Source organism: Erythrolamprus reginae, chromosome 2 (assembly GCF_031021105.1).
Source record: "Erythrolamprus reginae isolate rEryReg1 chromosome 2, rEryReg1.hap1, whole genome shotgun sequence".
Taxonomy (NCBI): domain Eukaryota; kingdom Metazoa; phylum Chordata; class Lepidosauria; order Squamata; family Dipsadidae; genus Erythrolamprus; species Erythrolamprus reginae.
The window spans coordinates 65,229,070-65,301,158 of NC_091951.1; the positions used below are offsets into that span (position 1 = coordinate 65,229,070).

At 40.7% G+C, this 72,089-nt stretch overlaps 1 protein-coding gene across 1 annotated transcript; it reads right to left on the bottom strand.

Moving 5' to 3' along the window:
- Positions 1–30,444: 30,444 nt before the first annotated feature.
- Positions 30,445–33,794, bottom strand: LOC139159406 (tigger transposable element-derived protein 1-like). The gene is made up of 3 exons (XM_070736720.1): positions 33,408–33,794; positions 32,114–33,251; positions 30,445–30,500 (listed from the first exon to the last, which is right to left on the bottom strand). The coding sequence occupies exons 1-3, from the start codon at positions 33,792–33,794 to the stop codon at positions 30,445–30,447; spliced, it is 1,581 nt and encodes a 526-aa protein (XP_070592821.1).
- Between the last annotated feature and the right edge of the window lie 38,295 nt (positions 33,795–72,089).

A 72,089-nucleotide genomic window follows, 5' to 3' on the forward strand; every position in this document is an offset into this window, starting at 1 on the left:
ATTGGAATTCACATTCATTGAAAATACTCCCCATAATCCCCTTCTTTTGTTACTTCATGCTATATATGAAAACCTGTTGAAATACTATGGGATGAGCCTGAGGTAATAGGAGACATTGTCTAATCTTTTATACAAATAAATGCTGGAAATTGAGATCCAACCCAGACTACTATAATAGCAAGCATCCATTGAAGAAAGAATTATGGGCTTTCTATTACAACAATGTGATTTAGAACATTCTTGTGATGAAATGTATACCTGAAGAAGCAGTGGGAAGGGTGAGTTTTGGCAATGTAGAGAGAGAAATGAATTCAGTTGATATGTCTTAGAAGACATACAACTGAGGCAGACATATTTAAAGAAGGTTGAGAAGGTTGTGGCATTCCAGTTCTGGTGGTCCTTGGATAAAGACGATTATCTCGAGCCTTTTCAGTCTGGTATCAGGACTGGTCACAGCATAGAAACTGCTTTGGTCATGCTGATGGATGATCTCTGGTGGGCCTGGGATAGGGGTCATTCCTCTATCCTGATGCTTCTTGACATCTCAGAGGCCTTCGATACCATTGACCATAGTAGCCTTCTGCGACGGCTGGAGGGGTTGGGAGTGGGAGGCACTGTTTTACAGTGGTTCTCCTCCTACCTCTTTGGTCACTCACAGTCGGTGTTAGTGGGGGGGCAGAAATCCACCCCTCAGTGGGGTGCAATAGGAGTCTGTCCTCTCCCCCTACTATTTAACATTTGCATGAAGCCACTGGATGAGATCATCCGATGGCATGGGCTGAGGTATCATCAGAATGCTGATGATATCCAGTTATACATCTCCACCCCATGCCAATTCAGTGAAGTGGTTGATGTGATGTGCTGGTGCCTGGAATCTTTAAGGGTTTGGATGGGAGCCAACAGTCTCAAACTCAATCCAGACAAGACCGAGTGGCTCCTAAGGACATTCCCATCTGTCTGTCCATTGTTCTGGGGAGGGAAACTTTGACCCCCTCAGACAAGGTCCACAACTTGGGTGTCCTCCTGGACCCACAGCTGAGCCTTGATTACCATCTCTTGGCTGGGAGGAGGACCTTCGCCCAGGTTTGCTTGTATACCAGTTGCAGCCATATTTGGACTAGGAGGCTTTGCGCACAGCCATTCAGGCCCTCATCATTTCCCATCTTGATTATTGCAATGCGCTGTACATGGGGCTACCCTTGAAAAGTGTTCAGAGACTGCAGATAGTGCAGAATGCAGTCGTGTGAACTGTCATGGGTGTACCTCGATACACCCATATAACACCAATGCTCCACATGCTGCACTGGCTACCAATTAATCTCCAGTCACAATTCCAGGTGTTGGTTATTACCTATAAAGGTAATAGGACCAGACTATTTATGGGATCATCTACGTTTTGTCGATATGTCTGGGTTTTTTTTAGTAATTATAGGTTTTAATTTAATTTCTTATCATTGGATTTGTATTTTATTGTATTGCTTTTGCTGTTGTGAGCTGCTCCGAGTCCTCAGAGAGGGCAGCATACAAATCTAATATATTATTATTATTATTATTATTATTATTATTATTATTATTATTATCATCATCATCATCATCATCATCATCATCATCATCATCTCCTGCGACATACCTCCCTGAGACCAATAAGATCTCACAGGGTTGGCCTTCTCCAGGTCACATCGACTAAGCAATGCAGGTGGTGGGACCATAGGGGAGGGCCTTTTCTGTGGTTGCCCCAGCTCTATGGAACCAGCTCCCCCCCCCCAAAGTCCATACTGCTCCCACCCTGCTGGCCTTCTGAAAGGCTGTGAAGACCTGGCTTTGCTGGCAGGCCTGAAAGGCATTACATCTGTCATGGCAGAATTGTGTATGAATGGTATGCATGAGTGTTGATTAGACTACTTGCCTTGTAGGTTCTTATAATGAGATTTTTATTGTTTTAATATTTAATATTTTATATTGCCTTATACATTATGAGTATCTCATATATTTTCACCTTTTAAGCTACTTTACTGAAATAAATGAACGTTTGCACAATATTCTAATTTCATCTGTATGTTCCAAACCTTGTCCCATTTTACTCAGTTTTCAGATACTTGTTTTGCTAGGTAGAATGTTGAGTTTCTTTAAATAATTTTGAAAGAATGGAAATACAATGTACAGCATTTTCCGCTGTCTTATTTTTGATCTCTTTATTTTCCTATTTTATTTATTACCAATAAATAAATTGGTAATAAAAATCTGTAGCTTACTCCAGAGTTTGGATTATACACTAGGTCTTTGAATTTCCAAACCAATTGAGTTCTTGCCTTTCCCCCAATTGTGCTACCTACTTAATAATTGTATCACAAATCAATAAAATACAACCTATCCTAAGTTAGTGCTGCAGAAATGCTTTGTTTCCTAATGTGTAATCTACACGTATTTATTACCATGGTAGGAAATCCATAGCAACAAACTCGTACAATTAAGGCTATGTACTATTATACTGATTACAGGAGAACACATACTAATTAAATATACATTTTCACAACTTAATTTCTTGAATCATGAATGGGGGAAAGTACAAAACTGATGTGAGTATATTATTTGAGGAAAGGTGTGGAAGCTGGCTCACTGAGAGCCTGCTATTATAGTAGGCAAAAATACTAAAATAACCGATGGCCAAAAGTAGCAACACAAATTCCATCATAAGAACCAGAGCCAGCCCATAAGTCTCAGATAAATCTCTTTATAGCCTTAGCATTTTAATGCCTCAAGCAAGATTACTTCACAATAAAATAGGTCTCTGTTTATGCTTTTTTTTTCACGAGAGTTTGAGCCAAGGCAAACTTGAATGGTTAGAGGCCTAGGTCTAGTTTTATAGTTCATATTATTTTGCAGTCATGATTTGTTCCTAGATTTATTTTTATAGTGCATATTATTTTGCATTCATAATTTATTCAAAAAAATCATAATGAAATAATAGTCTTTCAATAACAGTTATTCATGGTGTTACATTAAATACAAGATCAATCAAAGGTCCTGTGTTCCGAATTAAAAATTACTTCTATTTTGCTGGCTTTCCAAAAGCTTGCATTATTTTGACATAAGGAAGTGTAGCTTTACTTTAGAGGTGAAATGAATACATTTTATAGAAATACCAGATGGAATACATTGTAGATTCTGTGTTGACTTAGGAAGAAGCCTACATCTAATGGATGTTCTTCAAAAATAGCCCCTTGAAGTGCTCATTATAGTGGATAAGATTTGAGACTGAAGAAGCATAAAGGATGGTTGCTAGATCAAACTGTAGCAGACAAGGCTTTAGCCTCATTATAACAAAGAGTTGGAAAAAGCAGGCATCTGATATTCAGGCCATGTGCAGCCACTAGAAGCCTGAGATCATCATGCAGAACTTAACAGCAAAATGGCCAATTTTCAGTAGCGCAATCTTTTTGTAACTTGCTTTTATTTGGGGTTTTGTTTTGCTTTTTAAATAAGGAAGGAAAAGAAATATAGGACCACTGGGAGGCAAAGCATTCTCACTTCCACCTTTGTCAAACAATCCAAAGCTGTAAAAATGGCCAATGTTGTGCCACCAAAATGGAGATACTGTACTTTGCTAAAGAATTTGAAGGGGAGGCATTACAGCTAAGGCTATAGGTTTTAAGAATAGACATCAGAGCAGTTTGTCTCCTAAAGGCTTCTTTTGCCATTCTCATTATAAAAATCTAAGCAGCTCAAAATAGGGCAAAATGTTTGCTCTTTTGATGTCACCACCATTTTATGGTCCAGAAAACTAGTAGCTGAAATTTTCCCAGCCCTTTTTTTTACATATTAATATTTTTAATTATAATCCTCATTTCAGGATACCAAGTAATAGATCCATTGCAAGCAAAAAATCCAAGGCAGGTGAATTCCTCAAAGAATAGCTTTATTGGAAGTATCATATTGACACATATCTGATGAAAATCAATTCTGAGGGGGGCTTTGGTTTTTACCTAATTACAATAAAAGTTCCCCTCATCCCAAACAATTAGTCACAAGGCCCAATCAATGCAGCTTCTGCGGGTCTGGTATAATCACTCCTCCTTCTTCTGGCCAAGTGTAAGAATGTCCTTGGTTTCCAAGAGAAAGTATTTTATTTTGACTACACAACCCTCAGCTCTCTCTAACCCCACTCCCTATCTCTCGCTCCAGTGTGGCACCACTGAAACCTCAAGATGGCTTCAGCCAGGTCAGCTTCAGGGTTGACCCACCCATTATTTCAGGGGTGGGTAATTCATTTTCCCAAAGGGTATCACATAAAAATGGGACTGTTGTGGAAGGCCAAATCAATAGGGCTGTGAAAAGTGTACAGATATGCATGCATGCATGCATTTATGTAAATAAAAAATAGCAGTCAACTTCAAAATAAAAGACAGGACTGAGAAAACCAAAGGTCTAGATGTGGCCCGAGGGCCAGAAAATGCCTAGGTCTGCATTATTTCATCAACTACTAGGTAATTATCGAGAGCATAGTTCTCTAGTAATGCACAATGAAGATAAAAATAGCAAAAAGAAGACCAGGGAAAATTGTATTTCTCTTGCAAAAACAACAACCTCTGGAACCAGCTCCCCCCAGAGATCAGGATTGCCCCCACCCTCCTTGCCTTTTGTAAACTTCTTAAAACCCACCTCTGCCATCAGGCATGGGGGAATTGAAACATCTCCCTCTTGCCCATATAGTTTTTGTGTATGATTCGATTGTGTGTTGTTTTTTATATATCGGGGTTTCTCTTTTTTTGGACTTTTAATCTAAAACTGTAACCTAGATTTTTAAATATTACATTTGTTACTATGTATTTTTCTTCACCATTGTTGTGAGCCGCCCCGAGTCTGCGGAGAGGGGCGGCATATAAATCCAATAAATCTAATCTAATCTAACAACCACCTCCATCTGGTTTGTTAGTGACTAGGTCTTCCCAAAGCATAATTCATTTAAATTAAAACCAAGGATATAAATGAAAGAAAGTAGCCTTGTATAGAATGGGGTTTAAATTACAACCAAGGATATAAATGAAAGAAAGTAGCCTTGTATAGAATGGGGTTTAAATTACAACCAAGGATATAAATGAAAGAAAGTAGCCTTGTATAGAATGGGGTTTATCTATGTATTAAACAAATGTTTATAGCACCCATCTCAAACACAGTGGGGGAATTATGGCATTTATATTTTAATTTTCTGCCATAATACTTTGATTATAGTTGATACGGCTTACTGAACAGAACTCAAGATTTGGTCCATATGTTATATTTGCAATAGCTGGTTGTCATAAGTAGACACAACTGATAAAATACTGCACACATCATAGTCTGTATAGTCTGAAAACTGTCTTGAAAATTTTTACTTTCCTAGCTAAGGACTTTTTGAAATCTTTATTTGTAAGATAATAATCATTCCGGAGCTAGACTGACATTTATATTGTCTATGCTTTTTTTTTTCAATGAACATTTATAATTTATGTGTTTATTGTTTTTAAGACTGTTGGCTTTATTGCATGGTTTTATTTAAGAACCCTTTTAATATTCTCGTGTAAACTGCTCTGGGTCTTGAATGAGAAAGAGCAATATAGAAATAAAATGAAAATTCAAGTTTACTTTATCATATTGTATTATAGTAGGTTATATTCATTTTTTTTAAAAAAAATGGGGGGGAAAGCTGACTGAGGAACTCTGGAAGTTGAAGTCCACAAGTCTTAAAGTTGCCAAGGTTGGAGACCCCTGTCTTAAAACACCCTGGCGATGTGAACTGGGTGAGCTCATGTAGGGGCAGTGAAGGGCTACCCAAATTTTTACTACCACACTGTGGGCGTGGCTTATGCAGGATGCCTTGCATTTTCTTTCAACATCTTTCAGTGCAAATTGGATGCTCTGGGGTGGAGCTCCATTTTTGCTACCCCACTGCATTCCCCCCCTTCTGGGTAGTAGTCCACCCCTGGTTAGGGATAGGCAGTTTACTGCCCACACACTCTTCACATGGTCCTCATCCCTTAGGGACCCATTCTACAGTGCCTCTGGCTTCTAGGATCAAGTCACATTTCACTTTCATATTCTCCTTCAAATGCCCATAGATTCACTATTTTATTCATGAAGCACATATAATCTTGTATGGATTCTCTACTATTTCACTTGTCATTTTCCCAATTCAATTAGCAGAAAAATATGCCACCAAGTTCACAGGGTTTTTTGAGAAAATGCCCAGAAGAAAAATTGCAATCTTACAGCTTTACAACTCACAGATACTTTAAATACAAGATCAGAATGGTATAAATAGACCTGAGGAGACTTCCTAGGACTTTATTGCTCTTTGGTATGCACTGAGGGACTTCCAGAAGATTGAAATCTCACTCAGTAGGTTGTGTACCATGGCAGAAAAGGCTCATCTCCTGCTAATTGTAACCCCTTAGAAGACAAGACCCATAGCATCCCTCTTTTCCCAAACCCAACGGGATAGGAAGATATAATTGGGAGATAGCACCTCAAAATTTTGGAGGAGCCACAAATTTTTGGAGATATGGAATAGAAAAATATGATATAATTGGATAAAGAGCTTATAGAAAATGGTTAAAATAGAAAATAGTTTTGCCATTAAAATTAATTTTGGGTTAAGTTGATGGTACCAACAAAGAGTATTTGTAGTTCAGGGTTAAAATGAGGGTTCTCTGATATTGCTTATTTTTTTGCAGATGTTTCACTACCCAAGAGGGTAACATCATCAGTGCTAGTAAAGAGCACAGTTTGCTGTCAGTTTATATTCTAAGTGGCTTGCTTGGTAGTGTTGGTGTGGGTGGTTTTAGAGAGTCTTTGGTTAGGCTGTTTACTGTTAGCTTCTTTGACAACTTTTTGATTGGGGTATTTATTGATTACTTGATTTTTGGTCTGATATTAACCTTCAAATTAATAACCAATACTGATCTGGGTGCTGATTGCTGGTGGAGATGTGCTTGGGTCTTTTTGTTGCTTTTTTGGGCTGGGTAATAATTTTTTGTATAGTCTATAGATGTTTATGTCTGTGTCTGATTTGTCAGAGTGCCAGGCTTTCCCCTGGCATTTTTAGACTTGGCTTAGTCTAGAAAACATAGAAACATAGAAACATAGAAGTCTGACGGCAGAAAAAGACCTCCTGGTCCATCTAGTCTGCCCTTATACTATTTTCTGTATTTTATCTTACAATGGATATATGTTTATCCCAGGCATGTTTAAATTCAGTTACTGTGGATTTATCTACCACGTCTGCTGGAAGTTTGTTCCAAAGATCTACTACTCTTTCAGTAAAATAATATTTTCTCATGTTGCTTTTGATCTTTCCCCCAACTAACTTCAGATTGTGTCCCCTTGTTCTTGTGTTCACTTTCCTATTAAAAACACTTCCCTCCTGGACCTTATTTAACCCTTTAACCATAGGAAACTATGGTTAAATATGTCAAATGAAGCTATGGTTAAATCTATCTCCATGTTGTGCTTTTTTTAAAAAAAATCATCATGTCTTCTAAACTGCTAGTTGCTTTTGTGGATGTGCTCTGCCAAAAGACAAGCTACTAGGATATAAATTGACACTCCTTACTAGCAATAGCACTGATGATGTTATCTAGTTTGGGTAATGAAACATTTACAAGAAAAAAAAGCAAACTCAGAGAACAACAAGAACGAGTTAAAGGGTGTTTATAATTTACTGTTCCTTTCTATTTGGAAGTTTCCCTTTTGTAAAATAAAAGGCAGACACTAAAATCCTTTCATATATTTCTTGGTAAAAAGAAGTCAGTTTCAAACTGCTTTTTGAGTGCTTGGGTCTAGAAACGTTGATGTAAGCACCCCCAGATGTAGTAATTATTGTCAAACTTAAATATTCTCTGCCTACTTATATATTTGTTTTAATGACTTTCCTGGCTAAGCCAAAACAAGTAAATTCCAAGAACTGTTCAGACATGATCTTGAAAATATTCAACATCAAACTCTTAAGGGAGGAATTCAATAAGAATTTTTGCCCTAATTTTGTGATTTTAGAAATTTGGATAGAAAGTAAGCTTCTACTTTAATAACAGAACAAACTATCAATCAAGTACAGTACAGTATTGTGCTGAATTAAACTTGAGGCTATCATATTCCAAACAGATTTTCCAAAGAAGAGGAAAAATGTGATGGAGATAGATTAATAAATTCTTTACAGCCTATTGGTTAATCTTCCTTCCTTCCTTCATAATGAAAAATCTAACTTTACTGTTAGATATGGTTGCTAAAAGCACCTTTGAGAACGTTCCAAGATGTCATTCATTCCTATTATTCTGCCTGTACCAAATAATATTTTATTTCTTCATGACCTCGGGGATACAGTGATTCAGTTTGTTTCTGTGCCTTCCTTCGTGATTCACAGTTATATTTGGTTTCTCTGTTGTACCAGATTTTCAGTTAACTTGCTGACAGCTCTTCTAAGCTTCAGGATTGTATGTATGATTTACTTGACTTATCATTTTTCAAGGCCATTGTTGAACACAAGTTTGATTTGAAGTAAGTGGTAGTTAGTTTAAAGTAAAGGCACAGATTTTAAAAAGTACCAACCTTTCTAGTTTGCTAAATATTTAATCCTGAATCATTCACAGCTTTTACTCTCTTAACTGGGAAAGAAGCCACACTAAACACAATAAAGCTTACATTTAAGTAGACAAATATAGAACTATGGTGTAACTCTATGGAATAATGGAATAACAGAGTTGGAAGGTATCTTGGAGGTCTTCTAGTCCAACCCACTGCACAAGCAGGAAACCCTCTTATCATTGATGCACACAAGCAGATTTTTTAAAATTTTATTTATTTGTTTGTCTGTTTTGTCAAGTACGTATTGGTGGTATACAGAGATATAACAATATTTATATACATGATACTAGTAAAGGAGAAACATTAGGACAGGAGACGGAAGGCACTCTGGTGCACTTATGCATGCACCTTACTGACCTCTTAGAAATCGAGAGAGGTCAACAGTGGATAGTTTAAGGGTAATGTTTTGGGGATTAGGTGACGATACTACAGAGTCTGGTAGTGAGTTCCATGTATCAACTACTCAGTACTAAAGTCGTATTTCCTGCATTCGAGTTTAGAGCAGTTTATTTAAGTTCATATCTGTTGTGTGCTTGTGTGTTGTTGTGGTGGTTGAAATTTATTTATTATTTATTATTTAGATTTGTATGCCGCCCCTCTCCGAAGACTCGGGGCGGCTCACAACAAGATAAACAAATCATAAATAATCCAAATAACTTTAAAATATTTAAAGATTGAAAAGAACCCCATATACTAACAGACATACACACAAGCATACCATGTATAAATTGAACATGCCCGGGAGAGGTGTTTCAATTCCCCCATGCCTGACGGCAAAGGTGGGTTTTAAGGAGTTTACGGAAGGCAGGAAGAGTAGGGGCAGTTCTAATCTCTGGGGGGAGTTGGTTCCAGAGAGCCGGTGCCGCCACAGAGAAGGCTCTTCCCCTGGGGCCCGCCAACCGACATTGTTTAGTTGACGGGACCCAGAGAAGGCCCACTCTGTGGGACCTAATCGGTCGCTGGGATTTGTGCGGCAGGAGGCGGTCTTGGAGATATTCTGGTCCAGTGCCATGAAGGGCTTTAAAGGTCATAACCAACACTTCGAATTGTGACTGGAAATTGATTGGCAGCCAATGCAGACTGCGGAGTGATGGTGAAACATGGGCATACCTGGGTAAGCCCATGACTGCTCTCGCAACTGCATTCTGCACGATCTGAAGTTTCTGAACACTTTTCAAAGGTAGCCCCATGTAGAGAGCATTACAATAGTCGAACCTCGAGGTGATGAGGGCATGAGTGACTGTGAGCAATGAGTCCCGGTCCAGATAGGGCCGCAACTGGTGCACCAGGCGAACCTGGGCAAACGCCCCCCTCGCCACAGCTGAAAGATGGTTCTCTAATGTGAGCTGTGGATCGAGGAGGACGCCCAAGTTGCGGACCCTCTCTGAGGGGGTCAATAATTACCCCCCAGGGTAATGGACGGACAGATGGGATTGTCCTTGGGAGGAAAAACCCACAGCCACTCCATCTTATCCGGGTTGAGTTTGAGTCTCTTGACACCCATCCAGGCCCCAACAGCCTCCAGGCACCGGCACATCACTTCCACTGCTTCGTTGACTGGACATGGGGTGGAGATGTAAAGCTGGGTATCATCTCATCCATACCATAACCCCACCAACCCCCACCAACCCAATCATACCAGTCATTCCACTCATACCCATAAGTATATTTATCCCAATCATCCATTAATTTAGGACTCCCAATTATATTAAAAATCGATTAAATTAATAACAATTTAAAATAGCAATTAATAGCAATTTAAAAACACTAAAACACTAAAAAAAATATATAAATATATAAAATATAAGATAAAAATTGTGTAATTATATAAATTGATTTTTGGGTGGTGTAAAATCAGTATCAAATAGAAAATATAAATTAATTATTAAATAGAAAATGAAGGGAACACAGCAGCACGAGGGAGCAAAACTCCAGGTTGGCTGATGTCTTAGTCTTAAAGTGTCTTAAAGTGTCTTAAAGCCAATGTCTTAGTCTTAAAGTGCAATAATAGAATGGACTTCTCAGTGCTGGCAACTGCCATTGACCGGCACTCCAGGATCTGTCTCTTGCCTTATTTGGGATTATTCCAAGTTCTCCCCTGTAACAGTCCCAATAATCGCTGGTCATCCCAGTCTCCCCCCAAGCGCTAATAGTCCTATTGGGCGACATCTCCGAATCCCCACACCCTCCGTGGCTCCATACGACTCTCAAACCTCTTCTGAGCAGCCTCCACATGATCCTAACAGAGGTGGTTCCGACACAGATGGTCCCCATAATGGTTGGTAATTCAGGTTCCACTGCCAGGCAGCATCGCCTTCGACGCCAGGTGCCCCCACCATTTGGCGTCCTGGCGTCTGAGGTCTGCCTTGTCCGGTAAGCTGTCTAATCTGATCCAGGCCACCTCCGCCAGCAGCCCCCTCCGGTTCTCAGCTGGGCTGGACTCCTTGGATGACGCCCAGGTCACAGCGGCTCTCACCCGCCCCCACGCTGAGCGTCTCAGATGTTCCTCGGCGTTTCTGGCATCTTAAGGGATCTTAAATAGCCGCCAGCAGCCCCCTCCGGTTCTCAGCTGGGCTGGACTCCTCGGGTGACGCCCAGGTCGCAGCGGCTCTCACCCGCCCCCCGCTGAGCGTCTCAGATGGTCCTTCCTAGTCGTTGACAGGAAAGGTATTGTAGCAGATGATTTTATGCGCTATGCTTAGGTCATGTTTAAGGTGACATAGTTCTAAGCTTCCTAAACCTAGGATTGTAAGTCTAGTTGCGTAGGGTATTCTGGATGCTTTCTAGAGTGTTTATGTCTGAAATGTGGTGTGGGTTCCAGCTGTATTCAAGGATTGGTCTGGCAAAAGTTTTGTGTGTTCTGGTTAGTAGTGTGAGATTACCAGAGCAGAAGCTATGTAGGATTAGGTTAACAACTCTTGAAGCCTTTTTGGTGATGTTGTTGCAGTGGGTTTTGGCACTTAGGTCATTTGATCCACTAGGATAGATTTAAATGCACATTAATTTGCCTCCCACATTCCATTTCCATTGTTGTTTATAGTGTCCTGCCCTTTTGATGGAGAAAATATTGAAGTTTGTTGCAAAAATCAAAACCACAAGCATACAAAGATGACTGATTCAGCTGGATTAAATAATTTCTTTATAAACATAATAACAGATGAATTTACAATACCATTAGCAGATCATCCTTTCAAATAAATACAAGCAGTAGTTAGCTTTATTTCAGCAGAGCAGTACAGACTGGACAGAGAACAGAGACAACTGGAGCCACACCCAGCTTTAAACTTAAATTTTAACTTCAGTTCTATGCACAGACTCAGAAGTGGTTAGCTTCCATTGGCTGACTTAGTTGCTATGCCTTTCATTGGCTGATCTTGTTACTATTGGCTCTCCCAGTTCATGAAAACAGAAGAGAGGGGCATTACTGACCATATAAGGTAAGGTGATAGATACAAAACTGAAAGACAGAGATTCAAAAATAGGGAGAAATATATTTTAAAGATTTTTTTCAGAGTATCCAGAGTATATATTGCAGTAGTTTAAATGAGACAGGCTGAATAATTTTGGTTTACAATCTATTTATCTTTACAATCAATTGGATGGATTCAAAGTTTGTCAAAGTTGTGCCACTAAAATCAATGGTATCTGTTGAATTTAGTTCTGTTTATTTCAAGGGGACAAATCTATTTCAAGGTCTGTCTTAAACACAGTCAAGTCTGCAAATAGGCAGCTTTAGTGACTGGTGTGGTACCTTCCTAGAGATTTTCGTGTGGCATAGGTATAGGTCACAAAAGTGGAGGAGCAGGTCAGGTGCCCTTTGATGGGAGGATAAGGGAGGCAGGTCATCTCCTTGGGAATTCTAATGGCTTTAAGACTCCCTCTCTGCAGTTACTGTCAGTTCAGTTATGAGAGCAAAACGCCTTCCTAAAGACAAGTTGCTCTTCAATAGGGCTTCTGGACTCTGGAAATTTCCTTACTTTTACAGCCAACTCTCAGAGGGGTTAGTGAGGGTGAGAGTTTGGGTTAGGTTTAGGGTGGGGTGAGTGATTAGGAGGTTATGAGAAGGGGAAGGGTGAAAGGGGAAAGAGGGAGGGACAGGCTGAGAGTGAGAATGAGGCTGAGAGTCAGGGGGAGGATCAGGCAGAGGGGACTAGGAGTATAATTGGTTTGGGGAATGGGAGGAAGAGCAGGTAAAAGGGGGAGGGGGGAAAGGAAGATGAGGAAGGTAGCAGTGACTATGGGAGGCTTCATCCACCCACTCAGATATAACGCATGAGCACTGTGCATGCTCAGAAGGCTATGTGCTTGCACAGCTGAGGCACATGCGAGCAAAGTGAGGTCAAGCACACACATGCACTCACATTTGTGAACCTGTAGGAACAGTAAGTGAATCCTGCTTCTGGTGCGTTCCCCTTGTAAGCAACTCCATTGCCGCAGGATTACCATCACTCTTTCTCAATCTCTGTCTTTATCATCTCTATCTCTTATCTCTATCTCAGTCATCTCCATCTCTACCTCTACCTCTATCATCAATCTAAATCTTTATAGCCGCCAATCCACCAGAAGGAACTTTTGGCAACGAACACAATAAAAGTACAGTACACTAAAAAGACACTTTAAGACAACAACATTAATACCCTGATAAACTTCACATACGTCTATGAACCGTCACATGCCAACTACATCAACATTCTGTTCCCATTGTCCAGATCAAACCAAATCTTAACTGCTGCCTTTACAATCTGATGTCCTCCTGTTGCAATCCCAAGATTTTGTAAAATGGGGGACTTCAATGTCAAGCAGCAAATAGCACTGTGGGAGTTGCTGCATTCTGCTGTTACTTTATTTTCTGAGGTTTTCTATACAAACTATTGAAAAGGCAATTGGTTTGCTTAATTCTTGTTCATTATTATTTTTTTCACAGCCATTAATGGTAAAAGGATCCACTATATGTTATAGAATTTAGGTGATATATTGTCGTTACCAAAACATCTAAATTGACTTTTTCATGGCTTGTGTGGAAGTACTCCCCAAATAATGCCTGCTGTGATATAAATCAATTATACCTCTGCAGTATATTTCAAGTCAAAAGTAAACATTGCTGAGTCTGCAAAAAAGGAATGTGAGGGATGCTACTGGCTTTAATGAGAGAAGAATTTAAATGGCTTCAGGAGATGACTAAAAATGTAGCCCCTAGAGCATTAACCAATGCTGAGCAATTAGGACTGTTTTCTGTTTATCAGCATTAAGATTACATTCTACCAGCTTGTAAATATGCTCAGATCAGCTGGTTTCTCACAGATACCTCTAATAGGAACTGCTGGTTAATGGCACTATCCTGTTGCATTTTGGTTGGTGTTTCAAAACCAAAATTTCCCCATTATAAAACAAAAACAGTCTATAATTACATAGTGTAGTCCTTATTTCATTGGCCCTTCTGGCTCAAGCGCTGGATAAGCCTACTGAATAATTTGAGCTCTATCTTAGATCATTATTCCTAGTCTTTAGAGTACTTAAATGAAAAGGGAAGGAGGGAGTATTATGTACATCACCTGCAGTGTGCTTAGATCTGGTCCATGGGACCGCCCTGGAAACAGTGAAGGACTGGCCCGCAGTGCCTCTGCCAATGAAAATGGAGCTTGGGAAGGCCACATGAAGGCTGCAGAGGCCATCACAGCCAGAAACAGAGCTTGCAAAGGCTGCATGCAATCCTTCTCAGCTCCATTTTCGCTGGCAGAGGGTTGCAGAAGGCCGTGTGGGTGTGATTGAGTAAATTGACTGTTTTTTAAAGGAATGGGTTTTTAGTTTACATTTTTAACTATTATTATTAATAATAATAATAATAATAATAATAATAATAATAATTAATAATAATAATAATAATTAGATTTGTATGCCGCCCCTCTCCGAAGACTTGGGGTGGCTCACAACAATAAAAATAGTACAAATCCAATAGTTAAAACAATTTAAAACTCTTAATATAAAAAGCAATCATACATCTTATACAAACCATGTATAAAACGGAATGGTCCGGGGGAATCAATTTCCCCATGCCTGACGACAGAGATGGATTTTAAGGAGTTTGCAAAAGGCAAGGAGGGTGGGGGACAATCCTAATCTCCGGGGGGAGTTGATTCCAAAGGGTCGGGGCCACCACAGAGAAGGCTCTTCCCCTGGGTCCCACCAGACGACATTGTTTTGTCGACGGGACCCAGAGAAGGCCAACTCTGTGGGACCTAACCGGTCGCTAGGATTCGTGCGGCAGAAGGCGGTCTCAGAGATATTCTGGTCCAATGCCATGAAGGGCTTTATAGGTCATAACCAACACTTTGAATTGTGACCAGAAACTGATCGGCAACCAATGCAGACTGCAGAGTGTTGGTGTAACATGGGCATACCTAGGGATTAAATCATTATTAGATTTGTATACGTATTGTTTGCATTGTATGTTGTGAGCCGCCCCCGGTCCCCGGAGAGGGGCGGCATACAGGTCTAATAAATAGTAATAATAATATTAATTGCAGCCAGAAATGGAACTCAGGGGACCATTTTCATTGGCAGAGCACTCGTACCACCACAGGAACCGAAATGAGTAATGTTGAGCTAGCCTTGCCTTTCCCAGCCCATCCACCACCTACCCCAAGGTCAAACACAACCTTGATGCAGCCCTCAATGAAATTGAGTTTGACACCACTGTCGTAGTTGAAGAATAGGATAAAATACCCTTCAAACAGCAAACAAAGCATACTAAAGTGAACATTTAAGTAAACAACTCACTGAAATCTTGTTTATGATATTGTTATATAATATTATAATATTATCCTAATATTATCTTTTTTTCCTTTTCCCCAAAAATATTTTTATTAAACCTAGAACACATTTATACTTACATATCAGTAGTGGGGTCTAAAACCCTTTACTACTGGTTCCTGTGCACGCTTGCACACACGACGTTTCTGCACATGTGCAGAAGCATTCCGAGCATTTGGGCTGAGCCTCCTGCCACCTGCACTACTGATTATTAAAAGTAGTCCGAACTGGGAGCAATCCAACCCATACCCACCAATTTCTCGCTTGCTGGGACTTTTGTCATGTTTGTGCACTTGTTTTCCTATTTCACAATATTTAATGAGGTGAATTTTGATTATTTTTCTGTCTGTATATTCAAAAAGTGTTTGCTTATTTATTCGAAATATTTCTAGACTGCAAAAGCTGGCTTACTTAATAAAGTCACAGAGTAATTATTTGGCTTCAATGCACAAATCTTTAAAAGCTTTCTGAAAAATGAAACTCACTAATCTCCTAATCATCCTTATGTTTTCTATACGTTCTCTTTTGTTCTAGCCTCAAAACCATATAATCTAAGTTGCACATCTTATGATTTATAATACGTCCTGTCAATCATCTATTATAATCAGCTGGATGCTTTTGGCAGAGATAGCTAATAGTTTGGGGGCTCAAGCTGTTCCATCCTATAAAAGTAGGCATTTTGAAGGTTTAGATAGATTCCTTCATCACAGTTGAAGTTTATCTCTGTAAGGTTGTCATTTAAACATCTGCTAGTATGCATATCATTAATTGTTCAGTGGTTTGGGGTCATGTAATTCTAAAATATTTTAATAGTTACAGGAAATATTTGATGCATTTTATTTATTTATAAAACGTATTGGCTGCCCATGATAATAGGGCAGTGATGGTGCCCTTTTTTGGCATCAAGTGCCAAAAAGTCATACGGAAACGTTGTGTGTGCGCGCACACGCTCATCGTAACCGCGCTCTGGAAAAGCCAAACTTCCGGGTTCTAGCCTGCATATATGCCTGACAATCAGCTACCTGGGGCACATGCATTGTCAACTTTCAGCACTGTCACATGCAAGAAGACAGGCAATCCCACATGCATGCACATCAGAAACCTGGAAGAGAAATAGGCAAGGCTGTGCATGCCAGAAGACATGGTTTCACATGCCGCTTTGGACACATGTACCATAGATTCGCCATCACAGTCATCGGGTGACTCTGGATGGCTTAGAGTTACATCTAAGCTAAAACATTAAAAAAATTAAAAACAAGCATTAAAACCAAAGGCACACGGGAAGGGTGGGGGTGGAATGGGAGCAAGGTGGAATCTATCACTTGCACTGTGCTGTTCTACCACTAGGCCCCCAAACTAACTCAAAGCTATGTCTTTAGGCCCTTACAAAAACATAAGAGGGATGGGGCCAACCTCATATCACGGGGTAAGTCATTCCAGGGGGCAGAAGCAACAGCAGAGAACACCCTCCTCCTATACTCTGCCAATCAGCTCAAGGGACCCACAACATGCCTTCTCTGTCAGCATGAATGGTATGGACCAATCTCAATGGGATGAGGTAGTCTCTCAAATAACCTGGACCCCTGCTATGAAGGACTTTAAAGGTGATCATCAACACCTTGAATTGCATCTAGAGGCCGACTGGTAACTGATGCAGCTCATGGATCATTAGTGCTGCAGGTGCTATTCGTCGCGCCCCCCCCCCAAGAAAAACCCCTATGTCTGCACCAGCTTAACACACATATTTAACTGCTAATTCTTATCCAGGGAGCTTTAGGTGCATGTGGGCTAGAATGAACTCCTGAGTAAACATGCATAAAGGTCTAGAAAATGATTTGTGAGTCCCAAGTGAAAGAAGAAGAGAGGGAAAACCCTATTGATCAAAATCCAGGGAGTGAACAGAATGAACATTTGATATTAAGTTCTATCATATGGTTTGAGAGCCAGATGATCTAATAGTTAAGGAAGCAGGTTAGAAAGCAGGTGACCATGAGTTCAAATCTCGCCTTAGTCATTAAAATCAGATTTGACTTTAGGCAAATCATTCCCACTAAGCCCAATTCACCACACAGTTGTTGTGAGAGCTCCATCAAGGTTGTGTCTGAGTTTGCTTATTTTCTTGCAGAAATTTCATTACCCAAACTAGGTAACATTACCACTACTGGTTAGAACGCTCTCAATTTATATTTTATTCACTTGCCCCAACAGTGTCAGTGGGAGTGATCTTGGTGGGTTTTTTGGTTGAACTGTTTACTGTTGGCTTGTGTGGCAGTTCTTTGATTGGGGTATTTTTCACTTTTTGGTTTCATTTAAAACTACAAACATTCTCCTTTATCAGAGGAAGATGTGTTGGATATGATTTCTGCATTAAGTTATTTGTAAAAATAATACAAACACAAATAAATAAATAAATAAATAAATAAGCAAACAAAGAAAAATACATGTGTACTAATGTAAGAAGATAAACTTCTCCTGTAGTGGACATTCATAGCCTGTAGGACATGACCAGGCTGAACCTAAGGGAGGTGTCAAACACGTCATCAGTCGTATAGCTGAGCCTTGGAGATCGGAGAGGGTCGGGCGCCATCCTGCATATTTGTAGGACTACATGTGAGCCAACTTGGTGGAAAGGGGTGCAGTGTTCTGATGTTCCTGTAGAGGCCACTCTAGTAGTGGAATCGTTGGTCAATGGTGATTGGTTGCTCCATTGGACAGCCGCCTATTTAAAGAGCTGTGAGGAACTGTTTTATCTCATATGTTATCTGTGAATTGTTCTTTGTTGTGTTTAATAAATATGATGAGTCAAACCTCAGTTACTGCCCTGCCAGCTATTAGACATAGCAAAACACGTCATCAGTCATGAGTCCCTTCATGCTCATAAGAGATCTAAGTCCAGCCCAGCCTTTTCTGAATTCTTTTTTATTCTTAACTCCCATTAATTTCCCCTGACCATTAGTGGTTCACACACTTGTGGAGAGCTTACAATAAATCTTTAAATGCAATTAAACTTAATACCCTTGGAACTCCTGCTTTTCCTCGGGTTGACATAACCTTACTCATCATTTGATCCTCCATTTTAAAAAATTCTAAAAGTTATTTCAATTCATTTCCATCTCAGATCCATAATAATCCTCTACATAATGAGCAGCTCTGGGTCATGTAGACATGTTATATCATGTATAGTCAATTTTTGGCAATCTGTCTTCACAACTTTTGGGACAGTCAGTAAACAGTAGAGCAAGAACCTATCTCTTCTACATGCTCATCCCTTAAAATGCTCAAGGGATTAAATCTTCTTTAGGACCACAGAAAATAGAAGACATATTTTGGAATAGCAGCAATTCTGTCTTCTTTTCAGATAACATATTTGTTTATCTTCTTCCTATTCATTTTTAGGAACAAGCATGGATGGGTCCATGCAAATAAGTTTGGGGAATTTATATCTGCTCTCACAAGCATGACAAATAATCATGGATGATAAAAAGTTGTTGTTGTTGCCATAACATATAGAGGACATTAGATTTCTTACTCTTAATATTTCTTTTCTACCTACTCCTCTTTATCTGGTCTGTTAGTTCATGGTCTGCTAATTTCCACAGTCATTGAGAACTTTATCTGTGGGAACATTCAGTTTTTTGATCTATCACTTGTAGTCTGAATTTATACAGGTAAGCAATTGAGATACCATATGATTCTGGCTGTTGTGCCTTTAATCTTCCAGGAGTGGTTGAAATCAACAGTGCCTAACCTATGTATAAATTAAAGAAGTGCACATCCTGAATGATAATTCTGCTGTTCATACATACACACTCTTTTCTATCCAAGGTATTAATACTGATTGATTGAGGGGAGGTTATTTGTCTTTTTAAACAGTACTTATAATTAGCAAAGACTATTCTTAACACTAAATCTAAAGCAGAGAATTCTGAAATATTTTGCCAATCAAAAGCAGACTAGGTGAGTGAAAATAAAGAAATATCTGTTTTTCTTTTCTTTTTCTTTTTTTTCCCGCCTTTCTTTTTTTCTCTCCTACTCCTTTTTATTTCAAACATTCTCTGGCACCTTGAGTTTCTCCAATGATTGATATACATTTTCCTCAGAATAAATAGCTTCTTGAAATACGGGAAAGACGTAAGAAATCACATTCTATTTTAGCCTTAGCACCACCTGCTTAAAGATTCTTTTTGGAGTTTTCTGTGTTGTGATAACTTAATATCAAAAACAGTCCTACAGAGGGAGAGATCACAGAGAACCTTATCCCTGACATTGAAGAAGTAAATCTATAAAGAATCCAGCAGTTCCTAAAACTTGAGAAATACCTGGATTAATATTGAAAAACAACTACATATGGTTGCTTTTCAATATTAAAACAACTGTGAATGAACATAGGTACCAAACTCATACTTGAGGCTATATCTTCCTAACTGTAGCAAAAAATCAATACTTCTCTTCGATTTTTACATCTATAGATTGTTATTTTAGATTGTTATCCAATACCTCTGTTTAAGGTCCCTAAAATAAGGGCTAGAAGATCAGTTAATGGGTTACTATAGTGAATTTGCAAAGAATCTATAGAATGAAATCACCCATGCTCATCTGGACAATGGCTGGAAGGTATATCATAGATGACTTGCAAGAAGGGGCGAGTACAAGTGCACTAGAGTGCCTTCCGTCCCCTGTCCTATTGCTCTCCTATATCTCCTATAGCTTTCTTCTATTCCTATATCTCTTCTTCTATTCTTTCATTGATATGTTCTATTACTATATCTTCTTTTCTATTATTTCTTAGATATATTTTACTATGAGTATCTCCTCTATAACCTTCATCATGCATTTTACTATGTGTACATAGATATATACCCACTAAAATCCTCATTGTGTATTGGACAAAATAAATAAATAAAAATAAATAAATAAATAAATATCCTAGGAATAGTTTGAGCTTGTCAATCCTAAGGTTTGGGGTATGGTCTTCTGCAATGTAAGCTCTGCCTCCTGTATTTTGGATCCCTGCCACATATGGGAGATGGCAGAAGACTGTGTATGGAAACTAGTTAAGGCATCATTGTGAAAAGAGACAATGTCCCTTTCTTTAGAGGAGGTGTGGCCCTCCTGATTTAATTCATCTGATTTCAACACCATCCAACTCAAGAGGTCAATTATGGCTGCTTTGTAGATGTTCACTTACATTTCTTCTTATATTTTGATCTTGGTAATTTCTGAATATTATCCACATCTAAATAGCCATTTATCAGAGCTAACACTAATGCTTATTAAGTAATCCCACTGTCTTAAAAATATAAGCACATTATGACAAAGATTATTTGAGGGAGAGAAATGGATTTTATTACAAATATTTGAAGCACAGTACAATGCTAATACTAATATACAGTACATTGTACTACATAGTTCTAATGTAATATTAATATAACATAAACTGTGACCACCATTCCACCCCATTTAATAGTAAGAAATGTCAAAAAAGCTGATTTCATGAAGTGAAGAAATAATCCATTCAGTAATTGGGTTACATTTCTTAATGACAAAATGAAAGTTTATAAAAAAAAGTCCAGAAAGAGAATTCCGGAGGTTGCTACACATAATAAAAATAATTAATGTATAGTTGCTTTACTAAACTGAATAATTCACAGGGTCAGAAGATTTATCAGAAGCAAACCAGAACTCTGTGGTTAAAATTGTTCTACAATGCTGGATATAGGCGTAAGGATCTTGCTATTATCATCACAATTATGAAAGCAATTGTATTGCATTTCTCATTCCACTTCTATTGTATGTAGATGAGATAATATAACATATGTACAAAAGGAATGGTCTTGAATTGTGACACAGGTGCCAAATGTTTGACACCATTTGTCCCTCTCCTGCATATACATTAAATCCCAGGATGTATTTGAATCCTATCACATCCTCTTTCCAGATTTGAAAGTTGCTGGTTTCTACACACTGGGTTCATATCAAACTCACAAATATAAATCGTATTTTACTTTGGTGTTCCCAAACAAATGTACTTGTACCATAATTTTATTGAAGTGAAATTATCGTCATTCATTGTGCAATATGCATCACTTTTTGTGTATGTAAATATGTTTTATTTAAATGGAAAATGTGATTCTTCTCTTCTTCTGCCTTGATATTGGTGGCAATAGCACAGTATCTGACTTAAGTGACTATTGTACCTCCAGCAAGCTGGATCCTCAAATAATGTAATGATAGTTCTAAACATTCCTTCAGAAATTTTCCTATAAATGTTTGCCTCATGATTGATGGTACACAGTGAATGGTTTTTATTTATTTATTTATTTATTTGTCAGACATGTACAAGATAGCAAATATGAATATGAACATGGACATGAATGAAGGAAATGAATACAAACAAATGGGGACAGTAGGACAGGGATGGTAGACACACTGGTCTGCTTATGCACGCCCCCTTTACTGACCTCTTAGGAATGGGTTGAGGTCCACAGTAGACAGTTTAAGGTTGAACCTGTGAATGTTCAAGGAAGTAACAACAGAGTCAGGTAGAGCATTCCAGGAGTTGCTGAAGTCTTATATTCTGCAAACAAGTTTGGAAAATTTTACCTTACGTTTGTATTGATTGTTGACCTGTGTATTACTGAGGTTGAGGCTGAAGAAGTCATTGACAGGTAAGAGGTAGTGGACAATTTTGCTTATATCAGACCACAGGTAACACAGTTCCAGATTGTCCAAGCCCCCAAATTTCAACATTTCTACCAGCAGGCTTAGGGCCACTAAAATCTTAACACTTACCCCGGCCTACAAGTGAAGTATGATATGAATGTGGATGATTGCTTTATTAATATATAGGATTTTAGAATATAATTTAACTTAGATTTATGTGTTTTTAGTATTGAGATTTTTTTGGAGTCTTTAATATTAGATTTCTTCATGTTTTTGTATTTGTTTACTGAGAGACACTCTAAGTCCCAGGAGAAGGGTGGCATAGAAATCTGATTAATAAATAAATAAGGGATTCTATTGTGAGTAGAGGAGTGGAGTACTCTTCTCATGAAATACTTCTGGACCCACTTGATCATATTAATGTCTGTTATATAGTGTGGATTCCAGACAGATGAGCTGTATTTGAGAATCGGTCTGGCAAAGATTTTGGTTGTTGAACACGTTATATACAGTATGTGACTCTGCCTAGATAATGCTGGGAAAAAAATCCAAATCATGTTGAGTAACCAAACACATGTTAAGCCAATGTATTGATTATGCAATAATTATCTTTCCAAGTATTATTCAATTTTACACTATCATATCATTCCTTATACTTGGCATGTTCTTTCAGTTATGGTTACCAGGAAAATATAGTTCTAATAAAATATTGTATAATTTAAAATGTATTACCGTATTCCATACATATAAAATCTAACATTATCTTTCTACCTCTCTCTATTAAATGGAAACTGAACTATATTAAAATATTAGATATGAGAGGGGGGAAAGCAATTTCATTCCTATATTCTCAATTTTCACCTTGGAGGATGCTTTCTATTTTTGTCTTTGAGAATTCATACCAGATTTATAGCAAGAGGCAAACAAATAAGCATAATTTGGAAATAACTAATGAAATTAATGGCACAATTATTATAATTGTGTTAAAAATTCTTTAAACACTAATAAAAGCAAGCATTTTGAGGCAGGTGATTAAAATGACATTTGTGAGTAGGAGGTCCAAAGGTGGGCTATAAAGATGAACAATATTGCATGATTTTGATAAATACATTTTTGACCTGAAAAGAGGTTTCTAATGACAGTACCCACCTAAAGTTAAATCGCTGGTGCTTTTGATATCTGTGGGAGAGTTTTAAATTAATGTTTTAGTTTGTGGTCCTGTACCCCTTGCATGAAATTCTGCCGATTTTCCCTGGTTTGATGCTTTCTAGTTGTGTTGAAACTGTGACTGATGGTATTGCGATCTGTTTTTCCATAATCTTTCTTTAGAAAGAAATTATCAACAGCTTCTCTTCCATTCCTGTCTACACTGATCGAGAGTAAGAACCAGAAAATTCTATATATTCCCTGAAACGGCAGCGACCTAAACTCATACAGATTAGTTGGGGTTTTTCCCAACTCATCCTATGGATAATTTCTAATCTCTGGTGGAGACCAGAGATAATTTCTAATCTCTGGTGGAGACCAAGGATAAGTAGACCGAGTCTACGGAGAGGGGGGGCATACAAACCTAATAAATAAATAAATAAGGCAGAGTTCCCTTTTAATGGAGGGCTTTACATTGAAAAATTGGCATCCACAGGTTCCAGAATCCCAATATTTAGATGGAAATCAGCATTGCTTTAACAGAGTAAAGCATTCAATCATTTTCAGAGCTGTAACGGTAGTATTACTAGTATTCCTGTGGAAGCTAAGTAATATGCTATAAATTTGAAGACTGTTTATATAGTATGTGTTTATACCCAAGTGCAGTATAATCAAACAATAAAAATAATATAAGCAATTTAATCCATATTCATTACTATTACTTTCTAAGCACCTTCTAGAGTGCCTTTTGAGATTCTGTTAATAACATTCCATGAATTCCAATTTCTATTTATTTATAGCAAGAATTTCAGTGTGGTGTGTAACAAGAAAATTATACTTGTATATATTCATACACAACATTATCCTTTGCTTATGAACAATCCTAAAAAATATCATGCACAAAATCATGTGCATGAAGTATTATGTGAAGTAGCAACCTCCCTGCTCAAGGAAACCAAAATATTTTTATTGTAATTTATTGTATTTATTATATTTTATTGTATTTATTATAATTTTACTTATTTTAAGTAAAAGAAATGACCTGGATTGAAAACTGTTCCCAGAATAGCCCAATCCCAAAATAATAAATGGCAAAAAAAATGGTAATTCTAAACTTACTTTTCTGTTTGTGTCAAGTTTATTCTGTGTTAAAAATGACTTCACCCTCTCTTCCTAATACTCCTACCAGGACTGGCCTCCAAATAAAAATAAGCTCCTTTAAAATCCTTGGAGAATGGGCTTTAGCAATAAACATGTTCCAGATACAGAAGTGTAACTTTCCTTCTCAAATGAATCAGGTAATCATTTGCATGCCTATTCAGAAGTAAATTGAATAAAATAACAGAATAACTGAGTTGGAAGAGACCTTGGAGGTTTTCTAGTCCAACAAGTAGAAAACTTTATACCATTTCAGAAAAATGGTTTTCCAATCTCTTCTTAAATATCTCCAGTATTGGAGAACCCACAACTTCTGGAGGCAAATTGTTCTACTGATTAATCGTTCAATTAGGAAACTTTTCCTTAGTTATAGGTTTCTCTTCTCCTTGATTAGTTTCCATCCATTGCTTCTGCCTTCAGGTGCTTTGGAAAAAAGGTTGACCCCCAACTTCTTTATGGCAACCTCTTGAACATTGAAACATTGTATCATGTCACCCCTAGTCCTTCCTTTCATTAAATGGAAGTTTATTTTTATTTATTTATTTGTTCTGCTCTGGACCTAATTGGATCAGAACAAAGAAAAACCCACTCGCAAAAAATTCAAAACAAACATATCTATATTTTAAAATGATTTTTATAAAACAAGGTCAGTCTCTTTCCATGTTGGCAGCGTTCCCGGTCAAATTGACTAAAAGATAACAAATGGCTACGGCCAAGTCCAATGTAGACATACTTCAAGGATGTCTTTGTAAACACACACTCAAAATCTTCAGGTGTTCCTCAGACAGCTGCATCTCTGCACGATGAATTTTTTTTTTTATAAATCTTTTTATTAATTTTCATAAAAGGACACACAAACTTACAAACATTAAACATATAGTTTGGGGAGGTATCCTCCCCACTTATCGCAAAAGTGTAAATGCAGATATAGAAAAAAGAATACAAAATTGAATACATAGTTGAATACTAATACATAAAAATAGCGAATAAAAAAAACTAATAACAAGTAATTTAAACTAGGATAAAATCAAGCATTCTTCTCATCTTATTACTATTGTATATGTAAACTAATTCTAGTACCATTCTTTTAAAAAGGTAAATCTCAACCATTGCATATATATTTGCTTCTTTACATATTTTGACTTTAATTTTCTTTTATTTTTTTCTTGTCTATCCATATATAGACTTTGTTCCATGTTTCATAAAATTTTGTTTCTTCTTGGTCGTTTAAGCGTCTTGTCATCATATCCATTTCCGCGCAGTCTAATATTTTTATAATGACTTCTTCCTCTTTGGGGATATTTTCCCCTTTCCAATTTTGCGCGTATATAATTCTTGCCGTGGTTAAAATATGTATAATTAAATATAAATTTTCTTGCTTATAAACCTGGTTAGTAATTCCTAACAAACAAAACTCCGGGGTAATTTCTATATTTTGCATAACTATTTCTTTTATCATTTTCTCTATCATTTTCCAATACGTTTTAGCTTTACCACATGTCCACCATTGGTGGTAGTAGGTCCCTATTTCTTTCTTGCATTTCCAACATAACGGGGATGTCTTGGGAAACATTTTTGCTATTCTATATGGTGGGAGATGCCATCTATAAAACATTTTAATTTGGTTTTCTTTCAAAGACACTGATTTTGTCATTTTCCAATTATGTATCCAAACTTTCTCCCATGTATCTATATCTATATCTTTACCTATATTTTTGCACCAAACTATCATGTTATCTTTTAAAGTTAATTCAATGTTCTTATGGGCAATCAAATATTTATATATTTTCCCAATTGTTCTATTTTGGTTGATAGTAATTAAATTACTCAATAATTTTTTGTTTTTATTAAAAATATAAAGCGTGGTATCCTTCTGGTATCTAGATCTAATCTGTGCGTAATGCCACCAATCAATTATTATTCCTTGTTCTTGTAATTTAATTCTAGATTTTAACTTCATTTGATCATCTAACAAATCTTTATATCTTATTATGTTTGTATCCTTAATAGAATTTGGATCTATAATTGCTTCTAGAGGGGCCACCCAATCAGGGATGGTTAAAAAATGGTTTTTCCTTATATGTTTCCATACCTCCAATAGGTATTTTCTTAATGTGTGTCTTTTGAAATATGAATGATTTTTATCTTTATCATACCAAACAAAGACATGCCAGCCAAGCATAAGGTCATGACCTTCTAATTTTAATGTTCTTTTATCTTCCAGAGTTATCCAGTCTTTAATCCATGTTAAGGCAGCTGCCTGATAATATAATTTCCAGTTTGGGAGGGCAAAGCCTCCTCTCTCTTTTATGTCCTCTAGCATATTTATTTTTATTCTTGCCTTTTTACCTTGCCATAAGAATTTTTTAACCATATTTGTTAAATTTTTGAAAAAAATTCCCCCTGGATTTATTGGGATTACCTGAAACAAGAACAAGATTTTGGGTAGAATGTTCATCTTGATTGTGGCAATTCTTCCCAGAAAATATATTTTTAAATTGTTCCATATTTCTAAATCTTTTTTAATTTCCTTAATTAATTTTATATAATTATCATTTTTTAATGTTATTGTTTTGGAAGTTAGCCAGATTCCCAGGTATTTAACTTTTTTAACTATCTTAATTCCAGAAATGCATTTCAAATTACTTTCTTGAGTTTTATTCATATTTTTTGTTATAAATTGTGTTTTATTTTTATTTATTTTTAGACCTGCTACCTTGCCATATTGTTCTATTATCCAGATTAATCTTGGAGCTGTTACAATCGGATCTTCAATAATAAAAGTCAAGTCATCTGCAAAGGCTTGAACTTTATATGTCTCTTTTCCAACAGTTAAGCCTTTTATCCTTGAATCTGCTCTAATCTTTATTAATAGGGTTTCTAAAGATATAATAAACAGTAAGGGTGAAATGGGACATCCTTGTCGAACTCCTTTGTTTATTTTAAAAGCTTCTAATTGGTCATTATTTAATATAATTTTAGTTGTTTGCTCTGAGTAGATGGCATCTATTAAGTTAACAAATTTAGGACCAAATCTCATTTTGTTTAATTGCATTTTTATAAATATCCAATTAACGTTGTCAAAAGCTTTTTGGGCATCTAAGAACATTAATGCTAATGTTTTTTCTGGGTGTTGTTCATAATATTCTAATACATTAATAATTGTTCTAAGATTATTTCTAATCTGTCTACCTGGCAAGAAACCATTTTGGTCTTGATGGATTTTACTGTTTATAATTGTTTTTAACCTATCTGCATATATTGCAGTAAATATTTTATAATCGACATTTAATAACGATATTGGTCTATAGTTTTTAATTTTTTCCATTGCTGTACCTGGTTTGTGGATTAAGGTTATCAAAGATTCAGACCATGTTTTAGGGGTTTTACAATCTTGCCTGCATTCATTAAAAATTTGTAACATATTCTTTCTTATTGTCTCATTTTCTATTTTATACCACTCTGCTGGAATGGCATCTGGTCCAGTAGCCTTATTATTTTTCTGCCTTTTAATAATTGTAAGGAGTTCTTCCATTGGCATAGGACTTTCCATCCTCTCCTGTTGTTCTTCTGTTAGTTGAGGTAACTCCAAGCTTTCTAAATATTTAAATACTTCATCTTCCTCAATATTATCATTTTTATATAATTCTTTTAAAAAGTTTTGTACTATATTTGCTTTCCCTTCTGTATCGTATTTTATTGTTCCATCTTTATCTTCTAATTTTTTAATTAGTTTAGATTGTCTCTGTTTCCTTAATTTGTATGCTAGCCACCTACCTGGTTTATTGGCATGTTCAAAATAGTATTGTTTAGTTCTTTTTATTTTTTCTACCATTTGATTCTGGTCTTCCAATCTAATTTTATGTTTAATAATATTTATTTATTTTCCTAAGTCTTTGTCTTTTATATTTTGTTGTGATATTAATTCTAGCTGTTTTAATTCTTTTATTAATTGTTCATATTTACTTTTCTTTCCCTTAATATATTTTGCTGTATAGGATATTGTTAATCCTCTTATGTATGCTTTAGTTGCATCCCATAAATTTTGGGGAGTAGTGTCTGTGGTTTTATTAATTTCAAAAAATATTTTTAATTCTTTCTCAATCCAATCTTTATACTCTTTCTCTTTCAGAATATTTCTATTCATTTGCCAATTATAGCGCTTTTTGCTGTTTCTCATATAAACTATTACTGCATTATGGTCCGCCCATGTGTTGACGTCTATCTCAACCTCTTTTATATATTCTGCTGTTATTTTCGGAGCCCATATCATGTCTATTCTCGTCCAAATTTTATGGGGATTTGAATAAAAAGTATACTGCCTTTTTTGGGGATATCTTTCCCTCCAAATATCATTCAATAATAATTCTGTTTTCATTTTTTGGAAAGTGGAGGGTAATAGGTTCTTTTTTCTTTTTATTGTTTTTTTCCCCTCCCGAGTGATCCAATTGTCTATTTGAAATAGCATTAAAATCTCCAATAATTAGCATATTTTCCACATTTAGTTCAATAATTTTTTGATGCAATTTTTTGTAAAATGTCATTTGGTCTTCATTTGGGGCATATACAGAAACAAAAGTAAGAGGTCTAGGTTCAATACTAACTTGGACAATCAGAATTCTGCCTTCATCATCACTAAATAATTGTTTGGAATTTATAGAGTTCTCCACATACATCGCTACTCCTCTTTTTCTTTGGTCTGCTAATGCAGCATACATGTTTCCAATTTTAGTATTAATAATAAGTTCCGATTGCTTTTTTTTATATGTACTTCTTGTAATATCACAATTTGAGCCTTTTGGTTCTTGATTTTAGAAAACATTTGCTTTCTTTTTTTTTGGTTCATTTAGTCCATTAACATTTACAGAGAAGATTTTTAAATCACTCAATGTAGTCATTTATTGTATTTTTTGGTTTCGCGCTGCGGTTGCTTTCTTCTCGTGCCTTGGTCCTGTTCTTGCTCTTGTGATACAGCCCCCATAGCTTCCACCTGCAGTGCTGTCAGTTCTTTTGTTATCTGCTCCATTTGGCTTATTCCACTATTTTCATAAAAGTCTCTTGCTTGATCTAGATTTTCCAATTTGTATCTTGTAGATTTCCATGTCAATGACAGTCCTTGTGGAATAAGCCAATGAAAAGTTATATTCTCTTTAATCAAAATTTTGGTCAAGAAGTGGTAGTCTCTTCTGTTCTCTCTGACGCTTCTTGGAACCTGTTTCAATATTTTTATATCTTTGCCCTTAAATTGCAGTTGTCCAGATCTTGCCCAATGTAGAATGTCATCTCTCAGCGTTCTTCTTACAAATTTGATATGAATCTATCTTGGAAGATTATTTATTTATTTATTTATTTATTATTTGGATTTGTATGCCGCCCCTCTCCGAAGACTCGGGGCGGCTCACATTATGGTGACAAATGTAGCTATTAGAAATTCTGTAAACTTCATCGATTTCTTTTATTATTTCTGCAGAATCCATTTGTAGAATTCCTCCAATAATTTCGGCCATAGTGGCCTTTAAGTCTTCATCCTTCTCTTCTATAATATTTTGAAACCGTAGCCCATACGAAGCACGTTGCATTTCCAAGTGTGTGATCGATTCATCATATCTTCTATAACGCAGATTCGCTCTGTCATCAAGATGATCCATTCTTTTCTCAATTTTCTCTGTTTTTTCTTCAACTACTTTCATTCGGTCTTCACTCTCCTTCAAAGTTTGTTTAATCTCCTTCATCTGGTCCTTCATCTCTGCTGTATCTGCCTTCATCTCAGCCATTTCTGCTTTTATGGCTTCTCTCTGCTGGGATGCATCGTTTTGTGATTGGAGCATGAAGTCTTTCAATGCATTCAATGTATCTTGTATTGTAGTAAGTGTGGATTGTTGTGGCTTTTCTTTCTCCTTCTCCTTGGTAGACATAGTTACAGACAATACCTGGTGTGCCGGGGAAGAATGGGGTGATCCTTGGGGCTATGATGCCACAGACGTTTGTTTCTTAATTGTTTTAGTAAAAGTAGAAGTACTCGACATTCTTAAATTTACCGTTGGTGTTATTTTATGTTAGCGATATGTAGAGAATCACTACAAATTTCAAACGTATTCGGTCAATTTCTAAAACAAATTCCCTTAAAAAAACACTTAAATTGCAAGTATAATCAATATTATAATTTTAAACAAATATCACCTTATATTGTCTTATTACTCTAAATTAAATGCTTATGAAGAAAAAAGTAAAATAATAAAATAAAATAACCTTCAGTACAATTTAACGTAAACCAAGAAATATAGAAAAAGAAAAAAAATAGGATTTGGCACAACAGAAAAAGGAGAATAAAAGTACAGGAGAGAGGAAGGGAATAAGAAAAATGTATATAAGATTTATATAGAATAAGAATAAGAGAGAAAGAAAGAAATAGAGAAAAGAATGAAAAAAGAATAAAGGGAGGAAAACAATCTAAAAGGGGAGGGTTTTTTTTAATTTAGTTAAAATAGAACAAAGGACCAAGGATTATTAGCAGTGCATATATTAATCTAAATGTAGGTATAGAAAAGAAAAGGAAATTTTTTTAAAAATTACAAAAAATTAGGATATAAAAAAGAAACAAGAAGCGAAATTCAGCTATTTAATATTCTAAAGTGATTATGTTGATTGAAGATCTTTTCTGTTTATAAAAGAAAGTTAATTTGAAGAAGTTCCAATTATTTCAGCAGTGATGGGAATAAAGTTTAGGCTTTTCAAAGTTTATAAAGTCTCGAATTTCAAAGTAGTTTTAGTATATCTATCTGGTGTTAAAATGGAGTCAATCCGTCTCTCGCAGCTCAGAACAGAATAAACAGCCTCTCTGCTACGAATCCGACGAAACAGCCAGTAATCCAAACGAAGTAATCCAGATGTGAACGATCAAGTAATCGAAAAACTTATAATCCAAAGAGGAAAAGAGAAGAGAATCCTTCTTGTGTATTTATCTCAATTTATTTCATCTTCTTTTGTTAAAAGTTTATTAAAAATTTGCAATAGGTTTTGTACAGTTAAATCCTTCTGCTGCGTAAATTAGAGCCCAGGATTCATTTTCTGGTGTTTTAGTAACAAGTTATCTCACGGAGAAAAGAGGAAACACATTTAGCCAAATAATTTCAGTTTGTTGCTATTCAATCTTTTAAAGTCTCATTTTAATTCTTTTGCAAGTTTTCTCTGTTTTTTCAAACGTTTAACAGTCCAAGTTCAAAGTCAAAACAATAAGTGAAAGTGATGGAAATAAGATCCGGCTGTTGATTCGCGCCTGGATACAATGTTTTAGACAACTTTCACTTTCGCCTTGCTTCAGAAAATTCTTTAACTTTTCACTTTCTTTTACTCCAGTCTTGTTATTTGAACATGAAACGTAGAAGAATTTTTTTTTACCTTAGTTGTACAGTGGTACCTTGAGATACGAGTTTAATTCGTTCCGGACCTGTGCTCTTAAGTCGAGCAGCTCTTATCTCGAATGACTTTTCCCCATAGGAATTAATGTAAATCATTTTAATTGGTTCCAGCCCTCAAAAAAATCACAAAGTTAGTCTAAATTATGCAAAAATACATGTTTTTAATGAAAAAATGTACATGTACATATAAATGAATAAACTGAACTTGTAAACTTTCTTAAACTTTTAAATTTACATATGTACACAGTAGCTAGCCTAATCATCTGTTTTTGCCTTTTTGGCTGCACTTTCTGCACTTTCACTTGGAGCAGCTCTTTTTGTAAAAAATGTGTCCAATGACATCTGCTTTTGCCTGCTTTTCAAAATGTTCCGAAAGTGAGTCAATGAGGTGTCACTGAAAAGTGCTGCTGAACGACTCGTGGCTACTTTCTCTGGGTGATGTTTTTCCACAAAACTGACAACGTTCTCCCATTGTGCTAGCATCACTTTTATCTCACTGGTAGGAATGGCTTTCGGTAGTTCCTGCATCTCTTCCTCACTGCTGCTCATCTCTTGGGTCATCTCCATCTGTTGCATCTCATGGAGCGCCTTCAGGTCCTCTGTAGAGAGCGGTTCTTCATGCTCTTCGACAAGCTCATTGATGTCACCCTCGTCTACCTGCAGACCCATACACTTACCGAGTGACACAATCTCCTCCAATGGGGTGTCAGTCTCGGTGATGTCCTCGGTCTCAACAGAGTCCCTTGGTGCAACAGCAGCAGACCACAACTTCTTCCACGCCGAGTTCAAGTTTCGCCTTGACACTTCTTGCCAGGCAAGGTCAATGATGTTAAGGCAAGAAACGATGTTGAAATGATCCTTCCAAAACTCACGCAGTGTCAAGTTGGTGTTCTCTGTTACATCGAAACATCGGCGGAACAGATGCTTCGTGTACAGCTTCTTGAAGTTGGCTATGACCTGCTGATCCATTGGTTGCAGGATTGAAGTCGTGTTGGGTGGGAGAAAGACAACCTTCACAAATTGAAATTCTTCAAGGATGTCGTCTTGAAGAGCAGGTGGGTGGCCTGGAGCATTGTCGAGCAGCAGTAAGGCTTGTAGGGGGAGTTCATTAGCCAAAAGATATTCCTTCACCGTAGGACCAAAAGCAAGATTTACCCAGTCCACAAAGAACTGCCTCGTTACCCATGCCCTTGCATTGGAGCGCCACAGGACATGGAGTCTTTCCTTCAGGATTTTGTGCGTCTTGAACGCGCGAGGATTCTCCGAATGGTACACGAGAAGTGGCTTCACTTTGCAGTCACCCGACGCATTTGCACACAATGCAAGGGTTAGACGGTCCTTCATGGGCTTATGTCCTGGCAGGCTCTTTTCCTCGGCAGTAATGAAAGTCCTACGGGGCATTTTCTTCCAAAACAGCCCAGTCTCATCACAGTTAAAGATCTGTTGAGAGACATAGCCTTCTTGTTCAACCAGGCTAGCAAAATGCACAACAAACTCCTCCGCTGCCTTGATGTCTGCACTCGCTGCCTCCCCATGCCGAACCACTGAGTGAATGCCACTTCTTTTTCTGAACCTGTCAAACCACCCATGGCTTGCCTTGAACTCATCTGGATCTCCCGACGAGGATGGTTCATTGCTCTTCAGATCGAAGAATATCGCACGAGCCTTCTCGCTGATGACCGCCTCTGTTATTGTATCTCCGGCCAGCTCCTTTTCTTTTATCCAAATTAACAATAACCTCTCCATCTCTTCATGAACAGACGTCCTGAGTTGGGAAATTATTGTCGCACCTTTTGCTGGTTTAACACCTTTAAGGATGTCCTTCTGCTTCAGGATTGTACAGATGGTGGATGTGCTGCGTTGGAACTTCCTCGCAAGGTCAACAACACGAGTCCCTTTTTCGTGCAAATTGATGATCTCCTGCTTCGCTTCTATGGGTATCATCACCTTCTTCTTCTTCTCAGCGGCCTTTTTTGGAGCCATGCTCGCTCTAAACACCAACACCACCGAGACCTCTTTTTTACCACCGAGAAAACCGGAAGCCAACTTGCCTGCAAGCAGAAAACTTAAAATCAGCCAAGTAAGAAAGTTTAGAGGAAGGGAAGGTAAAGAGAGAAAGGAAAAGAGCAAGAAAGAAAGCAAGAAAGAGAAAGAAAGAAAGAAAGAAAGAAAGAAAGGCTCACTGAACATCTCTCACTCTCTCTCTCTCTCTCTCTCTCTTTCTTTCTTTCTCTTCCTTTAAAGAAAGAAAGAAAGAAAGAAAGGCTCAATGGACATCTCTCACTCTCTCTCTCTCTCTTTCTTTCTCTTCCTTTAAAGAAAGAAAGAAAGAAAGAAAGAAAGAAAGGCTCAATGGACATCTCTCACTCTCTCTCTCTTTCTTTCTCTTCCTTTAAAGAAAGAAAGAAAGAAAGAAAGAAAGAAAGAAAGGGGGAAGGGACAGGAACAGAGGAAGGAAGCAAGGAAACTTATGAAAGGGGAGAGTAAGAGAGGAAGGACTGAAGGAAGGGAGGGAGGGAAGAAGGTAGGAAGGAGAAAGAAAAGAAGAAATAGAGGAAGGGAAGGTAAAAGAGAGAAAGAAAAAGAGAAAGAAAGAAAGAAAATGAAAGAGAAATAAAAATAGAGAGGGGGAATGAAAGAAATGGAAGGAGGGAAGGAAGGAGAAAAAGCAAAAGAAAGAAAGAAAGAAAGAGAAAGAAAAAAGAATGAAAGAGCAAGAGAGCAAAAGAAAGAAAGAGAGAAAGAAAGAAAGGCAACTCCCTCTCTCTTTCTATCCCTCTTTCTTTCTCCCTCTTCCTTTCTATTTATCCTCTTCCTTTATCTCCTCTCTCTCTCTCCCTCTCTCTCTCTCCCCCCCTCTCTCCCTCCTCTTTCCATCTCTCCCTCTCTTGCTATCTCTCCCCCCTCTCCCTCTCTCTTTCTCTCTCTCCCCCCTCTCTCCCTCTCTCTTTCTCTCACTCCCTCTCTTGCTATCTCTTTCTCTCTCACACACGGTAGGCGGCGCGCAGCGGGAGGGTGATGGTGGCGGCAGCAACAGCCGCAGCGAGTGATAGGCACTCTCTTTCTCTGAGTCGCGCCTCACAGCTGACGACCTTGCCGCCGCCGAGAGAAAGAGAGAGGGAGAGGTGCCTATCACTCGCGCGGCTCTCTCTCCATTCTTCTCTTTCTTGGGCTCCGAATGCGGCGGCGGCGGGAAGAGGAAACGAGGCAGTCCCGGATCGCTTGCTTCACCGGCCCAAGGAACCTTCCCTTGGTCTTCCCCACCGCCCACGCACGCCAGCAAGAGGGGGAAGACCAAGGGAAGGTTCCTTGGGCCGCCTAGCAGCTGATCTGCTCGGCAGCGCAGCAGCAACGAGCAGACGAAAGGGGAAACCCCGATTCCGCTCCTCCCTGCGCTGCCGAGCAGATCAGCTGCTAGGCAGCCCAAGGAACCTTCCCTTGGTCTTCCCCACCGCCCACGCACGCCAGCAAGAGGGGGAAGACCAAGGGAAGGTTCCTTGGGCCGCCTAGCAGCTGATCTGCTCGGCAGCGCAGGGAGGAGCCGAATCGGGGTTTCCCCTTTCGTCTGCTCGTTGCTGCTGCGCTGACGAGCAGATCAGCTGCTAGGCGGCCCAAGGAACCTTCCCTTGGTCTTCCCCCTCTTGCTGGCATGCGTGGGCGGTGGGGAAGACCAAGGGAAGGTTCCTTGGGCCGCCTAGCAGCCCCTCCCTCCCTGCTCCGCCGCTTCTTCCACTGCTCGCTCGCCCCACAGCCGCCTCTGCTCACCATGGGGAGTCCCCGGCGCCGCCTGCTGCTTCTCCCGGCGCTGCTGCTGCTGCTGCTGGTGCTCCGGGTTTGGGGGGTGCTAGGAAGCCCCCCATGCCGGCGGAGACCTTTTAAACCACCCGTGCCGCTCCCCAGCTGAGCCCTGAAGCCAAGCGCCAAAGGCGAACTTCTGCGCTTGGCTTCAGGGCTGAGCTGGGAAGCGGCACGGGTGGTTTAAAAGGTCTCCGCCGGCATGGGGGGCTTCCTAGCCCCTCCCCCCCGAACCCCCAACCCGGCCGCCCCTAAGCCCCCGCAAAGCAAAGCAAAGCAAGCCGAGTGGAGAAAAAAATCGGGAAAAATTCCGACCGCATGGCCGATTGCGCAACCTCCCGACCTCGCTTTCCCGACGCCGTTCGCCCCCCCCCACCCACCCCCAAACAGAAGCCAAGGACCCCCAACCCCCAAACAGAAGCCAAGCGAATGCTTACCAAGTTGGAGTACTTCGAGCAGAGACGAGCCGGGCGCTTCCTTGCCTTCCTTCCTTCGCCGAAAGAGTGAGGGAAGCGTGGCTCGTATCCCGGATATGAGCTCGGGAGGCGAACGGAAATGACGCTCCCTCCCAAGCTCTTATCTCGAGTAGCTCGTAAGTAGAGCTGCTCGTAAGTCGGGGTTCCACTGTATTCCTTTTTCAATAAAAAACGCTGTAAACTGGTTTCACTTTTCCAGTTCTTTCTTGCTTCCCCGGTGGTTAGGTGGGATTGCAATGGCCGTGTCCTCCGTGCTGGAGGGCCGGTTCTCCCTGCACCCGAGCTGCGGGACGGACCGCTGCCTCCGGAGCTTTGGCGGGAGCTCCTCAGACAGGGGGAAGTCCCCTGTTCTATGATCGAGCCATCCGGACTCGATCCGATCGCAATGGAGCGACCTCGGGAGGGGTGAAAGGAGTCTCTAGGCAGAGCCCTGCCAAGAGACTCTGCTGCGGTCCTCAGCCAGACCGGAAGTCTCTGCACGATGAATTTAAAGGGATAGCAGAAGTTTGCCAGTAAAACATTTCTAGAACCCCGGATCTAGGACTTTCTCCATTACAAACATTGAAACTCCACACGTCTTTATTCATAAATCCTCACTTATATATTGTCTGGGTATGGTCAACTGTTTCCTATCTATATTTACTGTCTAGACTTTCTTTCATAGAGATATCACTTTCTAGAACTTTTCCCATAAAGATATTCCATCTGTTTCATGTCCTTCTGACCCATTTAATAGAAACATAGAAACATAGAAGACTGACGGCAGAAAAAGACCTCATGGTCCATCTAGTCTGCCCTTGTACTATTTCCTGTATTTTATCTTACAATGGATATATGTTTATCCCAGGCATGTTTAAATTCAGGTACTGTGGATTTACCAACCCTGTCTACTGGAAATTTGTTCCAAGGATCTACTACTCTTTCAGTAAAATAATATTTTCTCATGTTGCCTTTGATCTTTCCCCCAACGTATCCCCTTGTTCTTGTGTTCACTTTCCTATTAAAAACACTTTTCTCCTGAACCTTATTTAACCCTTTAACATATTTAAATGTTTCGATCATGTCCCCCCTTTTCCTTCTGTCCTCCAGACTATACAGATTGAGTTCATTAAGTCATAGAGGTTCCTGATCCCCAATTTCTCCCTCCTTCTCTGAGTCAGACATTACCATCATTGGGGTTTCTACAGTCTCTGGTGGTTCCTCAGGTTTCACAGGTTCCAATTCTCCCTCACTCTCACTCTCTGACTCAGTTGTCAAGAACACTGGCGTAGGGTACCTAGACGTACCCGGTTCATTCTCCTCAGAATCTGTGACTAACTTGACTGGTCGTGGAACACATTCACAACAGTAATATACATAGATATAACATAGTTTATATACATAAGATGGGTACTGATAAGAGGAAACAATAGAACAGGGGCAGTAGGCATGCTGGTGCACGTATGCATGGCCTTTACTGACCTCTTAGGAATCCGGTGAGGTCAACAGTTGATAGTCTAAGGATAAAGTTTTGACGGTTTGGGGACAAAACCACAGAGTCGGGTAATGAGTTCCATGCATTAACTACTCTGTTGATAATTTTCTACAGTCAAGTTTGGAGTGGTTCACTTTGAGTTTGTATCTGTTTTGTGCTCGTGTATTGTTGTGGTTGAAGTTGAAAAAGTTGACAGGAAGGACATTGTAGCAGATAATTTTATGAGCTATACTTGGGTCGTGCGGAAGGTGATGTAGTTCTAAACTTTCTAAGCCCAGGATTTCAAGTCTGATTACATAAGATATACTGATATGGGTATAGGAGTGGAGGGCTTCCTTAGTCATTTAAAAAGTAGTCCTTCTGAGGGAAATTTTCTCTATATATCCAAAAGCCTCAGAGGAAGCCAGCAGTCCAGTTTTTCCTGTAGACTAAGTGGCAATGAAAAGCAATACCAAGTGATTACTGGACCAGTCTCAAGTGCCAATAAGAGATGATCATATCATCACCAGCATCATCAAAGAGGCGTCGCTAAGAAAGACTTGTTTGGGGAAGGGGAGAATAAGGGAAAATACTTCTAAAGAAATACATTCAAATGTATGCTGTTCTTAGTGGTGTGCTGGGGGTATCTTGAGGACATGTCCTGTTAGCAATCCAACTTTGTGCTACATTTCAGCACAATCTGGTGATGTGAACACAGGTTGTAACCACTATGTGTGTGTGTTTGTATGTCTGTGCGCGCGCACACACAAAGCCCCAAATAGGTCAGCCTTCATTATATTTTTTAATTGCATCTCTGAAACAGTCATTTTTCTTCTTCCATTCATTTATTTTGGTAGTGGTAGAAATAAGAAAGACTTCAGATGACTCAAACCTATGCATGAAAACATGAAATCACAAACTTTCACATTTTAAAAGCAAAGGGAACATTTTATGGTTGAAATATTCTCTGACTCACCTAGGTGATAGGGATGAAATTATTATTATTATTTTGCCAATAATTTCCCATTTGTTTCCTTATTTTTCCTGTACTAGGAGCACTATGCTTTAGTTTCTGCAAAAGGCTATCTTTCTTCATTTTTCAGAGGAAAATAAGTCTAATAGTTGTTATACATTACAAAATATTATCAGGTCAAATTCATGAGAAGCAGCAAAATGAAACATAAATAAATAACAATATAACAAACTCTGCATAAAAAATTTGGGTATGCAGATTTAGAAAAACACTAAGCTATTTTTATAAATATTGGGCAATGCCTCAAATATTGCCAAATATTATAGTGGGAAAATAAAGTCTTTTATGTATAGTACATTAATTATCTAGAATTATATCTTGTAGATAATTTATGAAAGTTGCACATTTCTGTTCCTATTTTCTCTTATTGTTGTATGTTTTCTAGTAATTTCGTCTGCATATCCTGAAGGGTTAGCAACTTTTTCCCCCCCTAACTCTCCAGACATATTTCTGAGTATAAATCCAGTGACACACAAACACAGTTATAAAATTTATCAACTGCAGAGTCAGCAGCACAACCTGTAAGCCCCTATAATGTGCAGCATCCTATAGGATTTCATCAATTTAACCAATGACTGATACCTGATACAAATCTTATAAAGCTTCAGCGCTGGTTGTGAAATTTTTATAAGATTGGGAGGAGGGATTTTATAAGATTGGGGGAAGGGAAATATCAAGCTATCAATGTTTGGGCTATTCTTTTACAGTGCATTTAAGCAATTGAATCTGATATTTTGCAGCACCTGGAAATATTGCCAAACCTTCATTAAAAGGATTGACATACAAATTGATGTGGGCTTAGTGGTCAAACATAATAGAACCATAATTGCTACAAATAAATTAGCAATGTCGTTAAACCCAAAGAAATATTTTAACATTATAATTTGCTGTTTAGCATTTAATATAAATTTACTTAATTCATATTTCCGGAAAATGTATACAGGAAGCAGAGGGATCCAGAGACTCTGAGAATTTTTCCAAGATGACAAAATGAGCATGATGTGGGTGTCATATGCTCTACCCCTTACATATTTGGTTGTGATGTCATCACATTAAAATGGCAGAACTTGTGTCTGACAAAATATATCATCATGTCCCTTTCTTATTCTCCTATCGCCCCACATATGTCTATGAACTTTAATACCTTTTGTAATTCAAGCTCCACTTTCCCCTTTAAATAAAAACACATATACCCTATGGCAGGAGTCTCAAAATGGAGCTAGACCTCAAAATTGAGGGCTGGATCAGCACTTAGTTCTCCTTTGTGGCTAGGCAGGTGAGGAGACGGGATTGATGAGCTCCTGCAGCACCCTATCGGCCAAAATGAGGCAGGGGGCTGTGTGCAGCCCCTCATGCCTCATTTTTGGCCTGGATAGCCTCTTGCAACACCCTGCCAGCAAAATGGGGTACAAGGGATGGACAAGACAGGGTCCTGTAGGAGACCATCCAGACTGAAAACGGGGTGTGGAGGGGCTGCATGCAACTCCGCACCCCATTTTTGCTGCCAGACACACCATAGGCCAGTCCCACAGGCCAGATTTACGCACCTCAGGGGCCAGATCTAGCCTGCAGGCCTTGAGTTTGTTACCCCTGATACAGATGGTCAATTTATTCAACTAAGAATGCAAATAAATAATCCTGTTATCAAATAAATTATTCCATGCTTTCCTCCTCATTTCAATGTCAGCCTTTTCTTTTTAATTCAGCACTCTCTCACTTTATGATAGGGTTACATTCTCCACCCACTCCCATCTTGCATAAACAAATTTGTATAAAACAAGAGATGAAACCAGTGGAAAAGGGGTTTGTAGAATAGGGTGTCATATTTAATAAATACACTGACAAAAGTATTGTACCAACAATGCTGCTACCCTTCAAAAAGACCTTGACCACATAGCAGAATGGTCTAAAATCTGGCAACTTCAAATCTCCACCACTAAATGCTCTGTCTTACACATTGGTAAAAAGAATCAGAATATTAAATATAAACTTGGAGGAATTGAACTTATTGATAACTCTCAATCTGTCAAAGACCTTGGAGTACTCATATCCAATGACCTAAGTCCTAGAGCCCACTGCAACAACATTGCCAAAAAGGTTTTAAGAGTTGTTAACCTAATCCTTCGCAGCTTCTTCTCTGGTAATTTTGAACTGTTAACAAGAGCTTACAAAACATTTGTCAGACCAATCCTAGAATACAGCTCGCCTGTATGGAACCCACATTGCATATCTGACATCAACACAATTGAGAGAGTCCAGAAATATTTCACAAGAAGAGTCCTTTATTCTTCTTCTCACAACAAAATACCTTACTCCGCCAGACTTGAAATTATTGGTTTAGACAACTTACAACTCCGTCATCTCTGTTCCGACTTAATTATAGTTCATAAAATCATATACCAAAATGTCCTACCTGTTAACGACTACTTCACCTTCAACCTCAACAACACACAAGCACGAAATCGATTTAAACTAAATGTCAACCGCTCCAAACTTGACTGCAAAAAATACGACTTCAGCAACAGAGTAATCAACGCCTAGAATGCACTACCTGATTCTGTGGTTTCTACTCCTAACCCCAAAATCTTTAACCTTAGACTATCTACAATTGACCTCTCCCCCTTTCTAAGAGGTCTGTAAGGGGCATGCATAAGCGTACCACTGTGCCTACCGTCCCTGTCCTATTGTCTTCTTTTGTTACTTTTTATCATTACTTATCTAATGTTTTATTTGTACAAATTATCACCCTATAATTGTTTGACAAAATAAATAAATAAAAAATAAATAAAATAAAATATATATGTTGTAGAGCATATGATTCTTTAGCATTGCATTACCCAGACATGATTTCTTTCTTGGTTCATGTTATATGTGCAGCAAAAACATTTTCTCCATCTTTTCTACAGCTGGATTTCTAATTATGTTGGTTATTATGGCACAAAAAGAGATAGAATACATGATAGAACTGTGGATTATGATTAGCATTTTTATTATGTAGCACCCAGTAGATATGACCAGGTTAAATGTTTGTTCTAGGGCTGAGATTCCTGATATCAGAGGGTCTAAAAAATAATTGATAATCATTTAGTAATAGTACTAGCTACTATACTAAGTAGCAATAGCAATAGCACTTAGACTTGCAGTATATACTGTTTCACAGTGTTCTACAGACCTCTCTAAGCACAGTGTGTCAGCATATTGCCCCCAACAATCTGGGTCCTCATTTTACCGACCTCAGAAGGATGGAAGGCTGAGTCAAAATTGAGCGTGGAGAGATTCGATTTCCCAAACTGCAGGCAGCTGGCAATCGGCAGAATTAGCCTGCAGTACTGCATTCTAACCACTGCGTCACCACGGCTCATCTTAAGGCAGACACTTCCAGGTTCTGTGATGTGTGTACTTTATGCTTCATACATACTCTCTTATGGGGTACTTGATTATGGACAACCTAGAAATAAGGATAAATCAAGCTAAAAATAAGGGGAAATTTCAAATTGGATATCAAAAAATATGCATGATTCATTGCCTGTCTATTGAATAGTCTCTTTGCCACATCTTAATATAATCTTAATATATTAACTGCTTATTATTTTCCTTATAATGACTATGAAAACAGCATGAATTATATTCTTTTTAGCATCTCCCCGAGGCAATCTGTGTAAAAATAATAAGGCATGTAAATGAGGCAGAATCACATGTAAATTCTCCAACTAATTTTGATTGAGAGTGAAATGAGCATTCTATGCCCCCAAAGGTCAGAATACGTTGGAGAAGTAGAATGATTTCTGCAGTTCATTTCACAATAAGAAAGCAGAGTTCTATTATTCCTTCATTGCATCTCAGGACAGAATAGCCTTCCCTAAACTAATCCTTGTCAAAATCTGTTCAAAAAAGAACTCCCCAAATCCCTGGACTGTTACCAAAGTTGCATGAAAATTTCTATCATGTTCTGCTCCCTAAGTGTGAAACTTAGGAACTAAGGAACCTTTGGAACTACATTTTCAGAAAGGGTCTGTGTTTAAATGTCCAGCTGTATATTTAACTACTCACCATGACCATGACCATGAAAACTGAAACAAAGATACTCAAAGGAGGAAGAAATTTTGGTGAAATGTTTGGGACCAAAATAGTAGCAAAAAAGAGTTTTAAATGTGCTTAAATTTTGAGCCAAGATGGCTCAGTGGATGCCTGCAATTTGGCAGTTCAAATCTCACCAGGTTCAAGGTTGATTCAGCCTTCCATCCATCCAAGGTGAGTAGAATAAGGACCCAGATTGTTGGGGGAAATATGCTGACTCGGTAAACCACTTAGAGAGGGTTGTAAAACACTGCAAAGCAGTATATAAGTCTAAGTGCTATTGCTATCTTAGGTTCTGGCTGTCATGAATCAGGGATCTCTTCAATCTTCAAGGGTCATGCATAAGCGCACCAGCATGCTACCATCCCTATCCAAGTGTTCCCAATTATCAATACCCATCTCATGTGTATAAACAATATTATATCTATGTATATCACAAATACGTACTTGACAAATAGAAAATAAAGAAAAGAAAATAATTTGGTACCTCTCTGCATAATCCTTCTTTAATCAAAAACCAGCAATGCCATGATAAGATTCCCATCATTTTTCCAGATCAGGAAGCATCAAATAACAAAGAAAAGATGATAATAGAGGTGTGAAATTAAAATTAAATTCAAAATTAAATTTAAAAGTTCATGATAATCCTGTAAAATAAGAAAATTGAATAAGGAAGGAAGGTTATTTTATGTCTATGGAGATTTTAAGTCATCCAGGTCATTGTTATCCCAAAGGTTTTTCAAGAAGCAACTGGACTTTCTTGTTTTCCATTGAACATATTTCACTTCTCATCCAAGTGGTTGTGGAGTGGCTGTTTTGTTTCCCCAATGTACAGATATGTACAAGTGAGACATGTACTTTGGGGAAACAAAACAAGTACTTCATAAATGCATGGCACAACATAGGAGAATAAACACTCCAGGAGAAGAATCAGCAGCCCATCTTCATTCAAAACACAAATGCCACTCTTTTCAAGACAGCAAAGTCCACATATTGGACAAAAAGATCACTGTTTTGAAAGAGTTCGAAAGAGGCTCCATATCCAGTTGTACTATTCAGGTGACCCTGAGGATAAAGATAAACCTCAAAGTGACGTCAGTGATTATCTAAAAGAAGGCAAATGACCAGCTGTCTGCAAGGAATATAAATCCTTCCATTCCCCACCAACCAGTCAAAATTGAAGAAGCTTCTTGAATGAGAAGTGAAATGTCTTCAAAGAAAAACAAAAAAGTCCTGCTGATTCTTTAAAAAGTACCCTTGGGATATATTTCTTTTACTTTTCCCCTGTGTCAAGCATCATAAAACCATCAGGGAAAAATTAATCTATAACTACTTCAAAGTCATATCAATTAGAAACAGATTTGGAGGCATCAGTGAAGGTCAGGAGATGTTTTGTGTTTAATGACCCATTGTCTCTCATGATATGGAGATAGAAGCCTTACAGCAGCGGTCCCCAAACTACAGCCCGCACGCCAGATGCGGCCCGCTGACGCCATTTGCCCGGCCCGCAGCAGCATATGAGATTTTACCATCTATATACAGTACTAAGTTCCCGAATCTCCCCTCCACTCTGCTGCTGAGCGTCTGGCGGCGGCAAGGAAGAGGAAAGCCAGGGGGCGGGGAGGAAAGCACCCTATGGGAGAGCAGCAACAGTTCCTCTCCCTAAAGGCGAGAAAGAAATTGGCCAATTGCTTTCCTCCTCGCCCCCTGGCTTTCCTCCTCCTCCTCCTCCAGAATCCCTGCAAGAGCGTCTGGAGGGGGCAGTAAACAAGCCATCATGACCCCCCCCCCCATGCACTAACTTGTTAACGGCCACGTTGTCCTGGATCGCAGGAAGGGGAGCTTTTCCCCGGCCAGGCGACGGCGAGGCCCTTCTGATGCTTGCCCGCCGCCCAGGCCCCGGACTTGGAGCCGGGGGCGACGGGCCTAGCCTTGGCTTACTTGGCCCTGGCGCGACTGAAGCGTGGGGTGGAGTAGGTTGCGGCGGCTGTTGTTTCAGGCCCGCCCCCGATCTGAGCTTCCTTTGGCTTCCTTCGAGGCAAAGCTGCAAAGCTCACCTGCCGCCTCGAAGGAAGCCAAAGGAAGCTCAGCTCAACAAGGACTGGCTGTTGGTCCCTTGAAGCTGCTGCTGCTGCCACCCACTGCAGAGATCCCTTCGCCCGAGCGGAGGCAGCGGCGGGGGGCTCGAGGGACCAAGAGACCATAGGGATATGTTCTTAGGGTTTTTTTATAGTCCGGCCCTCCAACAGTCTGAGGGACAATGAACTGGCCCACTGTGTAAAAGGTTTGGGGACCCCTGCCTTACAGAGACCATAGGACTGTTACTTTAATGGTACTTTTTTAAACAAAAGGTTCTTTTTATTAGGTCGAATAATTTTTTAATAGTAAAGGTTTTTGCAGCTCCAGTCTGTCAAACTTAAACTCTATCCTTATTTTTGGTTAATAATAATAATAATAATAATAATAATAATAATAATAATAATAATAATAATAATTCTGATGGCCAAATTTGGGTTTAAATTGTATATTCATTCTACAGCAAAGGAAAGTTGATTAATATTTGGTTTTTCATTGAACTATTAAGCCAGTGATTGAGATGGCTAGATAGCTCAGTTACCAACCAACAAACTCATTGACTGAAATGAGTATCTATAGAATTTATAGATTAATAGATCAATAAATTACTATTTCCCAGTATTCTTTGAAGCAGGATCATTGCATCATTTACATAATAGAGCTACAAATCTACTTTTTCTGCCTTAAACTAATTAGTAGTTGAAGAATTCTCTATGTGCTTTCTAAGAATGGGAATTTGACTTGAACAATGATTACTTAAATAAACCTTTCTTACAGAAAACAGATTAAAGGAACTCTTTCCATCAAGAGAAGATTTGGAGCATATTTGTTTCTGTGTTTGTTTGTTTGTTTGTTTGTTTGTTTGTTTATTTATTTATTTATTTATTTATTTATTTATTTATGTTGTACACCGCCCTGAGTCACCTCAAGAAGAGCAGCATAGAAATCAATCAATAATCTGGTCCTAAGCCATGTAGGGCTTTATAGGTCATAACCAGCACTTTGAATTGTGCCTGGAGAACAATTGCCAACCAGTGCAGCTCATGGAGTGATGTTGAAATGTGGGCACTATAGCTCGCGCGGCTGCATTTTGCACAATTTGTAGACTTTGAACACTCTTCAGAGGCAGCCCCATGTAGAAAGTATTGCAATAATCGAACCTCGACGTCATAAGGGCATGAGTGACTGTGAGAAGTGACTCCCTGTCCAAATAGAGCTGCAACTGTTGCACAACCCATGCCAACATCCTCCTCACCACAGCCGAAGATGGTCTTCTAAGCTAACCTGTGGATTGAGGAGAACACCCAAATTGTGGACTCTCTCTGAAGGGGGCAAAGACTCCCCCCCACCCGTGCATGTGTCCTGGTTGAAAAAGACAAAAGAAATTATTTCAGATTTAAAGTGTCATAGTCTGGAAGCAAAAAATAAATAAATACAAAGTAAATCTGTAACTCTTTCTGCCCTGAATGATCAGTAAATAGCCAATACTATTAGATTTAGATCTCCAACAAAACATAAAAGTCATTGAATCAGAATATGATCCAGAGGTGGTATTCAGCAGGTTCTGATCAGTTCTGGAGAACCGGTAGCGGAAATTTTGAGTAATTTGGAGAACCACCTTTGACTGGCCCAACCCCCATCTATTCTCTGCCTCCCAAGTCCCAGCTGATTGAGCGGAAATGGGGATGTTACAGTAACCTTCCCTTGCTGCTCCCGTCAAGCCATGCCCACCAAGCCATACTCACAGAACCAGTGTTAAAAAAATGTTGAATCCCACCACTGATATGATCCCCAGATCATATGTTTTAAGTTAGACTCAAATGTCTTTGTCTATTTTCTAGGGCTAAGACAGAGGAAGTGACCCAAAGTTTTGTGCTTAAGGTGAGCTGGAATTGCTGGTATCTCACTTCTTAACCTGGTGCCTTAACCACTTCACCAAAAGCTATAATTGTCAGTGTTCTGAGTAATGCACTCATTGATAGCAGAACTCTGAGGCAGATGGGATTCTCTAAGAACATGATTATTGGATACATCATACTGAGTCTACGGAGAGGGGCGGCATATAAATCCAATAAATCTAATACTGGCACATCTGGTGAAAACCAACTCTGAAAGTTCCTGCCATTTTCACCTAATTAAAAGAATGAATATTCCCCCCGCCCCAGTGTCATCAGTCATAGGATCCAATGAATAATAGCTGGTAACTTCCTCTCTTCCTTCACCAGCCACTTGTTACAATTACCTTAGTTCCGTCAGGAAAACTTTTTATTTTGGCTGTAAGCTGGGCTATCTACTTCCCCCATCCCTTCTTTCTCAGGGTTTGTGGCAACTTTGAAGCAGCACAAGATGGCTTCAGCCAGGTTCATTTCAGAATTGACAATAAATTTGGGTTTTCATGATTATCTGCACTTCTTATAGCACTCTGCTCAGTCTAAAAGGACCAAGGAACTGTAAAGTAAAATGCAACCTTTCTGGTTTGAAAACACAGATCTGACAGAGAGTAAAAGATTCGTTTTATTTGTAGTCTGAATTAGTTACATGCTGAAGAATTGCATAAGTTGGTGGTTCACAACCTTTTCTTCACCACAGACCCCCTTTAAATATCTTTTGTGGACATGGACCATGGCCATGGACCCCCAAGACTTAACTCAAGATTTAAATCATAACATTTCTTCAAACCTTTTTGGATCCCCTGTAATAACATTGTGGCTCCAGACATCTGTGAACCACAGCTTAATAACCTTTGGCGTAAGTGGGTAATTGCTCAGTTGCCCTGTTAAGATAAAAGGAAGATGATTACAGGAAAAAAGTCAGGATACTTCAACTGTTTCCTTCAAAGCTCAGATCTATTTGATTTATTTCAAGCCATACAAGAGATACATACTGATGCCTAGCAGAGAAAAAACGTATAATTTTCCCTTCCCAAAGGAACAGTGGATTTTTACTGTAGGATTATACCTCAGTTAACTCAACATAGTTTCTGTTATTGTGTACTATGACTCAAAAGCAGTATCTGAAATCTTCTATGGTTGCAATAAAAAGAAATCACACAGTTTATTTAGCTAGAAGAAAATTACTGAAAAAACTAATGTATAATGGCAAGAGCTTGGAGCTCTTGCATGCATGCAGCTTGGAGCAAAGCAGTGAAAATGAGCTAGTTAAATGAAATAATGATGAGTCAAGTAGCTTATGAAGTCCTTTAAAATGCTCTTCTCTAATGAACTGTACGTTTTTCCCCTCCCATGAATTTTAGATGAAATTTTACCAATTAAATTGCATTTTGGAGGTTGCACAGATAGCAATAGATTAGAATTCAACATTCCTTGTTGAAACCTAGCAGCAAAGGAATAATAATGACCAGATGTGTGATATTTCATTTGCATCTATTGTAGCATTATTCTACCTTAATTTGCAGGACATTAAGTTATATATTTGGACCACATAGCTTTGAAAACAGGAGATGGAAGAACAAAACTATGTTATTATAACATTTGTTGTCTTACCAATAAAGTGACCTCTTGTGCTTAATATGCTATATATGTTCTCACTTGTATACTGTATACCTGAGGCTCTATAATCAGGTTGGGTAACCTGAGCCCCAAAATTATGTGTTGTAGCATCTGAATATCTTTCAACCCTTCAAGGCTATTCTACCAAGTACCAGCCTGAAGTGTACATCTTGACTGCTTGTTGCTTTACTATTGGTGGCGGATCCCAAAAGGAAGATACTACCCATTTTGGTATCTTCCAACTCTTATTGTTTCTTTATATATATAGTTGTTATGAATAGTTTGGTCTTTCTTATATTTAATTTTAGTTCCATTTTTTTCATTGTCCCTTGATTTTTATTACTAAAACTTAGAGATCCTTTGCATTTTTGACCATCAGATTTGGGGGTTAGGGGTTGGCATAGCATGAAATGTTGATGCTTCTTCCTCCCATTTTAAAACCACACTCCCCTTCTTACAATATGTGTTCAACATAAACTTTGAATAAATAAGGAGCTTATCTCACTCCTTTGCCAGCCTGAAACCAATTGCTTTGTCATATGCTGCATATTCTGTGCCTCCTTGACCAATATAATGAATTATTGTACATGGTCTTAGATGAGAAGAAAAGCCATCTTCATTGTTTCTTCTTCTGTGACTTGCCATATTTCTGGTATCCCATCTGAACTTTTAATTTTCTAACTTGGTTATGACCAGCATGCTGATCAAATTCTTCTAGTATTAAAAGTTTTTGTAAGTAGATAATATTTTTTAAGATATTGTAGATGTTGGCATCACTATTGTAGAGTATTTTAATATACTCTTTCCTTCTTAATTTGATCTCATTTGAGCTGGTTCTTATTATTTTAGCATACTAGTTTAAGGTTGGAACTTCCTTCTAACTTTCTTTTCTTTTCTTTTCTTTCCTTCCTTCCTTCTGTTGTGGTTAGCTCTGGCCCAGCTCCTGCCCAAAGGACTGAGGAGGTGGATGTGGGGGAAACATCAACATGTCATAGGCCTGTTTTGCTGCCGACAGAGTCAGACTGTGAATTGTCCTCTGCAGAAGGGAGTGACGGTGAGATGGAGGAGGGGGGCTTGGAAGACAGCCCAGGAAGAAGTCAATCATCCTCATCTTCCTTAGATTCGGATGAGGAAATAATGATAGACCACACATGTGTAGAGCTATGCATAGGAGTGAACAGCTTCAAAAGTATTATAAGAGATAATTGAGTCCACCTGTGGTTGGGTGGGGTTCAAGTAATTAGGGCTGCTGTTAAATTGGCAGCGTGCTGGCCTCGCAGTGTGGAGATTATCTGATCGTACTGGTTTGGACCGTGACTTGCTGTTTCAGGACTCTGTTGATTTTTCAAGACTTTGAAACCAAGGCAGAGCAAAGTGTGTGTGTTTCAACTCATGGAAGAAGGAGGGCTGTGACGTTTCTTCACAACTGCTAGCTAAGTACTTAAGGACTGCTTAAGGGGCTTTTACAGCCTACAAGTTTGTTTTAGGAATAGTGCTTTGTTTCTTTTGAATTTTGTGATGAAAAAACATTGTTTTTGAATTTTCAGGTGTGTGTGTGTCTGAATTTTTTACCCTTGAATTTTCGGGGGGGCTCATACCATAGAGCCCGGCTGAACACCTTCCTTCCTTCCTTCCTTCCTTCCTTCTTTCTTTCTCTCTCTCTCTCTCTCTTTCTTTCTTTCTTTTTTTCAGGTTCATTAGTATCTCCAGTCCTTTTATGGAAGTTGCTATAATGCTACTTCTTATATCTTTTAACAGAAGTTGCTATAACGCTACTTCTTATATCTTTTAACAGCTCTCTGAAACTCTTTTGTTAAATTGCTTTCTTAGATGTTTGTCTTTCTTAGCTTTGGATTCTTTTTTCTTTTTGACATTTTTCCACAGTTGTTCTGACATTCTTTGCTGCCTTTATTTTTGGCCCTATCTTTATACTTTCATCTTTAACAACTTAAGTTCATTTCATAATTTCTCTTCTTCTCTTATCAATTTGGTTCAGAGTTTCAAAGTAATTCATGAAGTGTTCTTTGAAATTGATGTGTATATGTGCAAGAACATATTGTATAAACCAGGTGGCTTTTGTCTTCTTTAGCTTAATCTGGAACTTGTACATGAACAATTTATGAACTGTTTCGGCCCCTGGACAAGTCTTTGATACTATAACAGAGCCTTTCTCTCTATTTTAACAATAGTATAGCAAATTTGATTTCTACAAATGCTGTATGTTGATATTCATCTATAAAGGCTTTATTTTGGTCACCTGAATGCATTGTTAGTTATGAAGAAACCACTGGTGTGGCAAAAATTGACAATCCATTCTTCTGATTCATTTCACTTGCCTAAACCATACAATCCAATTACATTTCCTTCCTTAATATTACCAGTTTTGGCTTTCTAGTCTGCTATCAGAAACAGAATAACATCTTGTTGATTTCAAATTGAACTTAATCATAAAACTCAACTTTCTTTTCTTACATATCAGATTTGGAGCACTCATTTAAAGCAGTAATTTAGAGTATCTAAAATATGTTTTTCAAAAAAAACTGTCCCCAAATTGCCTTAAAGTATCATTTTAATCTGTTAAAATCTCCTAAGTGGGGAAAAAGTATAAAGTTTTATCCCACTCAAGAGTTGTAAACCTAATACTATGTAGCTTCTGCTCTGGGAATCTCTCACTACTTACCAGAGCTTACAAAACTTTCACCAGACCCATCCTTGAATACAGCTCATCTGTTTGGAACCCATATCGCACCTTAGACATTAACACCCTTGAGTATCCAAGGATACTTCACCAGAAGAGCCCTTCACTCCTCCACTCAAAACAGAATACCCTATGAGACTAGACTTTCAATCCTGGGCCTAGAAAGCTTAGAACTTAAACCTTAAACATGATCTACGTATTGCCCACAAGATCATATGCTGCAACGTCCTGCCTGTTGGTGACTACTTCAGCTTCAACAACAACAACACAAGAGCACATAACAGATTTAAACTTAATATTAACCATTCCAAGCTAGGTCCCACAAGGAATAGCTACGGCCAGTGGCCACAAACTCATTTCCAGACATAATTTTTATACTTTTCTGCATGCATTTCACAACTTACTTCCTTTTTCTTTTTATTGACAGACAGTCTCCACATATACTTGTGTTCATCTCAAAGTTCTTATCCATCGGCTACTTTCAATTCCCCATTTCTCTCAGATTCAACGTTCTAGTTCCAAATATATCTCAAAACTACATATTTTGCAAAATCACATTTCACAGCAACAGCTCAGCAGGATTACAAATAGTTCTGAATCTGATATACAGTGGTAGCTCTACTTACGAACTTAATTTGTTCCGTGACCAAATTCTTAAGTAGAAAAGTTTGTAAGAAGAAACCATTTTTCCCATAGAAATCAATGTAAAAGCAAATAATGTGTGTGATTGGGGAAACCACAGGGAGGGTGGCATCCCTGTTTCCTAGAGAGATCCCATGGAGGCTTCTCCCCACCTTTTCCGGTATTGTTTCCTCCCAGGAGATTCCTAGAGAAGCCCCACGGAGGCTTCTCCCTGCCTTTTCCAGCTACAGTTTTGGAGGCTCGGGTTTGTAAGTGGGAAATGGTTCTTGAGAAGAGGCAAAAAAATCTTGAACATCTGGTTCTTATCTAGAATAGTTCATAAGTAAAGGCGTTCTTAGGTAGAGGTGCCACTGTACTTTGAAATTTTTCCATCTATCTATCTGGTTCATATAGGTTTTTAAGGACCTGCTATCCTTCTGAGACCTATGGTCTCTGGTAGTCCAATAGTCTATTTGTCTGTTTCTCACAACACTTAAAATAAACTTACAAGAAGCAAGAAAAACATCTTTCTTCATCACTTCAGAATATATGTCCATTCATCAGGGTCAGTTTAAATTATGAATTTTTCTTGATTTCACGAGGCAACTAATCTCTTCAAAATTAACTTTGGCTCCAGAAATCAATTAATATCTTGAAACAGAAGTAAAAATGTGTTCTTTTTAATTATTGAATATGTATTTACAAGATTCCCTTAAAATGATGTCAGTGCCAATCATGATAGTTGTGGAGAATGGAAATCTGTAGTATATCAGAATTTTCTCCTTCTTTAATGTGGAATATTGCATTGTCTATTGTGCAGGTCCTTTACAGTATAATTCCTAACTTTCTTCTACCTTTAGTCTATTTTGCCTGATATTTAATTCACCTTTTGTTAATTTTTATTTTTTGTTTATTCAGTTGTATCTCACCTTTATTATTTATTATTCTTTTTAAAACATACTGTACACATTTGTATTGGAGGGGACCTGCCTTTTTTAGAATTAGCCATGTTCTTTAACTTTTTCAGTTGCTAAGAGTTTATTACTGTGGTGAAATATAAATGCAGTAAATACAATAAAGTATTTACATAATAAATAAATAAATCAAATAGTACTACAGGTTCCAGTGATTTAGAAACAAAATATATATTTTGGAAGAGTGAATCTATAGAATCACAGAGTAAATTAAAGAATAATTTGTCCCATTTTCGAAATATAGATGCTGAGGTTATTCAACTTGATTAGAATCCATGTCTCTATATTGTTCAGTAAACATATGTAAAGAGAGAAGGATTTCTGGAAAGGCCGATCTTGTATGTATAAATAACTGGTCCAGTAGGTGTTCTTTTTAAAAAAAAAATAATGGTATGCATCCTGTATATTACTGTCAAAGCTGTTGTGATGTGTTCACAGAAAAATAAAAATAGAAATAAACTTTAAGAAGGTGGAGTGGATACACAAAAACATAAAAGCAATAACTAAACTTTCTCATCAGAAATAAAATAATCCAGAATTGCTACAATTACATGCAATCTCTTCGAAACAAAAAATCACATCCAATCAAATGTTTCACTTATTTATAGCCTTCATTTTAAAATCATGTATATATTGGGGCTGGGAAGGTGTCTTTGGGCCAGTGTTTTGGCTCCTGGCAATGGCCTGGACATCAAGTCCCTGCAATTTTCATAGCAAAGGTTTTCCCCTTCCTTTTTCTTGGGGCTGAGAGAAAGTAATTGATACAAAGTCAACCAACTGGCTTTCTGCCTAAAACAGAATTACCTACACAGTGTTTAGTCTGATGCCCAAACCACTGTACCAAACTGGATCTGTGTAAATCAAATTGTTACTACAATCCAAAATCAGAAGTTCAAACCCCAAATCTCTGTGTTCTTCCCCTCCATCCCCCAATGTAAGGCATTCTAACTATTCATCTGATTCTTTCAAGTTCATACCTACAAATAGACATCATTCGTTAAATAGACAACTGTCAGTTAAGGTAGCATCTTATAACCAATCATGCCCAAATAGTTCTTTAGTTCATGGACTCCAATGGAAGTGAAGAAGATGATGATGATTGGAAAGGTCATTATATAGCTAGAGCAATGAAATAGGCCAGTGATGGCGAACCTATGGCATGCATACCACAGATGGCACGTATAGCCATATCAGACAGCGCGCAAGGTGTTGCCCTCTGTGAGCTCCAGTGCGCATGTGTGTGCTAGCCAGATGCTTTTTGGCCTTTGGGAAGGCTGTTTCACTCTCCTGAGCCCTGGAGTGGTGCGAAACTGGAAGTTCAGAAAAATGAACTTCCAGTTTGTCCATTGTGTTGTTTTTTTGCACTCCAGGGTTTCAGGAAGCTTCTCCAAAGGCTCCGGAGTGCAAAAAATAGCACAACGCACAAACCGGAAGTCCATTTTTCCAAACTTCCTGTTTGCCCATTTGGACATTTTTTTCACTGTCCCAGGCTTCAGTGAGGCCTGTGTGCATGCTTGGGGACAGGGATTGTGTACATGTGCAGGGAGGTAGCACAGGGGTGTGTGCATGTGTGTGGGGGACAGAATGAGTGTTGGCACGTGTGCCTGTGCCAGCACTCACATACACCCCCTTTTGGCATGTGAACCAAAAAAAGTTTTGCCATCCCTGCAAACATGATAAATACATGACAGCATCAATTATCTGCTATCTAAGGTGAAAAAATATTCCACAAAATTAGCAAGAAGAGTAACTGCCTTGTGCTGCTCTTTTGAATTCCTCAATCAGAATGATTAGACAGGGAATTAACTTCAGAAAGTTTTACTCATTGCTAAAGAATTCAAAGACATAGATTCTCCCACTGTATACGAAATGAGAGAGAGAAAAGGAGGGAAGGAGGAAGAGAGAGGGGGAGAGAGAGACAAAGAGACAAAGAGGGGGGAGAGGGAAGTAGGGAGAGAGGGAGAGGGAGAGAGTATGAGAATATGAAGATCCTTTTTCACAGCACTATCAATCTGGCATGGTTTTGAAAACTCCATGTACCTTTTAAAATTAAAATGGCATTTTGTTCATTAAAGCACTCCCATGAAAATAACATATGCAAAGCAAAGCGACTGAATTAAAGTATGGATATGCGCTGAAGGAAAGGCAGATAGCTTGTCTCTCCAATCTTGGCAGTGGTTGGGAATGGAGATGCCAGACAATGAATATAAGAAAGCTTGATTTTAAAGGGAGAGAACAAGAAACTGAGTCTACGGGAGAGAAAGAAGACAGCTGCAAGTAGCTCTACCAATAAGAGGTGCAAAATGAAAGAATACACAAACGCACAAGGAAGTTATGCCAAATAATTGGGGGGAGGGGAACAATAACATCATTGAAATTCCTACTTTTTTCCCCTTAGCATCAAAGAGACAGCTGCAGTGCAATCTGCTATTTATGTAGAGAAAATGTTAATAGGGAGAAGGACAACATCCTCCAGGGAACGTTTATGCTAAACTTATTATTAACACGATAGCCACCAAGATAGATGGCTTTAAATCAGGATTTGAGGAAATGATGACATGCCTGGCAATGTGTACTTTAAAAAAAAAAATACTTTTTATTGAGATTTTTCACATTAAAAAGACAAAACATAATTTCACGAATACAGCTTGTCGCTACTTGTTGTTGAGTTTCAGGTGCAGAAGCATTATCTTCTCACTCAAATCCAATCCATAGGGATTATATTTTAGAAGGTGGCAACATTGAGCTCCTGATCAGCTCAGTAAAAGTTTTTTTCTCCTCCATATCAAAAACATGGATAACATGCATCACACTTATACCTTCAATAGAAATCAAAATACATATATTGTCACTTAAAAACAATAGTACAATAACTAAGTTACATTCCAATTTTAAGTTTAGTATTCAATACATCTCAATCTTTCCTCTCTCCACTCTCCTCTTTCTATCTGAGGTGGCTATTCCACCTCTAGTACCTACTTTCTTACACCTTCTCTCCTCTTTCCTCCTCGTTCCTTCTTTCTTCTCTGCCTCTCCTTCTACTCTCCTTCCTCCTCTTTCCCTCCTCCTTCTCTATTTCCCCTTCTACTCTCTCTCCTTCTTTCCTCTTATGCCCTCTAAATCCTTCCCCAATGGATAGTTTTACTTACATTTTTTTTCTTATCATATTTTGCTTTTTGAAGATCCAAGGCCAACAGCTATTCAAATCTCCAGAAGGATCCTCCACAGCAATAATTCCTCCAACTGGCAAGTGGCACCTCCCATCAGTTCCACACATCTATTTTCTCTTAATTTTTATATTATATTTAATTCCGCTTTATTTTATTAAAGCAGATATTCACTTTAAAGTTAAATCAATAATCCAAATTAAAGGTTATCAGTGGTTGGGGTTTTTACAGCCTTCTTAAAAAGATTTTCCACTGGGACATTTGATATTAGATAGCTGCTTCGTCTTTGTTTTTTTCCTATCTTTTTGTTCCCATTTTAAGATTAGAAATAAACAAAAGTCCCAATCTTCAATATGGCAAACTCAATGGCACTTCTAATCTCCTTCTTCATCTCTCCTGCACTTTTCCTTAGTTCCTCTTCCCAGGTGACTTCAAACTTCAAAAATAATTGATCTTTGCATTTTGCAGCCGCCACAGCTTGGATGGCTTTTGCAAGCCAATTTCTACTGCTACCAGTCAAGGGCCCTAAGTCTATGGGGTATGCCGACCCCTACCAGATAGCATCCCTTTTCTTCACTGCTCCTCCAGGGCAGTTCCGACCTGGTTCCGATTGAACCAGGTCCCGAGGTGACAGGGATTTGGAGAGTGGGCGGAATTCCATGTTTCCATGGCACTTGGCCACGCCCCTCTCCCATTGGGCTCCTAACCTATTTGTAAGCTTTGTACCGACACTAATGTGGCTTCTGTGGGAATAGTATGCTGAATTAGATAGTATATTGATCTGATTCAGCACCGTTCTTCATATATCCTCAATAGATGAAGTTGTATTATGCTGAAAGACACCCTTTTCTCTAATCATACAACCACTATTGGGCAAATGGAAATGAAGCTTCCTACAATATACACAATATCCAATTTCTTTGTCTTGTTTTCCTTCTTTCTCCCACTTAAGGATTGCAGGCATCTGTCATTTTTATTTACCAAAAATGATTATGGAGCCCAAATAATTTTTTTTTTAAAAAATTAATTTAAAATGAGATTTTTTTTCATTAGCAAAATCTTCAAATACGTCAATTGGTGTAAGGAAGTCTGCAAGTATTCCAGCAAATGGCGATTATAGGTATATTGGGACATGTGCTTGGTATTTAGCAATTTCATGCTGGACCATTTCTATAACATTTCCTTCTGATAATTGTTCAGCAAATGCTAACATCCCCAAGGCTCTTACTTTGCTAGGGTAATTTAAGTAATAGTTTAGTGCCAGCCAGCAGTAAGCATGTAGTATATCTATGAGGAATAAATTCTCCATTATTTAGAACAATGTCTACTGAAGCATGCACAGTGCATCAATCTATTGTAAGTCTGAAATACTATAGAGAAAATGCATTGATTCCAGAATACAGTGGATATTTATCACTTCAAAATTTGTGCTTGTATATCAGATTCTCAACTTTATTCATTCATGATCTTTACTGGTAATATTATACAAAATAAGATGAGAGAGAGAGAGAGAGATAGGCAGAGACAGAGATACACACAGAAAAAGGCATACACTAAACTGGTACTTATGGTGTATACTATAGATGTTAAATTAACTAATCAAAGAGAAAAGTAACTTAGAACTAAGGGGAAATTTCCTAAAGAAGCTTAAGCAGGGGGTTGGACTAGAAGACCTCCAAGGTCCTTTCCAATTCTATTATTCTGTTATAAATATTCCATCATTTATAAATATTTAACAAAATAAAACAATAAAACTACTATATAAATAATGTAAAATTTATGAATGCGGTAATATAGATATTAGAGTTTTTGACACATTTTTTTAACATTCTTATGTAGCTGATATTAAGTAAAGAGAAAAAATGGTGAGAATTTTATTAAGATCGTTCCCAATACTAATGTTTTAACTTTGTTCATTTAAATATTTGAGAAATAAACCATCTAGGATGACGACTCTTTTAACCCTGCAGTATCTGAATCCAGCCACTATATCTGTATATATAAACTGTGTGTGAGTGAGAGAGAGAGAGAGAGAGAGAGATTTGCTGATAATGAAAATGAAGGGAGATAAGTATAGGTCTATTTCAAGTTATTTAGCTCTCATCAGCTAGCCATACCCATATATAAAGAAAAAATATAGTAATATACTTAAATTATATATACAACTATCAATCTTTTTTTTAAAAAAAAAAAGCCCACTTCCAAAGAACTACTTTCCTGCAAAAACTATTATTTCCATGCAGATCTAATACTCAGGTTTATTTATCATGATTAAATACAATAAAGACCCTCTATTAATTCTTCCAGCCTTAATGGGGGCTTAAAAATGTGATATCTCTATGATAGATGTTAATTGGAATATTAGATTTTGATATCTCATATCCTTGTTTCAATTTTAAGACATGGTACTATTTACAGCCATAAATACACCACCAAACTCAGATATTGGTGGTATAATTAGTGCATTAGTGGCAATGCATAATTATGGATGCTAGAAAACCTATTGCTACGCTAATCTATCATACATTTTACAATATTTCAGAGAAAGCACAGCTTCCAAATGCATCAGAGATGAAACTAATTATAGCCCACATGCACTCACTGCCCACCACTCCTATAATTATTATATAAAAGAGAAATAACATTTTAAGAAAGGAATATCAATATGTAAAGTTTTGACAGTTGCTCTGAACATTCAAAACCCATTCCAGAGACCTTAATAAAAACATTCCATGTCAGTATAAAATCATAACAGAAATGTGTAGGATGACATTTCAAAGTCTTATACAATTCATATGATCAGTCACAATATACTCCACAGTCACAAATTAATTATCTCAATAGTGGCATGATCCATTTTGCCTTGATAGAACCAAGGAAAAGAAAACTTACCCTTCTTGATTTGAGTGTCTTTCATTTTCTTCCTCCTCTCTCTCACATTCCCCCCCTCCCAATACATTTCTTGTTTTGTCACGAATACTCTTATATATTTATCTCCCACTGTTTCCCCTTTTTCTGTACTTGTTCTGTATCTTTTCTACTTTGCAGCCAGTCTTCTCCTGACTTAAATATCCACAGCTGTTACAAGTCTACAGGAAGCTCTCTTCATAGACACTGATTAAAGTCTCCTGCTTGCTTGAGCTTGTCTGTTTTGGTTTGGTTTCTGAATTGTAGTGGTGCATGTGTGTTTTCTTGTTTCTTAAATTGTCTAGATTGTGTGTGATCTCTGTATTAGTTTCTCATCCTATTACTTCTGCTTCACTATCCATGAACAATGTGTATCCTGCATTTGCTTCTGTCACTGGCTCAGCAAGCAAAAGTGATTTTCTTCACCAGGTTTCCAGTGTTCCGTAAGAGAGAAAGAGAAAATAGTTTTTCCAAATAATATTTGCATTTAAATAATAGAGATTCATGGTGCATAAAATATGGAAAGCAGCTCTAATAGACATAATGTTGGACTGGATCCTAGATTGAGGACAGATTCCAACTCAATATTTGCAAGTGTCTCCCCCCCCTCCCCACAGGTTGTGTTGCCCTTCTCTTAAGTGGGATATTGTTAATTTTTTCCTTTGCTCCTTACTGGGTTTTTGTAAACAGTTTAGTGTGTGAATATACAGTCTTGCTACATTTGTTATTATGTGGAGAAGAATAATATTCTCAGGCATCAGATGATCCATAAATTAAAAGCAAATATGTTCCATTAAAATAGAACCAAAACTACTTTTATGTTTTCCTCAATCCTTATAATATGATATTATATTTCATTAACAGAAAATATAAATGGGTGTTGGTTCAAACACAATTGCTTTACAGTTGCAACAAAACAGCTATTTTTAGTATCCCCTACTACCTATTTTCCTTTAGAATGTGATATGAAAGACACAGTTACAAACAGTGAAGGGCTACCAAAATTTTTACTATCACACTGTGGGTGTGGCTTATGCAAGACGCCCTGCGTTTTCTTTCAGCATCTTTTAGTGCAAATTGGGTACTTTGGGGTGTAGCTCCATTTTCGCTACACCACTGCATCCCCCTCCTCCCATCCAGGCAGCAGCTCACCCCTGGTTACAAATAGCCCCCAAAAAGAAGATAGCCGAAAAAGCCAATTTGACTCCTCAAAATGTCTAATGTGGATCCAAAAACAAAACTCTGAAAATAGCTATGAGTTCATTTTAGATCAACATAGGAAAATCCAACCAATGAATTTCAATATGGCCAAAGTTTAAACAACTGTTTAAAACTAATGTTTTCTTTATATGGTCTCCTTTTTATTTTCTCAGGTTTATTTCATTTTTGTAGAGGTTTAATCTTTCTTTCTGTACAAGTGTTATCATGGAAGAAAAAGAGAAACATAGAAACATAGAAGTCTGACGGCAGAAAAAGACCCCATGGTCCATCTAGTCTGCCCTTATCCTATTTTCTGTATTTTATCTTAGGATGGATATATGTTTATCCCAGGCATGTTTAAATTCAGTTACTGTGGATTTATCTGCCACGTCTGCTGGAAGTTTGTTCCAAGGATCTACTACTCTTTCAGTAAAATAATATTTTGCTGGAGAGACGGAGTAACGACACGGACACCAGAGCTGGATTTAAAATTGGGTCATTTTTATTAACATAAATTTGCATAATTTATTCAAATACTTCGCATAAATTAGCATAAACAACTATGACCCGGAAATGGACCTGCAGGGTCAAACAAATACTTCCGGGGCGGAAATGACGTTATGCCAGCAAACATTCCTGGGCAACTCATGGGCGTATCTCGATGCAAGGTCCAGGTGAGGGCCAGGCCGTCACCTGTGACCTTTTCTGCCATGCTGTGCATGAGGGGGGTCCCACCGGCTAACCCGAATCGGGGAATTAAAGGTGCAGGACCCAAAGACAGGTTCCCCCCAGCTGCTCAGGCAGAAACTCCCTCCATGAGCTTGCAGAGAACCTGTCAATCATCCCCAAAGATGCCCAAGGGAGAACGCGCGGTTGCTAAACCACCCAATTTTCCGCCCCTAACCTGCCTACCCAAATGACCAAAGGTAAGCCAATTAACCTAATTAATGCAAGCACCCCCTAACCGCACATCCGTCACCCCAGTGTGGAATGGGCGAAAAAACAGCTCAGCTAAGAGGCAGAACTGCAAAAAATTCCCATTCGGCCCCCTAAGGGCGACCCCGAAGCACACTGCAAAATAGTGGAGGGCGGGCGGGTGTCTGCTCTGGAGCTCAGTCCGGGCGAAAAGGGAGAGCCCCGGGCCTGCTCGCCCTTATATAGGGCAAGCAGGCCCCGCCCGGACCAATCAGGGCCTGGCCAATCAGGCCCTGATCTCCCGAGCGAAGTCTCGCATCGCGAGACTTCGCCCGGGATCCAAAATGGCGGCCGCCATGAGGGACCGTGTCTCCCGGTCCCTCCAGCAAAGCCTGCCTGCCGGGTAAGTCCGGCGCTGCCCTTGCTGGAGAGACGGAGTAACGACACGGACACCAGAGCTGGATTTAAAATTGGGTCATTTTTATTAACATAAATTTGCATAATTTATTCAAATACTTTGCATAAATTAGCATAAACAACTATGACCCGGAAATGGACCTGCAGGGTCAAACAAATACTTCCGGGGCGGAAATGACGTTATGCCAGCAAACATTCCTGGGCAACTCATGGGCGTATCTCGATGCAAGGTCCAGGTGAGGGCCAGGCCGTCACCTGTGACCTTTTCTGCCATGCTGTGCATGAGGGGGGTCCCACCGGCTAACCCGAATCGGGGAATTAAAGGTGCAGGACCCAAAGACAGGTTCCCCCCAGCTGCTCAGGCAGAAACTCCCTCCATGAGCTTGCGGAGAACCTGTCAATCATCCCCAAAGATGCCCAAGGGAGAACGCGCGGTTCCTAAACCACCCAATTTTCCGCCCCTAACCTGCCACAGGAGCGGGGGTCAGATCTCTATCTTGGCCCCCCGACTCCCCCCTCTAGCTGCGCCAGCTCACGCAGAGACCGCTGCAGGTCCTGTAAGAAGATGGCGTTCCCCTGCTCAGACAGGTGAACGCCATCATCACGGTAGAGCCATGGCTGGTCTATTGATATAAGGGGATGAGGTACTACCACTCCACCCAATTCTCTAACCGTTTTACCCATAGCCCTATTCACCCGTCGCCTAGCCCGGTGAATGGCCCTAAGGGAAGAGGCGTCCCTCCACACAAGCCTAGGTAATATTTCTGACCACACCACTTGCATGGTGGGCCAGACCTCACGAAGCCTTCGCAGGTCTTCACGTGCCTGGATGAGCAGTGCCAGGCCTCCCAGTATGCACAGGTCATTGCCCCCTAAGTGCAATACCAGCCACCTGGGTGCGGCCACAGGACGCTGCCCACCCAGACCCCTTTGGGGGCGACTCCAGGAGCCGCCCCCCATATTGCCGGGCGCAGCCACAGAATGCTGACCGCCCAGCAACGCCGGTAGGAGACCCTCCCACCGCATACCTCTCCGGCCCATCCAGGTAACGTTGACCCACCGCCCCAGGGACAGGTGGGTCCCGATGGTGCTCCTGGCTGCCGCGCGGCCGGCCCAGAAAATCATGCTGTGGCCACACAGCAGCGCCGTCGGTTTCGTGTTAGCCTGGGGACCTGCAAGAGGACACAGACACAGAGAGGTTACCTAGCCTAAGCCCTGCCTGGGATCCTCAGCGGGCCTAACATAACCCAAATATGCCGCTGACCGCCAGCGGCCGATCTCCCGAATCCGATGGGCCGGGAAACCAGAAAGTGCCGCGCTAGTGGCGGCGCCGATACGGAACGAGTGCGTTCCATAACCGGCGGGATCCATGCCCACCTGGGCCATCGCCCTAGATACTAAAGCCCAGAATTGGAAATGGGTCAGAGGGGTACCGTCACAATGCCTAAACAGGTACCCCTGACCTGACCCCCTCATACCACAATAAAGCCGTAGGGCGGCCACAGGACACACCGACTGGTCGGTGGCTGCACTAAGTTGTAAGGTAACCCCTCTGCGTAGCTGATCCGTTTTAGACCTCCTCACTACAAGGGACACCCCCCCTTGTCTAAAGGCCAGATCAGCGAACTGGAAGGCCCGGAGCGAAGTGTCAGCCTGAGACGAAGCCATGGCCTCGCTGACCCGAAGGGCCCCAAAGAACATGACACAAGCCGCTGCCCTGAAAAGACGGGCCTCGTACAATGAGGAACACAGACTGCCAAAAACCACGTTGATTAATGACAGCTGCTCCACCGTCAGGGGCTGACGAGTGTCACCTGGGGCCCCCGCTTGCTCCCTAAGCCAGCCTTCCAGCATCTTACGGATGCGAAAGTCACCCGAAAGATCAGCGAACCCCCCCGCCTTGGACAGAAAGGCGAGGCCGGCTAACCGTGACCGGATCGTCCTAACTGACAGGCCACGCTGCCTCAGCTGGACGCAAAACTCGGCCAAATGCTCTACAGGGACAGGCCAACTAAGCTGGTAACCCCTGCCCTGCCTGAACTCCCCAAACTCCTTACCTGCACGCTGGTATGCCCTGAGGGTGCCGGGCGCTACAGACAAGGAGATTGCCCGGGATGCCTCGCCTTTCCACCACTCTGGATCCCTCCCAGACTCCAGAGGTGGCTGGGGAACGCTTCTGGCAACTCTCGGGCCCACGGGGCCAGGGTCCGAAACCTGGACAACTGACCACGGGACAAGGCATCAGCAATCCCGTTCTCCAACCCGGGGACATGCTTAGCCAAAAACAATGTGTTTAGGGACAAGGACCTGTGCACAAAATGGCGGACAAGCCGCATCACCCTGTCGCTCTTAGAGGACAGGGCGTTCACAACATGGACAACCGCTAGGTTGTCACACCAAAAGTGCACGGTCTTGTCCCTAAACTGCTCCCCCCAAAGCTCCAAGGCCACTATTAAGGGGAAGAGCTCCAAGAACGTCAGGTCCTTAACCAACGAAGAGGCACTCCATTCCGGAGGCCATGCCGACCAGCACCACTGGTCACCTAACACCACCCCAAAACCACAAGTCCCCGCGGCATCAGAGCAGAGCTGCAACTCAGCTTCCAAAAGAAGCTCGTGCCTCCAGAAAGACAACCCATTAAATCTATCCAAAAAATCCCGCCACACGCCGAGGTCAGCCCTGACCCCAGCGCAAAGGCGGGTACGATGATGGGGCAAACGTAGCCCCTTCATCGCATCATACAACCTCCTGGAAAAAGCCCTTCCAGGAACAACTACCCGACAGGCAAAATTAAGAATGCCTGCCAATTCCTGGAGCTGCCGTAGGGTCACCTTCCGGCAGTCCAGGACCTCATCAAGCTTCCGCTTAATCTTTACCAACTTCTCTAGGGGCAATCTAGAAGATTGCTCCTCTGAGTCCAATTCAATACCCAGAAAGGTAATCCTGGTGGCGGGGCCTTCGGTCTTCTCAGAGGCTAAAGGCACCCCTAATTGAGCACAAAGGGCTTCGAAGTCCCGCATCAACGCAAAACATTGCTCTGAATGCGCAGGCCCCGCCAACAGGAAATCATCAAGGTAGTGAACGACCGTACCCAGACCACTTCGCCTCCTGAGCGCCCACTCCAAGAAGGTGCTAAAACTCTCGAAAAGCGAGCACGAGACAGAGCACCCCATGGGCAAAGCTCTGTCCACGTAATAACCCCCCTCGAAATGGAAGCCCAACAGCTCAAAGTCGTCTGGGTGTATGGGGAGGAGCCGGAATGCCGACTTAATGTCGCATTTACCCATAAGGGCTCCCACCCCACACTTCCTAACCATAGTCACGGCTGCATCAAAGGATGCATACCGGACTGAACACAACTCGTCAGGAATGAAATCATTCACTGACTCCCCTTTTGGAAAAGACAAATGGTGAATCAACCTAAATTCACCACTCGCCTTTTTGGGGACCACACCTAAGGGAGACACCCGAAGATTCGGGAAGGGCGGCTCCGAGAAGGGCCCTAGGACCCTGCCTTCGGCAACCTCCTTCCCAATCTTCTCCCTAACAATGTCTTCATGACCAACAACCGACCTAAGGTTGTCAGACATGAAGGCCTTCCTAACACCCTGGTAAGGGATCCTAAATCCCTCTGAAAAACCTAGCAAGAGAGCGGCCGCTCTCGAGCGAGGGTGGTAGTCACCCAACCAACCCTCAAGCACCACTAAATTAATTGGGCTGGGCCCCTTTTCCCCCAGCAGGTGGGGGAGGCTTTGGGAGACCCGAGCCTTTCTTTTCAATCCCCTTCTTGGGGCGGGGGCACACGGCTGCGGAATGGTTTCCCCCACAACTTCCGCAGGCGTGACGAAACCTGCAAATGGGACGGAAACACGCCCCCTTTGCAGCGAACTCGTGACACACTAAAGAGGCCCCTTTTCCAACGGCACCCGCCACGGCCTTGGCCGGCGCGGGTGTCGCGGGCTCCTCTTCCATAAAGTGACCGCTATCGGTCCTATCACAGCCCTCCTTCCCTGACATATGCGTGGCCTGGAACCACAGGTCCGGTACCACCATATCCCAAGGCAAGTAGGGGTCATGGGCAATACGCATCCTGAAACCCTTGTCGTAATGCCTCCATATGGTGCCCCCATATTCAAAATGGGCCCTCGCTATAAGGTCGATGTACTTCAGCAAGGCAGCGGCCCTACCCGGCTGCCTCTGAATTACCACCGACGCAAAGGTCAGAAAGGCATACAGCCACGAGCTGAAGCATTTCGTGACCTTTGTCTTTTTAACCTTCTCCCCAGTGACCACCTCCTTGTCCTGTTTAGGGACCTCCCTGTTCAAAAGTGAGAAAAGATCAACGTACTCCCCCCGCCAGATTGCCTCCTTAACTGACGGGTGAAGATGGTACCCCAAAGGCGTCGCGGGCAACCCACAAGGGATGGCCCCAGGCTTGATGCTGGCGAACGGGTCCCACACCGTGGTGGCCCCCGAGCCCAGCACCCCAAGCCCCGGTGGATACATGAACGGGACCGGTGGCATAATGGCCGGTGGAGGAGGGATCCAACCCCCCACCCCCGCCCCGGGTGGGACAGGTACCCCCGGCGCCCCCACTGGCGGAGCCGGCGGGGACCAGACCTGTCCACAGGTGCCTGCAGCAGTCCCCATGAAGCTGTTGCCACCCCCCAAAGCTGGCGGGATGAACCCGGGACCCTGGATGGGCAGGAGCGGTGATGTGCCTACATGTGGTGCAACCTCACCTGCCCCGTAAGGGGTAGAAGCCATCCACGGTGGGCCCATCCTGGTTGGGCCCTGGAACGATGACCACTGCCCAGGCTGGGCCATCTGCCCAGCGTGGCCCGTCTGCCCGGTGCTGCCCGTCTGCCCGGTGCCAGCCATCTGCACGTCGTGGGCCACTTGCCCTGCCGGGGCCGACTCCTCTTCGGGGTCTGCGCCCCATGCTGCGGTGGCAGCCGAGGAAAGCCCCTCCGGGCCTGCCCCCGACCGCCACCTCTCCAAATCGTCGAGCCGCTCCAGGACCCTGGCCCAGGAGAGAGAAGGGGACACCTTGGGTTGAGGGACTGTGGACATAAACCCTACAACCCCCCCCCACCGGGATCCCCCCCGGGGGCCCCTCTGCCGCCGCCCGAGCCCGGGCAGACGGCCTGGCAGCCCTCCTAGGCCGCACCACTGGTTGGGCCGGGAGGGCCTTAGCCTGCCGCTTTTTAGGGGCCATACCACCAAAATCTAATATTAGACAATAAGGGATAGGGCGGGACCAAGCCCTCCCCCAACGGGCCCTGCACCACTTGAACAAGGCCTGCCTGAAGCAGCAGGCCTCAGCAGTGCAAACACCCCCCCAGGAAGCTAATCCCCCCCTTCCAATGGGCGACAAGGCCCAACACCAGGCCTTTATCCTAGGCCACAAGCCACCCAGCGACCCCCGCGGGCCCGCGAGGCCACCAGAAGGCAGCACCTCCCTCCCTCTAACAGGACAATGAGGCTCCAAACCGGAGCGGAGCCCAGCCGATGCTGGCTCCGCAGATGCAAAGTAAAGGCTTCTCGCACACTGAATAGCCACAAAATGGCGCCTCGCACGAGGTCGCCAAACAAAATGGCCGCCGGAGCAGAACGAACGAACGTCTGCTCTGGAGCTCAGTCCGGGCGAAAAGGGAGAGCCCCGGGCCTGCTCGCCCTTATATAGGGCAAGCAGGCCCCGCCCGGACCAATCAGGGCCTGGCCAATCAGGCCCTGATCTCCCGAGCGAAGTCTCGCATCGCGAGACTTCGCCCGGGATCCAAAATGGCGGCCGCCATGAGGGACCGTGTCTCCCGGTCCCTCCAGCAAAGCCTGCCTGCCGGGTAAGTCCGGCGCTGCCCTTCTCATGTTGCTTTTGATCTTTCCCCCAACTAACCTCAGATTGTGTCCCCTTGTTCTTGTGTTCACTTTCCTATTAAAAACACTTCCCTCCTGGACCTTATTTAACCCTTTAATATATTTAAATGTTTCGATCATGTCCCCCCTTTTCCTTCTGTCCTGCAGACTATACAGATTGAGTTCATTAAGTCTTTCCTGATACGCTTTATACTTAAGACCTTCCACCATTCTTGTAGCCCGTCTTTGGACCCGTTCAATTTTGTCAATATCTTTTTGTAGGTGAGGTCTCCAGCAAAAAGAGAAGTATAAAAACACAAATAAGAAAGAAAAGAGCATCACGCCAGGCAGCCTTCCCCAATTTTTGTTGTCCAGATATACTATGATTACAACTTCTAGCCTTTCATTAGCTATGCTAGCTAGGAATTTTGTGATTTTAGTATAATCAGCTGGAGGTAGAAGAAAACTGATAGCTTGCAATCGCATGAAAACCACACCAGGTTTAATGAGAACTGCATACTGATGTTTGTATAATTTATTTAGCTAAACCAATAGTAAGCTACACATGGCTAAATGTACACATTTAAAACTTCCATTTTCTATAGTGGGTGGAACTAACCTCCAAAAATGGGATGACTCCATCCCTTCAGCCAATGAGAACTGAGTCTGTAAAATTGTATATCTTCATCCTCCTGCTTAATTTTTTGACTCAGTCCTTGGCCTGAATAGGATATGTGATTTCCCACTCCCATTCTTCTTAGGTATTTTTACACCACATTGGTCATTTCCTAATTTCTGCCTCAATCCTTTGTACTCATTAGAGAGACAATGGCATACTCTTAATGTTTGGAGGGCCCAAAAGATTTACCTTAAATGCACTTCCACCTTGCAGAGAACACAGCTGCTTTTCATCTCTTTTCAATCCACTTCTCTGGGACAAATGGCATATTTCTCCACTATTTGGCATTGGCTGAGTGGTACAAAAGTGATGGCCTATGACCTGCAGGTTTACCATGACCGACCAAAGTGACAACACACTCAACCCATAGTGCTGCAATGGTAGTGGTGTGGTCCACTCAAGCATCCATCAAGGAGGTCTGCCATGTGCCACTTGGGTTTCACATACTCCCTTTATCCACCACTACAAAATTGATTTTTTGCATCAGCTGAGGCAGAATTTGGTCACAGAATTCTCCAATACGTGGTGCCACAGACTGGAGAAGCCAACAAGACTTAGCCCTCCCAATGGACAGACTGCTTTGGCATGTCCCATTCTTGGAAGTCAGCACCACCTACAATGGAGAAGGGGCATTGGTCTTACCTGATATGCTTCTTCTTGTAGGGTGGCGCTAACTGCCAATCCTGCCCAAAGTTAGTCTGGTCTGGATTTAGGGACATCAAATTGTCATTTTCTTCTTTGTTTTGATTTTGGGAGCTACACACCAAATCTGTACATTGTCCTTCATCAAAGAGGGGGAATAAGGCAGAACAATAAAGATATACAATTTGACAAACTCAGTCCTCATTGGCTGAAGGGGCAGAGTCACTCCATTCTTGGAGGTTACCTCCACCCTATAAGAAGATATGTATCAAATAAGACCAATACCCCTTTTCTTTTAGTTGTTTTTCTCATTGTAATAATGTCTTGACTATTAAATGAATGCTGATTTGGATAATTCTTGCAGTACACACACTTCTATAGCCTATTCCTCCACAAGTCTATTGGATCTGTATTAGCAATGCTGTGTTTATATTCAAAGGGGAGGGGAGGGGACTAAAAACCCACCAGTCTTAATTCATAATAATATGTCTTAGCAAATATAAAAATGACCTGAAAGAAAAATAGAAAAAGAGGACAAGAAATAAAGGAGCTGGAGATGGGAAAATTAAAGTGAAGTTCTTTGAGATGAATAGAAACACAAGTAGATAATATCAGTTACCTCTGAAAATAAAGCTAAACTACATGTAGTCCATGTAGTCCATGTAGTAACCAGGGACTTCGTATAGAAAAGGCCTTTATTATATGAACACATGCCAGAGCAGGCAGGCACAGACTTAAACATTACAGAACAATGCCAGCTCTTTATACACAGAGCTGGCTGAGGTATCAACCAATACACATTCAGTAAACTTTCCCGCTTACATGGTTACTGTGTATACGCGTCCAATCAGCACCCTGGATAGGGCACCAATAGCCGCGGCTTGCAGCCGGCCAGTTGTCAAGCAGACACTTCACTCCTTCCCCTTTGGTTGGAGCACACAAAGTCATTTAAATAGGCGGGCTTTTTACAAATCCTGCCGGAGCGCCTGGGCTCCACAGCAACCTCTGGAAGTAACTCTGGGATTGATTCGCCCTGCCTTGGGTCAGGGCTGGACAAGGCTTCTGGCTGGCCTTTCTCTAGGGTTAAATTCCCTGGGTTTCTCGCCATTACCGGTGCATTATAAGATTTCCCTTCGGGGACCCCTAGCCGGTCGCCGTTCTCGGCAGTTTCTAGAGCCCCTGCCTTATTCAAACGGATTTGGTCCAGGTGTCGCTTCCATATACGGCCATCCCCTAACACTGTCTCAAATGAACGAGGCCCCAATTCCCTGCTCACGGTAGCTAATTCCCAATTCTGACCACCCGAGTATGAGCGGACTTACACCGAATCACCTACCTCTATTTTCCTGTCCAGCGGGTCTGGCCACTGCACTGCTTGAGAATATAAAGGGTGCAGCCGGTCTAGGGTAATCCTGAGTTTCCTTCCCATCAATAGCTCGGCCGGGGTCTTCCCGGTCGCCACACATGGGGTGGAGTGCTGCGCAAGTAGCAGCTCTGCTAACTTCTGATGCCAAGACCCCTGTGGCATTCTCTTGAGGGCATCCTTGGTCGAGCGAACCATACGTTCAGCCTGACCATTACTGGCCGGATGCCAAGGCGATGCCAACGCATGCCTGATGCCCACACCCCCTAAGAACGATTCAAACACCACAGACGTGAACTGTGGCCCATTGTCTGATACTACAAGATCAGGAAACCCGTGCGAGGCAAATAAAGATTCTAAAACCTCAATGATGGCCTGAGATTGGGTAGACCGCAGGTGGACCACCTCCAACCACTTAGAGTGGGCATCTACCACAATTAGGAAATTCTGTCCCATAAAGGGGCCAGCAAGATCAAGGTGCAACCGCACCCAAGGCCCTGCAGGAGGCTCCCAACATAACGGCTCAGAACAGGGAGGAAAAGGCCGACTTTCTTGGCACACAATACAAGCCGCTACCCGATGTTCAATCTCCCTATCCATGCCAGGCCACCAGACATAATCACGGGCTAGCCCTTTCATGCGGACGATGCCCGGGTGCCCCTTGTGTAAAAGCGATAGGACCCTACAGCGCAGAATTAGGGGAATCACCACTCTGCTTCCCTTGAGTAGACAGTCCTTTTCCATGGAAAATTCGTTCTTACAACGAAAGTAAGGTGCAAACACCTCCCCTGGGGCGGATGGAGGCCACCCTCGGAGCACCCACTGCTTAATCCTAGCCAATACCTGATCGCGCCCTGTTTCTCTAGCCACTTCAGGGGCCGCCAACAACAAGGGCCCCTCCCCTAATGACATGACCGAACAGGCAGGTGCTGGGTCACAAAGAAGATCTGAGAGGGGACATCTGCTCAATGCATCAGCATGGGCTATGTGGCGCCCAGGTCTATAAATTAATGTGTAGTTGTAATTAGCTAAGAAAACTATCCAACGAGACATCCGTGGGGATAAAACAATTGGGCTTTGCCGGTTTCCCGCTAACAGCCCCAATAAGGGCTGGTGGTCAGTGACCAACTCAAAATGCCATCCATAGAGATAATCATGGAACCGACGGATTCCAGCGATGAGGGCTAATGCCTCTGCTGTTTGGGAGTCCACAGGGAGCTGTTGGTACGCCTGTGTGAGGTCAAGCTTGGCGAAAACCTTACCATTTCCTAAGGAGTGAAGAAGGTGCTGCACCACTGGCAGCGGGTACGAATGATGGGCCAACGCCTTATTAATAGAGCACTTATAGTCTCCGCACAAACGAATGCCCCCATCCCCTTTTACCGCGATCACCACAGGGGTTTCCCACTTAGCCTGATCCACAGGTTCTAAAACCCCTTGAGCTATTAACCGATCAAGCTCCTCGTCCACTTTAGGCCTCAGGGGAATGGGCACTCGGTGGGCTTTCAAGCGCACCGCCAGCACTTGGGGGTCTAAACTGAAGGAAATTTTGGAGCCCGTATAGCAACCCAAATTTTCATCAAAAACAGTGGGGAATTCCTTAGCTCAAAAGTTAAACCCGGAACCTTCCCTCACAGCATTAACGCCCACCACAGAAAGACCCAAAGATTTAAACCAATCCAGGCCAAGCAAATTGGAGAAGGGTCCATTGACTACAATTAACGGTAACTTTCCCACAAATGTCTTAAACCGAACAGCAAATTTGCCCTCCCCCGTGACAGGAATAGGCGACCCCTGGTAGTCCCTCAAGTTCAGATGACAAGGCTGAAGGCAAGATTTCTTCAGAGCCGGAAAACAGCGTTTCACTGTAGAACAGGAGACGAGGGAATGAGCAGACCCAGTGTCCACCTGCATGGAGCAAACTGCCTGACTCAGGACAACTTCCACCGAAATCTTGTCAGCCGAGGAGGACGTCTCACGAACGTACGTTGGAATCGGACGAGGCACGATGTAAATGGCATTGCAGTCCTCCCTGCATGAATAGGACGATCTCCTCTGCCCACGCGAGCCGAAGTTGGGGGAGTCCCTCTGATCCCTCGCAGGCGGCGGCGAGGATCTGCGAAACCGGCAGACCTTGGCGACATGCCCTCTCGCCCCACAGCGCCAGCAAACTGCGCCCCGAAAGGAACAATTGGCCCTGAGATGGCTTCCCTCGCACCCCCTACACGGAGACAGCGGGGGACGGGGGCGGGCAGCAGGCTGCTCGCGGCCACGACCGACCGCCAGCCGGCAAACCTCTTCTTCCTCTGGCACCGCCGACTCTTCCAATTCTGCAGACACCTTGGACTTGTCCAGAATAGGAGCGCTCTTCCGCGTAGTATTAACAGAGCTGTCCATGGCCGCTAAAGACTGGGTTGACA

Bases quoted from the DNA above. Each gene is read 5' to 3' on its own strand.
- LOC139159406 (XM_070736720.1), bottom strand. From the start codon at position 33,794: ATGGCTCCAAAAAAGGCCGCTGAGAAGAAGAAGAAGGTGATGATACCC. The intron at 33,252-33,407 runs GCAAGCCATGGG...GTCTCTCAACAG, and splicing joins GAGATCCAGATGAGTTCAAG to ATCTTTAACTGTGATGAGAC. The intron at 30,501-32,113 runs GTGAAAGTGCAG...AATTTGTTTTAG, and splicing joins TACAAAAAGAGCTGCTCCAA to AAATTGACCGAATACGTTTG.